Source organism: Danio aesculapii, chromosome 15 (assembly GCF_903798145.1).
Source record: "Danio aesculapii chromosome 15, fDanAes4.1, whole genome shotgun sequence".
NCBI lineage: Eukaryota > Metazoa > Chordata > Actinopteri > Cypriniformes > Danionidae > Danio > Danio aesculapii.
This window is the reverse complement of record NC_079449.1, coordinates 39,027,028-39,099,116: the sequence shown is the minus strand read 5'-3', so window position 1 is coordinate 39,099,116 and position 72,089 is coordinate 39,027,028. Positions and strand designations below refer to the sequence as shown.

At 35.4% G+C, this 72,089-nt stretch overlaps 2 protein-coding genes across 2 annotated transcripts; both read right to left on the bottom strand.

Moving 5' to 3' along the window:
• Positions 1-20,531: 20,531 nt before the first annotated feature.
• rhoub (ras homolog family member Ub) lies at positions 20,532-30,968 on the bottom strand. Its single transcript, XM_056473317.1, has 3 exons — positions 30,579-30,968; positions 27,811-27,869; positions 20,532-24,207 (listed from the first exon to the last, which is right to left on the bottom strand). The coding sequence occupies exons 1-3, from the start codon at positions 30,775-30,777 to the stop codon at positions 23,752-23,754; spliced, it is 714 nt and encodes a 237-aa protein (XP_056329292.1). The 5' UTR covers positions 30,778-30,968; the 3' UTR covers positions 20,532-23,751.
• Positions 30,969-33,970: 3,002 nt separating this feature from the next.
• rtn2a (reticulon 2a) lies at positions 33,971-70,438 on the bottom strand. The gene is given in 10 exon segments (XM_056473456.1): positions 33,971-39,124; positions 39,348-39,406; positions 39,863-39,909; positions 43,492-43,561; positions 48,627-48,765; positions 51,961-52,168; positions 62,965-63,141; positions 67,232-67,714; positions 67,818-67,871; positions 70,381-70,438. Coding segments are annotated over 10 exon segments (1,431 nt in total). The 3' UTR covers positions 33,971-38,988.
• Positions 70,439-72,089: the final 1,651 nt, after the last annotated feature.

The following is a 72,089-nucleotide window of genomic DNA, read 5'->3' as shown; positions in this document are numbered from 1 at the left end:
GCTCAAAGAATTAAGTGCAGAGTTAAAAGGTTTTTTTTGTCAAACCCACTTATCTGTGTGAGGCACACTTCATATATGCACAACGTTTTTGTTTGTTTTTTGATATGGCGTGATTGTAAGAATGTGTCTGATGCAAATATTCAAAACCAATGCAAGTGTCGGTGTCAGAAAGATGAGAAGGTGTATTTTCCACAGGTGGTTTGTCAGGCCTACTAACCTGTGTGAGGAAAACTCAGAATTGATAATGTTTTGGATTGTTGAGTAATGAGGTGGGGGAGAGGCTTCACTTCAATTCTTTTGTCAAATCCATCTGTTAGCTTTACTCCTTTATCAGTTATTTTTAAAACTAATTAAAATGACTTATTTGAGTCTGTCCAACTTGATTTAGTGGCTAATTTGAATTTGAACTTTTTTTAGACTGGTCTGACTCCCTACACTTTCGAAATACTTTATTAATACCGCATAGCTGCAGCATTAGTTCTGCAAGTATTTTTTAAAATACATTTTGTCCATAGAGATCATGTTATAAGCTATGAAACCTTATGTTTATATTGTATTTAAGTATTTTGAGAGTGTAAGACAACTTGATACTGTCATTTGCGGTGCATAGTTATCTATAAAGCTCTTTTTTGGGAAATGCTCTCTGATTAATGGAATTTTTGGTAAAGTATAATGGCTAATGTAGGTTTACACCACTAACATGTTTATTATAAATTTTATTAAAATTAATATTTTGAAGGTTTGTAAGTTGGCATTAAAATCTATATTTCCCCATTATGAAAATGAAAGGTGTTTCTGGAAATTTAGATACCTTTAAGAACTAATTGCCAGTGCAGATTTAACTGTTATGGTTACGCCAGTTTGTTTGTTCTTTATTTATTTTTCCTGCAATTAACAACTGTCATCATTTGCCCAATTAAACCTGGGAAATCCCTGATGATTCACTGAAACCACAAGATCCTAGGTAAGACTTTACTCATTTTATCATGGCCGATATCTTTTGTGAATGAAACAGCACGTGACAGCATACTTCGGGTGAAAGGGCCATGATAAGAAATGGACTTGCAGCAGGTCAATGTTTAGCTTGCGTATTTCAGAATACACAAACACATGACCAGTGGTTTGGTTTGTGCAACAAAGGCAGTCCTGTTGCTTGCATATCTCGTTCACTAGCAGAGGAGAAATGTCTCGAGGGCATCGGCTGAGGTGCTATCAGTCATCATGTAGGAGATCAAAGAGCAGCAGCAAACAATGGAGGAGGAAAACTAACAAAAGTCATTGAGGGAGGAACAGAGAGAGAGAGAGAGAAAAGAGAGAGAGAGATCAGAAAGAGTTGAAGAAGTAAGATCAGTAGACAAGTGAATATGGACTTAAGAATTTTTTAAACATACAGTTGAAGTCAGAATTATTAGCCCCCCTGAATTATTAGCCCCCCTGTTTATCCCCCCCCCCCAATTTCTGTTTAATGGTGAGATTTTTTCAACACATTTTTAAACATAATAGTTTTAATAACTCATTTCTAATAACTGATTTATTTTATCTTTGCCATGATGACTAAATAATATTTGACTAGATATTTTTCAAGACACTTCCCTACAGCTTAAAGTGACATTTAAAGTCTTAACTAGGTTAATCAGGTTAACTAGGCAGGTTAGAGTAATTATGCAAGTCATTTTAATATGATGGTTTGTTATGAAGACAATCTAAAAAAATATAGCTTTTGACCTTAAAATGGTGTTTAAAAAATTAAAAACTGCTTTTATTCTAGCCCAAATAAAACAAATAAGACTTTCTCCAGAAGACAAAAACATTATCAGACATACTGTGAAAATTTCCTTGCTCTGTTAAACATCATTTGGGAAATATTTAACAAAGAAAAGAAAAAATCAAAGGAGGGCTAATAATTCTGACTTCAACTGTAAGTATTTGCCTCTGCTGATTTCTTATTTTTTTGCATATTTGTCACACTTTATTGTTTTAGAACATCAAACAAATTTAAATATTAGTCGAAGATAACACAAGTAAACACATCATGCAGCTTTAAAATGTTTTTTTATTATTAAGGGAAACAAAATACAAAACTACATAACCCTGTGTGAAAAAGTGTTTGCCCTCTAAAACACCCTGGGCCACACTTGACAGCATCAACTGCAATCACGCATTTTTGATAACTTACAATGAGTCTGTTACAGAGCTGTGGAGGATTTTTGAACCACTCATCTTTGCAGAATTGTTGTAATTCAGCCACGTTAGAGGGTTTTCGAGCATGAACCACATTTTTAAGGCCTTGCCACTGCATCTCAATTGGATTCAGGTCAGGACATTGACTAGGTCACTCATGGTTTAATTTACCACAGCACGTTCCGAATCATTTACCACAAGTTCTGAAACAGCAAAACAGTCCCAGACCATTACATTGCCATCACATTTTGCTGTTGGTATGGTGTTCTTGTTGTGAAATGTGGTGTTACTTTTATACCACACATAATGGCACACACATTACAAAAAATTATATATCAGTCCACAGAGTATTTTACTAAAAGTCTTGGAGGTACTATACTATTTACATTGTAAAAGCGATATAGAAAAAAGATGAATTGAATTGTTCTTTTTGCTCAGCAGTTCAAGCAAAATAATAAATCAAAATAACAGTTAGTATAACATTTTATTTTAAGGTTGAATTCTTATGACTTTTGCTTTAGTAAATGACTCATTAACTGCTTATTTATAGTTAGTAAAATACTTGATAAATGTAGTTATTGAGTAGGATTAGGAATGCAGTAAATGTACTTTTTAAGTACTAATAAACAATCAATACGTTAATAGGAGACATGCTTACATGCAACTTAATAGTGAGAATTGTTCCCTATACTAAAGTATGACAATATTTACAAAACTGTTAATATTTTGTCGGCCACCCATAGCCTCAATATCAGCCTGTAGTCTCTGCTTTCGATCAGATTTATCAACCCTCATCAACCTCATTAACATGAGGTTATAATTATATATGTATTGTACAAAGGATTTTTGGGAATAATATGTATATAATTGTAATATGTCCTGCACCAACTAGCAATAATGTCAACAATTATATCAGGTGTCTGAATAGTTTTTGGTTTTACTGTGGCATATTTCCATAAACGTCCTGTAATCTTTAAGAATTAGGTCAGTAGGCGTACAGTAGGTGATCTTTTGTGGCTGTTTGAATGCATTTAGTCACATGAGCATTTAAAGCGATCTGATCAAATGGGGTTTTAAGTGCCCCTGGAAAAGTGGTCAAAATTCATTTTCTTTTTGGCATAGTCCCTTTATTAATCTGGGGTTGCCACAGTGGAATGAACAGCCAACTTATGAAGCACATGTTTTACCCAGCAGATGCCCTTCCAGCCGCAACCAATGACTGGGAACCACCCATACACACTCATACACTGCGGACAATTTAGCCTTCCTAATTCACCTATACCACATGTCTTTGGACTTGTGGGGGAAACTAGAGCACCCAGAGGAAACCCACGCGAACATGGGGAGAACATGCAAACTCCACACAGAAATTCCAACTGACCCAGCCGAGGCTCGAGCCAGCAACCTTTTTGCTGTGAGGTGAACGCGCTACCCACTGCCCCACCTTTGGTCAAAAGTTAACAAACTAAATAGTGTTAGGTTCTATTTATGCCATTTAGTGTCGTCCACTTTTGATTGGATCATAACATGCCTTAATATTAGGATCTAAAGCATTTCAAATGAAGAAGTCATATCGTCACTTTAGAATTATGAGGTTCTGACATTTTGTCAAAATTTAGTTATTCACATATTCTTATTAAATGACAACTTATTTAAATTATGTGATGTTTTTTTTGTGTGAGTTGTTTACATTTTAAGACTTTTTATTCATAAAAACAAAAAAGCTTTGATCTACAAAGTCGAACTCTAGCTTGGCTCTATAAGGTTCTTTCTGTGAGCCAATCAGCATTTAGAATGCACACAGGAGGACCAATCAGAATCAGCATTCTTTGTCATTCCGCTGGACTGTTCCATTGACAGCAGGAAAGACCAGAATGAAACACAAAAATGTTTATTCTCAAAATTGAGAAAAAAACTGAAACTGAAAAGATGTGTGGAAATGTGATGATTTAGAAGCATTTTTTGACATTGAGAAATAAAGTTACATTTTACATTGTTGAAAAGGAAACAGTTATTAAAAACAAATATTTTTGTTTGTGGATAGATAGTCATTGAAACATTTTCAGTGTTTATTAAACTTTGTTAAACAATTCATGTGCTCACAGTTTTTTTTTAAGGTCTTTAAATTTAATATTAAGCCTGGAAGGGCAAAAACAATTTAATTCATGGGGCACATAATTCAATAAATATAATTCAATAAATCACATACAGTAAAGCATACAATTCAATAAATATTACCATATTATTACATAAAATTAACATCTGCACTGGACAAAATATTTAGCACAGTCTTGCACGCTTACTTTGAACAAGAAAAAATATTCATCTTAAAAGATTGAATAAATGTTATAGAAAGCAAAAAAAAAAAACTTTCTTAAACATAAACATATTGTTACAAGACCTTTTTTATTTATTAAATTAATGCTTCAATGAATGATCTGTCTGATAGAGCATTATAATTCCAAATGGAAAATGATTTTCAGAATTAGAAGGTTCTATCTGCATTTGCCCTGTTTTTTTTACCCCAATTTGCAAATTTAAGAGAACTTTGATCATTTATATTTAGAGAACATTTAGGGTCTCTGTCATGTTAGTGTATGAATGATCAGAATATGCTCAAAATCCCTCAAAACACTGAAAACTTAATAACAAGTCTGATTAACAAATTAGATTAAATTGAATTAAATATATAAATTTGGCTCAATGAAGCATATTGCACAAACTAACATTACCCAAAATTTTGAGCCCCCTGAACATCAATGTATAATTCATTCATTCATTCATTTTCTTGTCGGCCTAGTCCCTTTGTTAATCTGGGGTCACCACTGCAAAATGAACCGCCAATTTATCCAGCATATGTTTCACGCAGCGGATGCCCTTCCAGCTGCAATCCATCACTGGGAAAATGTATGATTCACACCCTGGTTATAGCTGTTACGTATTGGGTGTGCATTGTTGTCTAATAATTCAATATACTGAAGTCAGTTATTCTGTTTTTATCTAAATACAGTCTTCAGATATTGTATTTTGAAGACATTTGTCTGTCAGGTTTTTAATCTTAGGTCAATCGCATACAAAACCTTCTGTTTTGTGTTAATTTTGGCATTTGTAGCTTGGGAAATTTTAAAATATTATATTATATTATATTATATTATATTATATTATATTATATTATATTATATTATATTATATTACAGTATAGTAACACTTTAGTTTAAGTAGCGATTCACAAAATTAATTACTGACTTATTACCTTATTACTAAGATATTGGCTGTTTATTGATCTTATTCTAATCTTACACATTACCTAACCCAATTACTATCTTACTAACTATTAATAAGCAGAAAAATAATAGTTTATTAGGTTATTAGTTAATGGTTTGTTGCTATCAAAATGTTACCTATATTATATTATATTATATTATATTATATTATATTATATTATTGTGGCAATGATTTTTTTGTACTGGAAAATAGTCAAATATAAACAAATGGAACTATTGGGAGCCAAATGTAGCGTCACTGAGGTTTTCTTGCCAGTGTAAGCTCTGCGTTGACCATTTGACTATATGCAAGTATAATGTGTCACTCCCTCTGGCTGTGTTTACAGAAGACAAGGAACACTAGCCTGAAGTGAGACAACCACACTGTTCCTGTGTGTGTGAGTCTGAGTAAAAAAACACTGATGGATTTTATGGCATCTTGTATATGGCAGGAAGTCAAAAGCTCCTGCCAATGAAACTATGGAGCAATTTATCAGGGGTTATCAAATAATCATAACAGCATTAAGTCACTACACAAACACTCAAGTCTGGATCAGTGTCAAAAAGCTCAGAATAGATGACAGATTTGAATCATTAATAGGTTTTAAACATCCTCAAGAGTAGATTAAATAAAATTAAAAAATCAATAGAAAATTAAGTGAAGTTTCACAAACTAATTTCGAGAGGAGCATGTGATATGATTGATTGTGGCTGGTCTCTCATCTGTAATCATTAGTAAGCCAATCGGATCATTTCAAACTCACTATTAATAGCCTGACTAGCATTACACCCTCATCTTTGTTTTTTGAAGAATCCCCCATCCACTCCATCTCTTCCTTTCCTCCCTTACCAGGGAGAGCTCTCAAGAACTACCTGATCTCGTACCCCCTTACAGCTTACCAAACCTGCTATTATTATCAAGTAATATTTAAGCAATATAATTTAAGCAATATAATTTTCAAAGTTGGCTGATTGTTGTTGCTTTCACACACCATGAGGTTTATGTGGTTTATACATTACAAACCACAATTAAGAAAGCGTCTGAATGAAGTGATGTGAATATTTACATCTGCTCTTTCATTTACATTATGCAATCGTCAGACTAATATTCGAGGTAATTACAAGGAATTATGTAATCAGATTACTTTTCAAGTAACTAACAAGACTGTCACACACAAGAATTAGCATTAGTTTGTTTCAATTCAGCCATGTTAGTGGGTTTCCGAGCATGAACTGCCTTTTAAAGGCGAATCTCAATTGAATTCAGCTCAGGACTTTGACTAGGCCACTCCAAAGTTCATTTTGTTTTTCTTTAGCCTTTCAGGAATGGACTTGCTGGTGCGCTTTGGATCATTGTGATGCTGTAGAACCCAAGTTTGATTCAGTTTGAGGTCAATAACAGATGGCTAAACATATTATGGTACACAGCAGAATTCATGTTTTTATTTATTACAGCAGGTCTAGCAAGACTGTGTCTTCATCCCTCGAAAACTAGAATTAGTTTGTCTAAATTCAGCCACATTAGTGGGTAACAGATGGCTAAACATATTTTGGTACACAGCAGAACTCATGTTTCATAGCAGGTCTAAAAAGATTGTCTCTTGATCACACAAGAATTAGCATTTGTTTGTTTCAAATTTCAGGCTTTTGTTTGCAAAAACTGTCAAACAATGCATTTCAAATGGGATATATCTCTTCAGAGTGAAAACAACCATGGCCGCCATATTGAAGTGTCATTCTATTAAAAGTAGAAAGAGTACCACCAATGATTCCCTTTGGAAGTTGATTGGTGTTAAATGCTGCGTTCCATTTGGAAGGGCTCATCCCTATGCCCTAATACCTTCGAAGCTGTCACTTCGATGGGTAAACCCTTTGAAGTGATTAGGGAATAGGGATGAGCCCTTTCGAATGGAATGTAGTGATTCAGTGAATTTCATGCCTAAAATTACCAAACGTGTTAGAGGTCATTTGTTCACAAAGCATGTGTTTTCATTCCACTTTGTAGATTTGCCATATAGTCTTTCTATCAGCTATCTAAAAGATTTAACCATTATGATGTTTTCATCACTTTGCAGCACTTCTATAAGCATGGTGCACAAGTTAAAAGTAATTTTCAATTTATATAATAATCAGTACTTTTAAATTCCACTTATGAACAGGTTTGGAATGACATGAGAGCGAATAATGCCTTTCTGGTGAGACTTTAATACGAACCCCTAAATCTAAATGTGAGTGATTCTAATAAAGACGCTTGCCTTTGCAAACACCACTAATTGTGGCAGGAAATGATTTGGCCTTCAGACACCAATGTTGTGGTCTTTAGAAACCATCACTATGTGTGTAATGAGATTTAATTCATCTTGAGCAATGTGCCCTCAAGCCTCCAGACGTGCATTAAAAGCAGATTTGTGTCAGTAACAGTTCTCCAAATGAGACCACACTGCCATTTGTTTTAATCCTATCAAGCTAAAGGGGCCCTGATATGTGGCGTCATACACGGATTACAAGGGACTTGAGGCTGTACAAAGTTCCACACATCTTCCAGAAAAAAAAATCCCATCGACAGGCAGAAAGGACTAATAATGGGCTGTTAAAGAGTCACGAAACACCAAAACACATTTTCTGAGATTTTGACAGTCATTTATATGCCCCACGTTGCTAAAAACACTATTAGGACACATATATTTCACAAAACAAGTGAAAATTTGTTGTTTTTGTGTTATTTCGAGCAAATTCGTTCTTCCGGTTTGAAAAGCAAATTTGAACCCACGTCACAGCGATAAGATCATTGTGTAAATTCCAGTGTGGAGACGGGATGTCTGTACCGGCTGGTACAACGTGACGTCTTTGAGTTTTCAGCATTCATTCATGGGAAAGACTTGGTTTGAACCAATCAGTGTGCTCTATTATGTATGAGGGGCAACTTCATTAATTTGCATGATAGCTTCGAAGACTCTTTTTATCTGTTACAGTGTTCAGACAGCAGAGAGACGCCACGTTATGTTGGCAACCATAATTAAAACAAGTAAAAGAAGAAAAATTGTTAGGAGACATGGGTCGTCAGTATTGCGTTTATAAATGTGCTGCAACGAAGTTCATTCATTCATTCATTTTCTTTTCGGCTTAGTCCCTTCCAGCTCATCCAGCACATGTTTTACGCCGCAGATGCCCTTTCAGCCGCAACCTATCACTGGGAAATGCAACGAAGGTTTTGTTTCCAATTTGTTTTCCATGAGAACGCAGCTGGACTCACATGCGAATTACAGTGGTCTGCTTACACACAACAAAAATATGTTTGTAAGGAACATTTTTTATCCCGAGAGCTTTTTGCATCTCGAAATGGTGAAATCCGGAATTGCCACTCGTCTTCTTTTAAAAAAGGAGTTGGTGTTGGTGTTGATTGTCCTTTCTCTACAGCAGGGGTCACCAAACTTGTTCCTGGAGGGCCGGTGTCCTGCAGATTTTAGCTCCAACTCTAATCAAACACACCTGAACAAACTAATCAAGGTCTTGCTAGGTATACTTGAAACACCCAGGCAGGTGTTTTGAGGCAAGTTGGAGCTAAACCCTGGAGGGACACCGGCCCTCCAGGACCGAGATTGGTGACCCCTGCTCTACAGATTTGGTAAGTGTGTGATCAGTGTTCTTTGTTTATATTAATTCAGATGGCAAAGCTAGTGAGTATAGTCAGCAGTAGTCTTTCAGTTTTTAAACACATACCTTGGTCAAAATTATTTAGTTACTAAGTTTACAGTACGTTAATATCAATACAATATTATGGGCTGAAAGATCTGCAGTAAATGCTGCTCTCCGAATGTAAACATGTAAACACCTTAATCAAACTATTACCGTCATTTAGGATTTTCCCCGCATTTTGTGACAGGATAGTCTATACACACACGGCTTTTTGATGCTATTTTCTGCACCTACTGAGTGCATCTAAGTTACCGAGAAATGCTGAGGTTTTCTTTTCCTCCCATACGGCGTGTGGTATCCAACATTTCCATTAAAACTACACTCTTCCAGCAGTTCCTCGCATCCAATATCTTGTTTGTCAGGGTAGGCATGCATGAAAAGTTTCTGAATAAAAGTGAAAGTGGCAAACTGCAGTTGAAGTCAACAAATTAAGAATTTGGCAAATAATTTGATTACCGATGTCCATGTAAACGTTGTCATTGTCTTTCTCCCCTGCGTCTGTGTTTGTTTTGCCTCTGTGAAAATCAGTGTGTGCTCATAATGAAACTCCCTTTTCATGCAAACCCTTCCACCTTTTGCCACTCGACACTCCCACCTAAACAAAGCTGGACTTACTCACTTTCCTGACTTTTTTCAAACTAGAGGTGTGAAAACACCCTGCTGAGAGAGGTGGGGTTTCATGGCCCTTTAACTCTAGAACTACCGTGGCAGTCATTCTGACCATTTTTTTTTTTTTTTACAGTTTTGCAATTTAATAACTTTGTTAAAGAGCACCTTAATATACATGACATAGGGTCATATTTTGATTGTAAGAGTCTCCAACAACAGTCTAATATGCATGCAAGGTCAAAAAACACTTTCATGCTCTTATAATCTGCATTTATTTTTACCTAATTATCCCAGCAACTCCCATATGAATCGTTCAGCGATTCATTTGTTCCCAAACCCCTCTTCAGCGCGAAGATAATCTGCGCTGATTGGACCGATGACAGCCTGTTGCGATTGGTCGAAACTGACAGCCTTCAGTGCGAGACAGAGTGAAATGTCCAGCAGCTAATCAACAATATAAAAGTAGTCACAGTGCACACACGCTTCATAGTGGATTTTGGCTGCCAGTGGGTGAATGTCAATACAGACGATGGACTTGAAAATACAGACGACTAACTATTTTACTGAGCAAAAACTCCAAGAACTGGCGAGGAGATCTCCTAGCCCGTCACAGTCTACCTGCTCTTTTCACACAGACACCTAGGGCGACAGCTCCCTCACCACCCGCGTCCTCAGTTATATCCACGACACTGGTTTCGTTTTCGTTTTTAATTTTCACTTTCGGGTTGAGGGCGGCATGATCGTCCTTTGCCTAGAGCGGCAGTTCCGCTTGCTCCGGCCCTGCACAACACACACACATTACCCTCACCGTTCACCTAGAGCGCCAGTTCAACTTGCTGGGTGCAATCTAGTCACCTCACCTCGAACTTGAGGTGAAATATTTTGAAACTTGACCGTTGCATGTGTGTAGGAACAGCTGACGATCCGTAAACAAAGCGGCACGCGTCGCGTTTTCAACATGGCTTTACACGCGATACAAGAATATAAAGAGTTAACCTGATACAGTACACGCAGTTACAAGTAACAAAACACAACTAAATACATAATTTGCAAGCTAGAGTAAACGAGGCAACAATTTTAATCGCACGTACTTACACTTGTGAAATGTGGGAAGAAACTGATCCATGATCCACTGATCCATGTTCTGACAGTCTTTTCTGATCCTTCCTTTAACAAACAGCCCATGAAGTCTTCTTTGTAAGCATGTAGTTTCCAGAAGCACTCGAACTGCTCAAGGCTGGGCTATATTGCTGAGGTTTCATCTTTGGGTGGACTGTCAATAATATCCATCTGTACAGCGTGACTTCATTCGACCGGTGTCTGTGTGTGGGTGTGGCTTTTTTTCTGTGTTAGTGGCCGGGGCCACAGGTTTCAAATGTCCAGGGTTTGCGTGTGCAACTACTTGTGTTTTGTAGTCGCGTCATCACGAAACACCTAATGACTCGTTATCAAGACAATTCGTTTGAAGCACTGAGTCGACTCTTTTATAGATAAATCAATAGTTTTAAACACTGTACACTTACAGATTTAAGCCTTAGCTGGATATTTCACTTCACTTAGAGCTGTGTTACACACTACATGGAAGGGCATTTTCAAAAACCCGTAATATGGGCTCTTTAAAATAAAACCCATATAACTATAGTGTGCCATAACTTTTCCAAAATGTGTGTGTATTTCATTCTAACACTGTTATTATGTAAATATATAAAATAAAAATAAAAAACACAAAAGAGTTCTCTGTATTTCAGCCTTGAATTGCCTTAACTGTCAAATTATCCACATAAACTTCAGCATCCACAACTTTTCCTGTGCATTTGAATATGCATGTTTCTGTTGCTTAGCAACTTTCTGGTAAAAAAAAAAACTTTACTTCAGATGTGTCTTTCAAACTTTTCAAAACAACATTTTCACTGTTGTGAAAAAGCTTTGACAAAGTAAGGTACACACCTTAGTGGTGGTCCAGCCTGATCTCACGAGAAAACGTAAGTATTTTACGTTTTGTCAGTTTAGAGCCTAATTTATATGAATTCGTACGATTTATACAAGTTCAGTGGTACGAAAATGTATGATTTTAAATTAGGAGGTGTGGCACCCAACCCCACCCCTAAACCCAACCGCCATTGGGGGATGAGCAAATCGTACTATATTGTACGAATTAGATTGTACGAACTGATATGAATTAGCCACTAAATCAAAAAGTTATGAATTGCCGTGAGATTGTGTTGGGTGGTCTAGTAACTCGTAGACAATTATAGGCAATATATTTATATATATATATATATATATATATATATATATATATATATATATATATATATTTTTTTTTTTTTTTTTTTTAAATCATATCTGAGATCTGATCATCATCTTTTATGTGCAGAGCTTGTTTTTTTTAATGATTTACACACTAACCAGCTCAGAAACTGCTGCACAGCCTTTGTGTCATTTTTCATTTGTATAGATGTTTGTTTGAATATGTATTACACTGATAATGGTGGGCTGCAATGTCAAGCAATGATAAATTATGTGCAATGATTATACACCTGAGTGAAGGCCCAGTGTGATCTCACATTTATCACCATAATGTGAAAACAGCTTCAAATACTTCATGCCAGTCAAACAGACAAAAGTAAGCAGAAGCTCAAGGTTTGGTTGAGTGCTGTGTGAGTTCTGCACAGGTCTATCTCCTTAAGAATTGATTAGTAGATTAAAACACTTCTGTAGTCTCAAAGAGGGGAGGGGTGAATGCTCATTAGCATTTAAAGAGACATGAAGCGAAATGGCTTGCTGTGACGTGTCAAATGGGCATCCGATATCACCCGCCATCTCGGGGATCATTTTGTTGTATTGTGACCAGAGAGATAGAACCCAACTGCAATATCAGTCATCAAAAGTTTATAGTTTACATTTTAATTTATCCAAGATGCACTTCAAATCACCAGAAAACCAACAATATGTAGCAGTGACAAGTCTCGGTTAGATTAGCATGGTGCATTTTTTTAAACAAACAAGCAGAACAGATGAAGAACAAACTGAAAGATGAAACTTTAATAGGGAGTGCTATTGTTGTTCAGGTTTTCAGTTACATCAGTTCCCAGAAATTGCATAAGAAGACCCCAATGGGTTCATGGTGACCTTGGTGTGACTGCAACTGGTCACACCGGGGTCACATCATGTGTGTTCAGGTCTGCTATTGTTACTTGCAAAAGTTAAAATCTCTCTGTTTTGATGATTTCAACCACAGTGTAACTTTTTTGCTATTTGACGATTATGAAACCTGTTTTACATTTCTGACCACATTTAATGTGTACTGGTTTGAGAGTCCTTAAAGGAATATTCATTCAGAAATGAGAATTTACACATCATTTACTCATCCTCAAGTGGATCCAAACCTTTAAAGGGCACCTTCGGTGAAAAATCTATGTGTAGATTATAGTGTAGGTATAGTGTATAGACCGTCATATTGGGGTAATAAAAAACACACCCAGTCCTCTTTTTTTCAGTTTAACAACATAAAAACGGTGGACCAATTGGAGCAGTTTTGAGATCGACTGCAACTTGACGTAAGAGTGCGGTCCCCCTGCCCACTAATATTGATAGACAGGCGCGCATTACCATATCCTCAGTTTGTTGTTTCACGTCTGCCATTTTCAGCGTGTAAGTCAAAGCGATGTCACCAAAGAAACACCCTTGCTCTGTTTTTAGATGTAAGGCTCATTGGGCTCAACACAAGATTAACATTTACCACATGAATGCTCTCATTGGTGCCATTGTTTGTAACTTTAGGTGGGTTTGCAAACGTGTACTTTTCTTAAACTTCCTTAAACTTCAGCCGTTTGCATTTCCCGCGGTCACAGAAGCTCCCTATCATCTTAACTAGGTGCAGCTGGAAAGTGCGAGCGTGTTGCCTCATGTGCACGTCCCTCCATTGGAAATAACAAACTTGGCTTAAGCAGGTCGCACACCAGAAGCGTCGCTCGGCGATGTGCAGTGCCAAGCATTTTAGAATTTAAAACATAGGTTTCTATCAGGGTGCACACACCGGCACCGCAAGTCGGCGGCTGCCACGACTCAGGACACAGTTCATATTTCTGCCGCGCCACAGAGCGGTGTCTGAATAGTTTCATTTTAAATAACATGCAAATGTGCGTGTCTGTTGTGCCTTGTCGCAGCTCTGAGCGGCGCATCCGGTGTGTGACACCCTTTAGTTGTAGCCTCAGACAAAGTTAATTCAGTGTGTGTGGTTATTAGTCTCAGTGAACAAGCTCGGAACTTTAAACTAGCACACAGTTGGCTGTAAAACTATTCAAAGACACAAATGATTTTGTAGTCTCTAATTGGTCTGTGTCTAGGTCGTACATGTATGGCTGAATGCTGGTCCTCTCACTCATGTTGCTTATCTCTTTCTGCCTATCTGTTGCCATACACAAAGCAGGGGAGTTCTTGGCTCCACTCCGTGTTAGGTTGGGCGGAAAGTCGAAAATAATTTTCATGTGAAGCAAAACACCCCTAAAACACTGACCTGTGTACACGTCCCCAAAATGACACTTTTTAACACATTATGATAAATCTGAATTGTGTTTTGAACTGAACCTAAACTGGCACATTCAGAAGAACCATAATGTTAATGTTAAATCTTAAAAATGGGGTAAACTAGGTGCTCTTTAAGGCTTACTTTTTTGTGTTTAACCCAAACTAAGATATTTTGAAGAAGCCATTAATTTCCATAGTATAAATAAACAATAGAATTTAATGGCTACTGGTTTCTAACAATCTTAAAAACATCTGTTCAAGAGGCACTGCTCATCACCTGTCCAATACAGTCCCAACAGTGAAGCATGGTGATATCCTGAACAAAAATTACTTCTCCAGGACCTCAGACTGTGATGAAAGTTCACCCTCCAACAAGACAATGACCCTAAGCACACAGCTAAAATAAGGAAGCAGTGGCTTCACAACAACTCTGTGACTGTTCTTGAATGGACCAGCCAGAACCCTGACTTAAAAATTATTGAGCATATCTGGAGAGAACTAAAAATCCAACCTGACATAACTGGAGAGGATCAGCAAGGAGGAATGGTAGAGGATCCTCCAAATCCAGGTCTGAAAATCTTGTTGCATCTTTCCCAAAGGCTGTATTAGATCAAGGGTGCTTCTATTAAATACTGAGCAAAGGGTCTGAATACTTAGGACCATGTGTTATTTCAGTTTTTCATTCATTCATTGATTTTCCTTCAACTTAGTCCCTTTATTTAGGGGTCAACACAGCGGAATAAACCGCCAACTTATCCAGCATATGTTATACACAGTGGATGCCCTTCTAGCTGCAACTCAGTACTGGAAAAATAAAAAGTTTTTCTTTTTTTTAATAATAAAACTGCAAAAATGTCTAAAATTTTGTGTTTTTCTGCCAATATGGGGTGATGTGTGTACATTAATAAGGAAAAAAATGTATATATTGACAATTTTAGCGTGTATGAAAGTGTGCTAACTGTGATCTTCCTTCAACCACAAGGCTGTCTGAGTGTGATTATAGCATATTGTATTGTAAAACTGCACATTATGGTTTAAGAGTAACTGTTGTTTATTGCTCAGTGAAATGCTACGCATGCTAAGCTAGGCACAGACTATTCTTTGAACAGACTCTGAACTCTGTCTGCACAGTTGGCTTTTTCTTTGAGACAAAACAAATCCTCTTAATAACGGGTTACTGTGAGACTGATGCAGACATAATTATAATCAGAATTCTGTGTGCAAGTTTCCTTTTAGCATCCAATTTTCCTGTGGCCCAGTGCCCTGCGCTAGTTAAGCTGTAAAGCCTGCATATTCAGGGCAAATAGGTCTAGTATAGACACATTTTACATCAAAGCAACATCAAAATAACTAGTGAAATTAGGGAAATGGTTAAATAATCAACAATATTTTAAATAAAATAAAATAAACTTTTAATGGTAAATGATAAAGTGATATTCATTCATTTATTCATTCATTTTCTTTTCCGCTTAGTCCCTTTATTAATCTGGAGTCATCACAGCGGAATGAACCGCCAACTTATCCAGCATATGTTTTACGCAGCGGATGCCCTTCCAGCTGCAACCCATCACTGGGAAACATCCCTACACACTCAATCACACACATACACATACACTACGGCCAGTTAGCTTACTCAATTCACCTGTACTGCATGTCTTTGGACTTGTGGGGGAAACCGGAGCACCTGGAGGAAACCCACGCGAACACGAGGAAAACATGCAAACTCCACACAGAAATGCCAACTGATCCAGCTGGGGCTCGAACCAGTGACCTTCTTGCTGTGAGGTGATTGTGCTACTCACTGCGCCACCGTGCTGCCCGATAGAGTAATAATAAAGATAAAAATTATTTTAAACTGTATTTTAAACTTCAGTTCAAGAGTTCACACTTAGCTGATGATTGATTATAAAGCTTGTTTGGCATGCTGTCCTGAGAGAGAGCCCTGCTCCCTCCCATATAAGGCGAGAGGGGAGTTTGAGCTCAGGTAGATCTCAAGAACTCCCCTGCTGTATTAGCTAATGCAGAGTTTCCTAACCCTGTTCCTGAAGGCACGCCAACAGTACACATTTTCATTCTCTCTTTAATCAAACAAACCTGAAATAACTCATCAGAACATTAGAAGAGATTCCAAAACCTGAAGTTAATGGGTCAGATGAGGGAGACATCCAAAACATGAACTGTTGGTGTGCCTCAAGGAACAGGGTTGGGAAACACTGAGCTAATGAACAGATAGTGATTGCTCTTAAGAGATAACTACTTATTAGGAGCATGTCTATGGTGCCAATATGGATTAGTCAATTAACTTAAGTTGCATGCTTTTGGATGGTGGGAGGAAACCGAGGAACCCGGGGGAAACCCACGTGAGCACCGGGAGAACGTAAACTCCCTACAGAAACGTCAGCTGGCTTGGTAAGGACAGTGACGTTCTTGCTGTGAGACAACAGTGCTAATTACTAGGCCACCCATCTAGGAAAGGAGTAGGGGTGGAAGGGGGGATTGTTCAACATGAAGATGGCTGTTAAATGGAACTTAGGGTATTTATAGTGGCTTAGGAGTCGTCTAATTGGTGAATCATAAATTGAATAATGCAGGACCGTCTGCAAGCAATCATAAGCATGTAATCCTCTCGAAATTAGTTTCTAAATAAACTTCACATAGTTTAAAGATTGTGAATGAAAACTATTACATGTTTTCCAACTTTGAGATTTTGATGGCATGGACTGAAATAATGAAATTTTAACAATCCAACTATTTTTATTTTTGACTGAACAGCGGAAGTTAATCAAATAGTGTAACATCAAATATCTTTGTAAGAATTCTTTCCTACCATATGCAGTTTGAAACCTCAATTCTTGGTAAAATAATAGAATTCTTTAGTTCTCTGGATTTTTGTGTTTGAAATGTTCCCATGTGAAAAAAATACCATAGTATTTTATAGTAATGTTAATCTCACAGCAATTCGTAACTTTTTGATTTAGTGTCTAATTCATATGAATTTGCTCGATCTCATTCGTACATTTTAGTAATATTTGCTCAACCCCAAATCAGGGTTGGGTTTAGGCGTGGGATAGGGTGCCACGACTCCTTTTTAAAATCGTACAATTTCATACAACAAAACGTAAAAAAGTTACATTTCCCTGTAATATACCATTTATATAAACTCATAATCCAATATAGTTTTGTGCAACTATAGGGTAATGTATATAATGTGTGTATTTATATAGCACATTTATCATGTATGGCCATACACCCAAAGTGCTTCACAATCATGATGGGGTCTCTCCACAGCACCACCACTGTGCAGCATCCACTTGGATGATATGACAGCAGCCACAGGACAATTGCGCCAGTCACCAAACACCAGCTATAGGGGCAGTGGGGAGACAGAGTGGTCAGTGATAGAGCCAATTCGTTGGATTGGGAGGCCATGATGGGTAAGGGCTAATGGAGGGAATTTGTCCAGAACACCGGGGCAACACCCCTACTCTTTACGAGAAATGCTATGCGATTTTTAAAGATCACAGAGTCAGGACCTCAGTTTAACATCTCATCCGAAAGATGCCGCTCAATGAGAGCATAGTATCCCCTTCACTTTACTGGGGCATTAGGACTCACACAGACCACAGGTTGAACGCCCCTGCTGGCCTCACTAACACCATTTCCAACAGCAACCTAGCTTTCCCATCTGGTCTCCCATCCAGGTACTGACCAGGCTTAGCCCTGCTTAGCTTCAGTGAGTAACCGGTCTTGAGCTGCAGGGTGATAAGGATGTGGCGATATTACAATATATTACAATAAACCACCATTGACTGTAGTAAAAACTAAAGTATACTACAGCATACTATATATACTATATATACTACAGTAAAGTATACTATACTTTATTGTGGTTTATCAGTTCAATATGGTTAGTCTGCTGCAGCATTCATTAACAAATAGTCAGAAATTATGTAATATATACAGTATAAAACACTATTAAAATATGGTTCTATAAAAGGCACTATAATGTTTACTATACATTACTATAGTATTCTTTATGTGGGGTAAAATGTGTTGTATAAAGATCTGATAACATTTAATCCAAACTTCAAATAAAAATATTTTAAATTAGAGCCTTTCAAGCAGAAAATGACAGAAATTTTTGGTTTGTTTTGATTGAAATTTAGGATAATTCCTTCAAGTTTTTTTAATTCCACAAAATTTATTTCCTAAGAAATCATTTCCTGCCACAATTTGTGGTGTTTCCAAAGTCTTCACTGTCTTCACAAGTCTTCACTGTTGAACTCCATGTCGGATCTCTGACAGAATGACCAGATTGGGGCTCACGCAATATTTAAAGATATTTTGTTGTCCAAAAATTTAGATGTGAAAACATGGCACTTAGACAACATGCTGGCTCAATGGTTAGCAGTGTCGTTGCACAGTAACGGGAAGCCAATACGGAAGTAACTGAAACTGCAATTCATCGAAATTCTGCTAGTCCCGGCTCCATATGGAGCAAATTCAGTTGAGCTCACTGTTAGAATGGCCAACTTTACAGCAGAAAAAGGGTGTTTACAGCCTGGTACAAAGAACGATTTTGGGTCATATAGCTGATATTACCCTTCATGACAACTGTGAGGAGGGTGAATATTTTTATAACTCATCCGTTTCATTTATATTAGGTTATATTAAGTCTGCATAAGGGCGTGGCCACTTGAGTGACAGCTAGGTCTCGCTGGTCGCCGTCACTTCACCTCAGCAGACTCCGGCAGATTAGCTGCTGAACTCGGCATATACATTGTATTTTTGTGTTGTTTTATGTGGCTTTACACAGTCAGCTGCCTTTTGGAATTATTTCTTACAATTATCAGATGATATGGCATGCTGTGTGCACTTAATTGTGCTCACAAACCATTCATGTGGCCTCCACTTCCCATGTGAGTAAAGTTATATACCATCTTTATAAATGCATTTGTTTTATTTAAGAACATTTATCATTTATAATGTGCTTTAGAGCTGTAAAGCACTCCAGATTCTGACAGATTGATTAGCTGTAGGCTCTAGAACAGTCATCTGAAGCATTGTCAGTGTTTGGAAGTAATTTGCGTTTTCCTCCTGTAGAAAAACATCATAAGAACAATGCTTAGTGGCTTAGTGTTTTACAACTGTGTTTTTAAAAGTCTAAACACTTTATTGATGTTGTGTACAACCAAGCACAAGTGGTCAGAACACAAACGAGTCACAGGTAATTAAGTATTAAGGGTTCTCCCAAAGTAAAGTCTGTCTAAGCCTGGTCTAAGCAAAATGCCAGCAGGTGTCTGTAGCTCCGCTCACTCCCCGCATCTTTGCTCTTGTTTGGTATCCCGCTGTGGGTGCGATGACGCGCGAACAAAATGGCGACGGTTGGCCGCGCCTACTTGTTGCTTCTTTTGCAGTGTTCAGAAACCTATGGGTGACATCACGGATACTACGTCCATATATTTTACAGTTTATGGTCCTGAGTCATGGCTGGGCACTGCGGACAGCAGCCGATTGCAGTGCCAGTGTGTGTACCCTGATAGAAAGCTATGTTTAGAATTCAGAAATGCATGGCGCTGTGCGCATCTGATGTGCGACCCCCTTATGAGCCTAAAATGTCTCAGATCAAAAGTGTCCATTGGCAACCCTGATTGTATAAAAGTTAAATTTTGCAAGGACATGCTTTTGGTGGTTTCCCTTTATTTGCTAATTTCCCAATGTCATGCCGATGTCAACATCTAACGTCGGCCAGATGTTGCATTTTGGTCAGACAGCTTGACGTTGTGTGAACGTTACCACTATAATGTCTATCAGACATTGGATTTTGGTTGTCATACCTGACGAATAAATGTCAGTACTTGACATCAATATGACGTTGGTTTAGATGTTGATGCTCGATGTTTGATTTTGGTCACTTTCCGACGCAACCTAAAAACAACCATATATCAACATCATTTCACGTCGTCATTGGATGTCAAAATAACATTGTTCTTAGATGCTGGTGACCTAAATATAATCTAATATTACACTAACGTATTTCCTGTTTAACTTTTTAAAATTTCCATAACTTCCGAGAATCCAAAATAGTCAACATATTAATAAATAATGCTATGATAGCTGTTTTAATGTTAAGTTATAAATCAATTGCCTCTTGTTTACAGTTATGATATTGTTTGACAACAAGCAGAAAATGTTTATGGGCCAATGCCATGTCCACATTGAAATGGTCTATAGAAGAAACAGACATTCTGGTTTCAGTTAATGTCACATTTATTTTCCATGAAAATCATGGATAGCAGTCAGACACTCACACACACGCGGTACCATATCAGGAGTGTTTATAGAGTAAGAGAAATTTAAATGCAATCATAAAATGTACAAATCTAAAAGTAGATTACCCTGATAAAGTTATTGCGCTGACAATTAAACATAAAGATCAGAGGCTATTTCCTGATGATGTGCAGCTGTAAAGAGCGCAACAGTGAACGACCTCTCGGTTTTTGGCCTTGGATCTGGAAGCATCTTCCTCATTTAATTTTCTGTTTTGCAGATTGATCCTGAAAATAAACGCATTGAAATGCTGTTGCCAATATGCAATTGATTAGATTAGTGTTTTAAATCAGAAAACACAAAACGGTCACGTCACTGTTGCACTCTGTCCAATGCGACAAAATGATTCTGATTGGGCTTCTGAATAATGAGAAGCAAATTCAACAGCTCATTGGCTGGTCCTCCCCATCACTGCTGGTTAACCAGGAGGACACATAACCAAAAAACTTTGTCCTAGACTTTTTACAACATGGCACATCAGTATTGATCAAGTCAAGTGCATTGCAGCATATAAAGCGAATCATTCTGTAGCTCTACTGTTCACCAAACATACTTTTCACATTGAAAAACTGCGTTAACCAAGATACAAGGGTAATTACACCCTTTATGTACAATCAAATTGATCAAATGATTGCTGAGTGACCATTTAAACATTATGACATATATGCTCCACTTGGAGTGGCCATGTGACTTATAAAACTGCAGAAATGGAGGTTAAACAAACAAAAACAATAGCGCTTAAATCACCAGTATTAGCATGCTAGCATCATTAACGTGGTCACATAACATTTGCACATGCATTTATCAGGTAGAAGACATAAATTAAAAAGTGTGGCACTGTATTTGGTTATTAAACGAAAGCAGATGGTTTTTAAACCATAATCATATGGTGTTGATTGCGGAGGAGGTCAGCAGTGTTCCAGTTCAGCCATTTTGAGTGTTCAGAGTCAGCAGATATATGAACATTATGCAAGCACTTAATAGATGTTTCCATTTAAAAACTGGAGTCTTGCATAAAACATTTGTGAATAAAAAAACGGTTTCCATTCCATCTGTTCAATGTGTCTTTCTGGGAAACTGATGCAAACCATTACATTTTACTGCAACCAGGGAAACCGCTGTAGCTCTATTTTGCCTCAGAGCACAGACAAAACACAACTGGCGAGTTATTTGAAGCAAAATTAAGTAAAATTTGGAGATTTAGGAAGTTATTTTACCAAAATCATTTTAAAGACAAAAGAAAATCTGGCTCAGACATTTCAAAATAGCTTAAGCCTTTGAGATGATGTGCATTGAAGTCCAGTCTTCCAAATTACACTGCTTTACATTTGTTATTTCCCATTCAGAAATGTAGTCAATATACATCAATTTCAAAATTCGACTTTAATGCCAGGTTCAGACTACATAATTTGTAAAGATTATATGATTTACAATTTTTTTGTAGCATGTTACAAATCATACACTGTATTTTGTGCGTGTATATTCTTTCGGTCTCTCTCTCTCTCTCTCTCTCTTTCTCTGACTTGTCACTTTCACTTTTAGATACCACCTACATTTGGAGCACTATTGGCTGCTGATTGACAGGACTACCAATCATAATTACCTTGTGACGAGTATTCTCTCTGCCAATCACAATCAATGCCGTGTTGTTTGACATTTGGTGTATTGTCTGTTTTGTGGTATGTTTTTAGCTTGATACGAATGCTGACTTTGAGATCTGTTTGATCTGTGGTTAACGGTCTGTCAATTGACAGTCAAACCAATAATCACTTGCTGCCTTTAATGACATGTATGATGTCATCAAGAGGGTGGAACCAGTGACCGATTTCCAGAAACAGTAGCATAAACAATAGCATAAACAAAGGGGCTACAAAGTTCCAGAAAGTTTCCATGGGAACATCATCTGCAACATTTTTGGAAACTTACCAATTTGGAAACTTACTGGGAATTTACAGGAATTCAAAATGTGGGGAATGTAAACTATCACATACAAAGGTAAACTGATCAAATAAATTCAGGCTTGATGATTATAAACATTAAAAACAGTAATGTATACTGTACAGACGCATGAAAACTTTCTAGAGGAAGACAGAAGCACAACATAGCGTAAGTTAATATGAACTAAATGTGCTTTTTTACAATTAGCACTACTTTCCCAGCAGGCACACAACATCCTAAGATGTTAATATTAGGTTAGATTTAGGACATGACGTTAGGAGACCAAAATTCAATGTCAAATTAACGTCTAAGGACAACGTTATTTTGACGTCCAATAACGACGTCAAATTACGTTGATATTCGGTTGATTTCAGGTTGTGTTGGAAAGTGACCAAAATCCAACGTCTGATATTCAATTCAATTCACCTTTATTTGTATAGCGCTTTTACAATGTAGATTGTGTCAAAGCAGCTTCACATAAAAGGTCATAGTAAATTGGAACAGTGTAGTTCAGTTTTTTTTTTGTTTTTTTTTTGATGGAGGTCATTGTGGTAACGTCCACACAACGTCAGGCTGCAACACAAGTAGATGTTGATATTTAGTTAATTTTAGGTTGGACATTAGATACTGACTTTGGCCTGACGTCAACCTGATTTTCATTTCCAATCAAAATCCAACATCCCTACGACGTTGGGGTATGTTGGGGTACAACGTCAATCTGACGTTATGTTACCGTCCTGTGCCTGCAGAGTTGTAGCATTAGTTGTAATATCAAAACCTACTTGAATGCATGTAATGTTTACAGTCAAATGCAGAAATTTGTCTTCATTTTAAAGTGGATTTGGGAATCCCCCTCTCCCCTGAGAGCATATGATTGGTGAATATTTCAAATATAAAAAATTACATATTGTAAGCTAGTCTGGATTTTTGTAAATTCCTGTTCATTCCCTTTAATTCCCATATATTTCCATTAGTTCCCATGGTAAGTTTCCAGATTTGACCCTAATCCCAACATCGGAAACACAGGCAATAAAGTAATCTTCGCCTACTCCGTGGCTCTGGGCAGAAAATCTTTATCCCATGCAAGGTAATTTACCAGCACACTGTCCATTGCCAACTCACGATCAACTGAGCATCATCCACTTGAGGAGCGTGATGCTGAGCAAGAGTCCATCACATTGTTCATCACCTCAGAAGACCTCGGCTACTGTATGCAGATATACTTCTTCCACCATGACTTTGAGAGCATTTTCATTTTATCAGCAGTACTGTGGACCTTGCGCTCCCGTCTTGCTCTTCTGTCTGAGTGTCGGAGCCCTACAGAGATGGCGGCGTCGAACACCTCCTTAAGGTTTTTCTGTGTGAGGGAAGAGCACTCAATGTAGGACACTGCTCCTATTTTGTCGGCCAAGGCTCGGGCGTCCTCCTCCAGGACAGGTCTTTCTCTGCGCCTTGCAAGGTCAATAAGGACCTTGACGTCCTGGCGAAGGTCACACTGGGTGCCCACTAGTATCACAGGGGTGAGCGGGCAACGCCGTCGTATCTCAGGAACCCACTTTTCACCAATGTTCTGGAAGGAAGCGGGGCTCACCACGCTGAAGCACAGCAGGAGAACGTCGGTCCGCGTGTAGCAGAAGTGACGCAACTTATCGAACTCATCCTGAGGGTAAGAAACCACAAGACACAATAAATGCATTGCACACACATGAAGATTATCATTGACTTTCATTAGGGATGTTTCGTAATGCAGAGCCTCATGCAGCACCTCAAAAATCATTTGCGGGATTCCAAATTGTTATTTCAAATAATAAAATCCTTTTAACTGGCTCTTGGGCTGCTTTATAATTCCCTGAAGCAATTAAGTGAAATTATAGGTTGGCGCTTACAAAGAACATTGCATGTGGAACACGCAGTGCACGCTTTCATCTTTTAAACTCGGCCAACATTTTCAACTCTGGCACACCCTGTGCTGTTTATGCCGAACAAACAAACTGAAAGTATAAATCTCTAATGTTTTTTTGGAGAGCATGGCCTCATGAATCGTAGAAAATACCAATTAAGTTTAAGAGAAGACATTTTTGGTTATTTTTTGTAGTACTGTACATGCAAATATAAAAAATAGGCAATATTAATAGTCCTTTTGTGAATTTTATTTTCTTTCTAAAATATATCCCAATTAATATTTACAAAGCAAGATCATTTTCACAGTATTTGCTATTAAATTTATTCTTCTCCCAACAAAAGTAGTGTCATTTCTTTTAATTTGGCTTGAATAAAACAATTTTTGCTTTTTTAATTTTTTATAATATTTGCCTAGTTAACCTAACTAAACTTGTTAAGCCTTTACATTGAATTTTAAGAGGAATAAAAGAATCTTGCGAAATAACTAAAATAAAATATGCACTGTCATGATGGCAAAAGAGACTAGAAATTTGTCAAACACTTTAGTTCATTTCACAATTCATGCTACAAACTACTGGCTTATTACTAGGACCAGACAGAATCTGTGGACATTTTTTGCCATTTCTGCTGAGTATTCTGCGAATTTATGTGGAATGATTTTAGGAGTATCATAACTTAAAACTTAATACATTAAATAAAGTTTAAACATGTATTATTTTGTATTTAATGTTTACAAGGCAAATACAATTAGATCCACTTATTTGGTAAACAAAGCAAGTCTCTCATACAATAGGTCTACTGAAAGACAGAAAATATTACTTTACAAACAATATTGTACATAAATCATATGAACACAATGAAATTATTCTAAATAAATATAAAAACTAAATAAATATAAAATGTACACATATTTACACAAGTAAATACATAGACTCAATGATGAGCTAACAACCTGGGGATTTTTGCGCACGCATTTTTCCATCTAAAATTAGCATTTTTCTCAGACTGTTGTGCGTAGTTTCTGTAATTGTACCCTTAGTGCAAAGAATAGGTTATTTGCATTGCCTTTAAAGTGAAATCATTGAAATTATAGATGGCACATTTTTGCATCTGAACTCTTCATTTATACCAGGGGTGTCCAAACTCTGTCCTGGAGGGCCGGTGTCCTACTGAGTTTAGCTCCAACTTGCTTTAACACACCTGGATGTTTCTAATATATCTACTAAGAGTTGGATTAGCTGGTTTAGGTGTGTTAAATTAGGGTTGGAGCTAAACTCTCCACGACACAGGTCCTCCAGGACAGAGTTTGGACATCCCTGATTTATACTTATAAACCCAACTTCTACCTTATTGACTATTAAAAAACATAGTAGTTTATTAAGCTAGTAGTGTTAGTGGTTTTGTTAATATTGTGAATTGTGATAGACTAAAATATTAGAATTTGCTAAAACTGATTTCTTCTGTCCATTTAACAGTACTTGTGAATTTTTAATTCTTCTTCAAATATTTCCCAGAAGGGCTTATCATTTGAAATTAATAAAAAAAAAGTGCATATATGAAATGCAATTTCATGTTTGTTAAAAAGCAACCCGATTACCTTAGACAGTGTAATAATTGCATAATTTCAGCTCGATTATGCACAAGATCTTATTTTTCCCAGTCAATACAGCAGCTTACTGTAAACAGCAACTAGCTGGCAACAAAATATTTTTATTACTATAACTACTGTCCCCTCACAGCAAGAAGGTCGCTGGTTCGAGCCTCGGCTGGGTCAGTTAGCGTTTTTGTGTGGAGTTTGCATGTTCTCCCGGAGTTCGCATGGGTTCCTCTGGGTGCTCCAGGTTTCCCCACATTCCAAAGACATGCGCTATAGGTGAATTCATTCATTCATTCATTTTCTTTTCACCTTAGTCCCTTCGTCAGTCTATCTGGTATTAAGTGCCATTTAATGACTGGAGTTATTGTGAATGTAGGGCTGGATAACATGACTACAGGGTCATTTTCACTAATTCATTCATTTTCCTTCGGCTTAGTCCCTTTATTCATCAGGGTTAGCCACAGCGGGATGAACTGGCAACTTATCTAGCATATGTTTTACAATGCTACCCAGTACTTTAAAACATCCCCCAACACACACAGTCATACGCTACAGCCAATTTAGCCTACCCAATTCACCTGTACTGCATGTCTTTGGACTGTGGGGGAAACCAGAGCACCCAGAGGAACCCACGCGAACTCAGGGAAAACATGCAAACACCACACAGAAACGCTAACTGACCCAGCCGAGGCTTGACCCAGCTGAGGCTCGAACCAGCGACCTTCTTGCTGTGAAGCAACAGCACTACCTACTGCACCACTGCGTCGCAGTAATAGGTAAATTGAATAAACTAAATTGGCTGTAGCGTATGACTGTGTGTGTTGGGGGATGTTTTAAAGTACTGGGTAGCATTGTAAAACATATGCTAGATAAGTTGCCAATTCATCCCGCTGTGGCGAACCCTGATGAATAAAGGGACTAAGCCGAAGGAAAATTAATGAATTAATGAAAATGACCCTGTAGTCATGTTATCCAGCCCTACAGTCACAATAACTCCAGTCATTAAATGGCACTTAATACCAGATAGACTGACGCACAGTCATTATCTTAATCAAATGACAGCCATTTCCCCTTGTTGACATGGACACCTGCACAACACAACTGAAGTACATCCAAACAAACCGAACTCGCAATCTTTTGTGATACCAGCCTTTGTTTGTGCAAAGTGCATTTGTCGGTTCCCCACAAAAAAGCCAGCTGAACTCTTATCTTTTTGCCTGAGCTTGTCTCTGAAAGGGATTTATAGGTTATGTACTAAGAGGGCAGAGTCGTGTATTTGTTAACTCATGACAAAGGAGTGTCCGTTTCTAAGCTTCAAAATTCTTCAACCATATCATACGGAAAATCTGAATCAATGCCAAGCCTTTTCGAGCTGTTTGTCAGTGATACGAGAAGCCGGTTTCGAAAGCAGGAGTTTGAAAACAATCAGTAAAAACGCTTGGCATCAAAAACATCACTTGGAGGCAAAAGCGCTGCTTGTACTGTGCCCTGTTCAAGCCTGCATGGCTCTGAAAACACAAGGGAGATCCAGTACCTGCGTGCCAATAGCTGGAGGATTGTTCTTTTTCACTCGCTTTATGATTTCCTCACAGTACGCCATCCCTCTAATTGCTATGTTTTTGGTTGCACAATCTCAAATGTTGGTTTCAGAGTGACCCAAATGCCTTCATCAAATATCAGGTTTCTTTATTGGATTGGATCGAAATGAACGTGATATTATGATATATAGCGATGGTTGTGTTAAGGGGTGAGGGGGGGTCTCACCTGTCCTGCGGTGTCACAGAGCTGCAGCCTCACTGGCTGTCCATCCACCTGTACGACCGCTGGAGGAAAAAGAAGAGGGAAACAATGAGTCATTTTACTGCCAACACACACACACTGGTTTCCATTTAGTCAGCTGACACTGTAAACAAACACACAGCCACAAGACTTTAGCTTTAATTAAGCATAATTGTAAAGGTTTTACGCTTAAAACATGATTTGAATGATTTACACTTTCTTCTATATAATAATGTGAGTAATAAACTTTATACAGAGACATGACATAGAAAAATATCTTGTAGAACTCATTATTTAGTGCTTTAACTACATGAATAATAATAAATTAACAAAATGTAAATAATACTTACTTTCAAATAATGAACTAACAGATTTTATTAATATTAAGTTTATAATAATAGCAACATCAAAAACAGTATTTTCTTCTAATGTTTTGTAATATAGTAATACCACAGGTAATATAATAATAATAAATATTATTATTAATAACAATGGTAATAATAATATTAATAATAATAATAATCATCATCATCATCATCATCCTAATACTGGTAATAATAATAATAATAATAATAATAATAATAATAATAATAATAATAATAATAGCATAAAAATAATGATTATTATTGTTTTTATTAATTAATTCATTCATTTTCTTTTCGGCTTAGTCCCTTTATTAATCTGGGGTCGCCACCGCAGAAGGAACTGCCAACACATCCAGCATATGTTCTACGCAGCGGATGCCCTTCCAGCTGCAACCAATCACTGGGAAACATCCATAGAAACTCATATACTACGGACAATTTAGCTTACCCAATTTTTTTAATTATTATTATTATTATTATTATTATTATTATTGCTATTACTGTTATTATTAACAACAACAACAACATAATGATAATAATAATAATAATAATAAATAAATAAATAAATAAATAAAGGATTGTAAATAATAATAGCATTAATGATAATAATAATAATAATAATAATAATAATAATAATAAATGAAGGATTATAAATAATAATAAATAAAGGATTATAAATAACATTAACAATAATTAAAGGATTGTAAATAATAATAATAATAATAATAATAATAATAATTTTTAACAATGTTTTGAAATAAAAGAATCATAAATGGCATAAGTTACTACTACTAATACAAATAATAATAATAATAATACCCATAAAGTAATAATAATAATAATAATAATAATAACAACAACAACAACAACAACAACAACAACAACAACAACAACAACAACAATTAAAAACTATACACCCTCACAAACAAGATACAGATCAGCATTTTAGATATAATGCATGTTCTGCATCTCATTGTTCATGCATTGCTTATATCTGTAGGTCTGTGTGTGCAGTTAAATCCTGACTGCTCATTCCAGCAGGTCTCAGTAAAGTGATCTGCTGATGTTCCGTCACTTCAAAGTGTTCAGAGCCCATTGTATAATAGTCTCCAAATCCCTGTCATAAGATCGGCCTTTAATTCGGCACCTTCGCCCCCAGTGCGGCACCTGTTGAATTGCGTAACTGCTGTGAAACCAGTGAGGGTGACGTCGCCACTGGCTCCAGCAGACCCAATTGATTTTAGGGCTCAGATTTTCAGGTCAGGCGTTATTGAGCAACAGCTTTAGAACTACAAAGACAGGCTTGTGGGAATTTAATGGGGATTTGACCCTGACTGGCTCTTGTTTGACATCCATTCACAATTTATGCAGGGTGGGGTGATGTTTATTAACAGTTTTTCAACTAAAAGCTGCAAGCTTTTCAGGTGTTTTGGCCATTAGCTTACCTGTCAACAGTGTTTGAATGGCAATATTTTCATTTCTGGTGAACTATCCCTTTTAGAACTGTATGTGCTCAGTGCATGAATGTTTCTTTGCAAAGGAACTTTGCCAACTACTTGATTGGCAGGCAAAATTACTAAATTTGTTGATAACATGGTTGTCTGTATGCAAAACCTTTCAAAATTAAAACATAAAACTTGTAAATTGTTGTCTTGTAAACACACCCTCAAATGTAACGGGCTCTTTGATTAAAATGATATATTTTACCACATGATTTTAAGAACTTTTATTAAGTTCTAAGATTTAAGTCTGCATTAAGTTCTTATGTTTTTTTATAAATATGTTTATTTATAAATGTCTATATAGCTCATATTTATGTTTGTTTATTTTAGTTATAGCCAATTTATTAACTAAAGATAAGAAATACTTTAACTGACAAATATTTTAATAATGCTAATGTATATTTTTATTCATTTTTTAGAGTGCTAGTAACTTTGACTTTTAGTCCATTTCTCTTTGTTGCAGTTATTGACTCTGAAGTGTCTACATAGTTTTTTATCTTCTATTGTTTTGATTATTAGATCTTTTTATTTTGGCTAATATTTAAAGTAACAATAAACGTTTTAGTTTTAAAACACAAAAATCTTATTTATTCGATTTATGAAATACTTGAAATTATTTTAAATGACACTTTTCCAAGTCAAACAAATAAACCAAAACATTTACGAAAAATTAGCTGAAAGTGTACAAATCGTGTCCTAAATGAGGTCAAAACGTTCTTGTGATGAAATGCATTGCTCGGCTAAAACACCTGTGAAGAAATGGCTTCAAGTACGGAAAACACCAAAACGGTTTTAACCTACAAAAACAACTAGAAGATATTCACAAATTTAAGATTGTGTTTGTTGTTTGCAGCTGATGCGCTGCAGTACACCAACACACACTCACCCGAGAAGTCGTCAAACGCTGTCGGGACGTATTTTGTTGGATATCCATTGGTTGTGTAGCTCACAATCAGGCTGGTTTTTCCCACAGCCCCGTCCCCGAGAAACACGCACTTGAGCAGGCGGCCCTGGCAGTGCGCGGCCGATGGAGACTGGGGCTTGTGTGGGGGAACCGGAGGCGCCATCAGGTTACTGTAGTCCATGACCGAACCGCAGGTGGATCGCGCACTCCTAATGGAGTGACCCGAGGAAAACACATTAAAAACAGCACTTTATAGTAGACTAGCCCCTACGAATGCTGCGTGAATATGCTTGATTGGCTGCAAGGCGTGTAAACAGTCAATAAATCCCAAATACTCAAGAACGTCTCCACGGAAAACTAGAAAGTTCTCTCGCTCTACAACGACTGAACGAAGAGTAAGAGAGGAAGCTTTTATAGTCAGTCTTCATTTGACTAGTTCCTCCCACTTCACATGGCTTATTTAATATTTATGATGTACCATCAGAAACAGTTGCAAGCGCGTTGAAAAGATTTCTACTGTAGTACGCTTGCATTTACATTGGATTATGTAAGTATATTTGTTTTGTTTAGTAGATTATTGCTACCATAAACAAACATAAACATTTAACAAAAAAAAAAAAATTATTTGTTTAATGCATATTTTCTTTTTTATTTTCTTTTGTTTAATGCATATTTTCTTATTAAAGTATTAAACAAAAAATAAAATAAATATATGCATTAAACAAATACATTTTCTTTTATTTATGTTTATGTACACACACACACACACACACACACACACACACACGCACACACACACACACACACACACACACACACACACACATATGAATATTATTTTTCAGTTACTGAATGTCCTATATTTTACTTTATGAATGTTACATGTGGCAAGCAAAATAAACAGCACAACAGAAACAAAACATGTACAGATAACATTTGCATTATGGTGCAACGATAATTTGTTTATGTAATTATATTAAACTACATAAGCAGAACTGAACAAAGTAGGAAAAATATTTCGAATCTCATTGGCATTAAGGCTGATTGCATTAAACATGCATTAATTTGCAACGAGGAATTACTGATCTTGTCTGTCATCTTGTGGTCAGCAATTAAAACATTATTTAGAAAGAGAAGTGCATAAGCAAGATAATATTATTAAACAAAATGACACTTAAAAACTAACAAATATTCAGTAGGCCTATTATATATTTGATTTATTTTATAGAGTTAGAAAGTTATTTATGTCTAGTATGTCTGTCATTTTTAAGCAAAGCTAGTTTGTTTCTGTAAAGCATAATATAATATTAACATGAGTCATCTTTGGGATAAAGTCAGGGAAAAAATGATTATTTGTCCAGCTAAGGCTTTACATCTACTGTATTATTGGCCTCATACTACTTAAAAGCATATTATATGGAGATATGCTGATCTTTATGGTCAGACGAAAGGCAGCGGCCCATGGAAAGTTGCTCTTAAAGACAGCACATAAAGTACGGGTGAAGTACGAAGTGCAGTCAGAGGTGATTATCTCATCTGAACAAACTCCATACGTGACAACGTAAAATGTGTAATTCTTTTATAACTTGTTCAGTTTAAGTTATGAAACGATTATAATATGAATTTGAATTAACCTGACCATTAATTTGTTACATCAGCAACTCGTAGTCTTTTTATGTAAACACATTTTCTGCTTGTATGCAAAGTAATCGTGTCTGAAATTTCTTTTTTTCTTCGTTAAACTCAATTACTGATAATGCACACTCAGAAATAAATTCAAAATTTGTTATTGTGGTGGTACCTTTTTAAAAGGTACACTTTTGTACCATACGGGTGAACATTAGTACCTCTAGGGAACACTTTTGTACCTTTATAGCCTATAAGCCGTTGAGATCGGTAAACATGACATATTGGAGCGAAAAAACGGGCACCTTTATTCCCCATGTGAAGATTTTACATGGATTTATTTTTGCGGGATTGGTTTGCAACATTTGTAGGACTAGATGATTTCAAACACATAACTATGGTTAGTGTAATAAAACCACATCTGTAGTTCCCATTTGATTACAAAAATATATAGGCTACTTTACCATTAGCCTAGTAGTTTATAAACGGATTGTACTTTATAGAAAATAATTCATCTAGAAATGATCAGGTGGATTCTGTTGAAAGCACTGTATTTTTGATAGGAAATGATATTATAAGTCTTAATTTATGACAGCAGTCATTTTCATAAGTCATATGGACCACTTTTATGATACCATTCACTGCAGGGAAAAATAAATGCAACCTGGTTGTTTTAGTCAGGGCCAAAAATTAAATAAAAATAAATCATTATTCTTGGTTCACATTCACACTGTCATTCATATGTTAAAAAGATTTTTTTAAGTGAATACAAAACAGAAATTTGCTTGATCATTCTGTCCTTTTTAGCATCACATGTTATAACATCATGTCTTGTTCCAAGTTAATTTAGATATAGGCTATTTGTTCAGCATTGCATTCATTTTTTAGTTTCAGTTTGATTGAACGTCATCTTTTCAGCAGTTCCAGCCAAGCAAGCAATGTCTGTGTTTAAAAGACATCTAATAGACATCCACACATGTAGGTCTTGGCTCCAATAATGGATCAGTTAGGTCACAGGTGAAGCTCATATGACAAAGCACTTATGTCTTTGCAAAAATATATTATTATTAGAATATATTATTAGAATATTAGAATACTTTTTGACAGTTTCATTTTGCACTAAAACATTATAACAAAAGCTGTTGGGATTAAAATATGTCCTTTCTTGTAAAAAAATTGATTAGAAATATATTTCAGCGGCACTTCTGGTCAATTTGTACACAAGCAACAAGACTTTTGTTAGGGAGTGTATTATTGTAAACTGTTACCTTATAATCTTTTAAATGAACTGTTAAAGAAGTAGAGTCTAGGGAAAGTTCATCCAATAAATAAAAAAAAAATAAATAAATAAAATGTACTTATTAACTCACACTCAAATAGTTCCTAACTTTTATGAATTTCTTCATATTTGGGTAGTGATTTCCAAATGTTCTTTACAATATCTTCATTTGTATTGAACAGAAGAAAGAAACCTAAACAGAAAATAAAGCTAGTCATTAACCCTCACTTTTGAAATCTCATCTTCTATTTTGGGTTGTTATTATTCCGACGACATTTGACTGATGAATTCGTTCTGCCACATAAGGTCAGAAGCTCAGCTGACCTCAATGATACGCCATGTGAATCTTCAGTGCTCAAAGGTCAGCAGTCACACATGTACTGCATCAGTGATGGCTTTGACAAAAACTTTGGGTGATTCACTCTTTTTTTTTTGCTTCAAAATAAAATAACACCAAGGAGACAAATCATTGGAAAAGAAAATAACATTGTGGCTTTAATAGCTCTTAGGTTCATTAACAGGCGTAATCTGTCCACACACACACATACGCGCACAAACACAATGAGATATTCTGAGACTGTCAGTAGTAAAAAAAAACATCCAAAAAACTGGTCCTGCTGGCGAACTACAGTCAATATGGATTCAAAAAAGTTCTGATTCACATTTTCACTGCTGTTACTTCACTGAAGTCATCCATGTTTGTTCAGATAACTCTCAAGGGACTATGGCACGCCATTTTAGCATTTCATCTATAAAACACACTATAGCATCTATGTTCATGCTATTAGTACTAATTATTTAGAAACTGGTATTTTTTTTACATTAATCTCTTCACATTTAAATACTCCCATGAGTGTGCAAGTGCATTTTAATGTGACTGTTATTTAGAACCTGTCAATATATTGTTTTTTTCCTAGTTTTTTCTTTTTTTTCTGCAAATATTGACAAGCATGCTAGCTATATTGTTATATATCTGATATTCAGATTGTCAAATATGTTTAAGAACATGTGTTTTGTGATTTAAAGAGTTTAATAATGATCATATTATTTGATCTGTGATGGGTGTTGTGTTAGTTTGCACTGCAGGGGAGGGATGAAAGCTGCTGGATTTACAACATGTTAATTCATCAACTTCTTCTGAAAAACATGAGGGTAAGTGAGCATTTAACTGCGAGAAGAATGGTGTAAACGTTCTAGTAATATAAACAGTGCATATGTGACATGAATTAAGTAATTTTTAAAAATTGATTATTATTGCCATCTTCATAGACACCTATGTCTATTTTACAAACCATGAATATAATGTTTTGCTAGTACTCATGTGAAATCTAAAATAAGATTTATCTGTTTGAAAACCCAGAAAAATTGTTATTTATGATGATTTTTTTTCTGGCTCTGCATAAAGATACACGGAAAAGCAGATTTAAATTTAGCAGCTGATCATGTAATGCACCGAACACTCTGAACACACCAGTGTGATCATACATGTCAAAGGATTAAGTACTAGTACACTTATTCACTAGCTTCTAATGCTTATTATTTAGATACTAGAACTTATTTATTAGATATTTATTTAATAAATAGATGTATTTATTCATTAGTCATTAGTACACATTAGTGCATACTGTTTTAATTGTTAACACTCTATAATAACTACACACTATAAACCATTTTTTAAGCATAAGCAAGTTAATTCATTGTCTGTTAAGCATTAACTCTACATTTATAAATGCTAGTAAGCAGTTTATAACTGCAGCTACAAATGCTGTATTCTTGACTTACAACCACATTTACAATGTGCTTAATAGCTCTAATTTCATACTTTGTTTATGATTTGTTTTTCATTGCTAAATTAAGTATTGCATTATTTACAAACCAGTTATTTAAGCATTGTTAGTGTTTTTATAAGATCAAATGTTTAATAAACTATTGAAATTAACATTTAAATATCTTAATATTCAGGCATATAGTAATAGTTACTATGTATGTTAATAAATGCTTTATTAACTCAACTTCATCCCGTTTTGTAACCTAATCTAAAGTGAGGACTATTTATGCTTTATAAATTCCTTATAAAATGACAATTAAAGGCTAAGTTAAATTCTAAACAGGAAAAAAGAACATAAACAACATTATTCATTTTTATTCATTTGAAGATACACAAATGAAACTGTATCAAATGAAAAATAAATCTTTGCAACCTGATCTAAAATAAAATTACTGTACAGTTCAAACATTCCATGCTATTATATTGTTAAAGTAACATAATGTTGTTGTTTTATCCAATTGTATGTTATATTTTAGCACTCCTGTTATTCAGCAATGGTTAAACTTTACAGTAATTTTACTTTTTAGATGAGATTGCCAAGATTATTGTTCATTTGATACCAAGCCTTTAATTGTCATTTATAAGGGATTTATAAAGCATAAATAGTCCTCACTTTAGATTAGGTAATTAATGAAAAATAAATTATTAACAAAGTATGAAAGTACAATTATTAAGTATATTATGAATGTGGTTTTAATTCAAGAATACAGCATTTGTATCTGCAGTTATAAACTGCTTAAAAACGTTTATTAATGTAGAGTTAATGCTTAACACACAATGAATTCACTAGATGCTAATGCTTAGTAAATGATTCATAGTATGTAGTTATTATAAAGTGTTACAACTACTATTAGCAAACCTAAAGTTTTGCCATTGACTACTAGGCAAACTCATTAAGATATCAATTATTCAGTCAAGTATGTACTAGTATTTATTATTTACATACTAGTAATTATTTGTAACAAATATGTAATGGATCAATACTAGAATATTTTATAAATGTATGGTGCGGTACACTTTTAAGGCCATTCCCACTGTCAAAAGGTATTAAAAAGTTAACCGTACTTTACCACTTTTTGGGTACATTTTCAAAAGGGAACCTAGCTCAACAAAAAGGTACCAAAAGGCAGAGCTACTGTAGATGTGCAGCTGAATGCTATTGGTTTACAGAGATACGTCACTAGCATGTACACAAGCCATGAGAATGAAAATAAAGGAAGCACCATTTATAAACACACAGCCTTGACATTACACCATGATAATATCTACATATAATAACGAGACATGGTCAACCCGAGCTCAAACAAACATTGTTGTTGTCTTGATGAACAGCCACAAAGCCAAGAAGAAGAACAGAATCTACCCTGTGCCCCGTAGTTGTTGACAAGGCCGTATAAAACGGGAGCAGTTTTGTTTTCTCATGTGAGCTCACCATGCATCAATATTTGAGATAAAAAATTTATTCAGCTGATGATAATAACGTGCACGTGGTTATTAAGTGCGTCTGACATCCGATCCTTTCAGCAATGGACAAACGTGAGAGCGATGCGCAAAAAAACAAAAAAACAAAACAAAGGAGAAGCCAAAAAAACAAAGTAGTTTTTTTCTGTAATTGGTAACATATTGGAGACTATAAGTATCTGTATGTGTTCATACATGTTGCATATTTATTTATTTTAAATAATTTACAGTAGGCTATTTCGCACTGATCATTGATCTGCAGTTATAATTAAATCATGTTCATAGAAAAACAATGAACATTTATACAGAATTATTTATGTGTATAAATCTGTTTTGTGAGAAGTGCTTCTCATATGATATGTGAAAGACCTGTACAGCTTTACTTTGACATTTCCTCGAGCGAGAATGACATCGATTGAAACGTTCTGTTGAACCACATGCCCACCATTGGTACCCTTTTGGCAGTGGAAATGCAAGCCTGATAAAGGTGACTTGTACTCAGTGGGAATGGGCCATAAGTACTAGTATTGAATGATTAAGTACTAGTATCTTTTAAAAATGTATCTAATAAAACAAGCACTTCTGGCTAACAAATAAGTACTATAACAAAAATAGGAGAATAGAACCAATAAGTAAAAGTACATTAAAATAGATACCATTATGTTTTATAGATGAAAAGTTAAAACCGCTTGCCACACAGGAGCCATTTATTCATTAGATAATTTAACACTTTAATTTAAGGTGACGTAGTTACAAATGTTCTATGCACTTACTATAGCAATAACAGTGAATTATGTACAATTATAAGTAATCCCAACATTCTCACCCCAACCATATAGTAACTACATGTAATTAATTAATATTATTCTGCAGTTAAATGGATAATTACACAAACTATGTCACCTTAAATTAAAGTGTAACCTTAAATACTAGACCTTATTAGTGGTTACTAGTACTTATTCATTTGGTTCTCATACTTATTAATTAGAGAGTAGTACTTATATCTATCAAATATATGTGACAAATAATTAGTAGTAACAGTTATAACAATATGGGCTTATTCTGAAAATGTACCCCTATATACATTTCTGGAGATTGCGAATTATGTAGCCAGAGGAACGTATGGCTGCATTTCGTCCTTAAAACAAACGATAAAGGTCAGTATGATGCCGTTCCTTTTCGTGCTTACAAGCTGACGGCTTACCTCCGTATGGACGGCTCCGTATGGACGCTGTTACAAGTTTGTTCAGTGGCTAGCCGCGTACGTCAGAGAATTTGAGATGCAGAACGGAATTGACCATGACGATGATGTTCGAGTCAGGCGAAGAACGGTTCCAGAAAGCAGTTAGAACATAATAAAACAACAAGGAATTACCAGTGTGAGAATGTGGTAAAATCTGTAAAAGTGGCAAAAATCAGGTTGCCGCAAGGTCTTTTCTTTATCCGAATTGCTTTTGAAAACACTGTCGGTTGGGTTTAGGGAAGTGGGTGGGCACTGGTCAATCGGTGCTTGTGAAAACACTATTGGTTGGGTTTAGGGAAGGAGGAGGTGGTCAGTCGATTAGTCAGTCAGTCAGTCAGAAAACAGCGGCCTCTGGTGAATTTACACGAGAACAGCAGGTGCAAATGGCACTCGCGAGAGAATTTAGAGGTCTGAAAAAGTGTACACAGCGGCCTCTGGTGGATTCGTGAAAACATAAACTTCAAAAAAGGTAGCTCCTGGGACATAATTGGTGCTCCAGAAATGCACATAGCAGTATGTAATTGATTTATGAGTTATTGTTATTAATTGAGGTTGAGTTATGAAGATACTAGTATCAAAAGGCACTAATACCTAAAGAAAAAGTACTATTTTCTAATGAATAAATACTAGTATCTTTTAATAAAAACACTAATATGTCTTATATGAGTATAAAGTGAAGTAACATGAAAAAAGATGCTATTAGTTTTTTTTTACAGATGAAATGTTAATACAGCTTGCAATATAGGGACCATTATTGAGTATCTTGGTCTGTGTTTCTTTCATAAACTCATACTGACACTGAAGTGTGTAAAGAGAAAACTTGTCTTTCGCTTATTCAAATACCAATGTCATTTAAGAAGATTGTCCTCCATTAAATTTATATTTCCTCCCATATAAGGCCGTGGTGTCATAAACCCCTCCCTCACTGCTGCAGGGGTGGGACTCTGAGCACAGACTACTGATTAAGACATTTTTGAGTGACAGCACATGGCTCCTCCTCTTCTGTGTTGTTTGTCTCAATGGGTTTGGGTTTAGCTCCACCAGGGGTGGGATCTGGAGGTGGTCCGCCACCCTGGGTCAGGCGATAAAAGCTGTTTGACAAAAACATAATATTAATTTAAAAAAATAATAATTATAAAATAACAATAATAAATAATAAAATAAATAATACTAATAAAACTTGTGCTGTTTATTGGTTTAGGGATCAGAACTGGTTGATAAACTATATGATCAGAAATATCACAAGTCCTACTGGAGCATTGATATGTAAAAAAGAGATGTAGCAGTGCTAGCACTAGATGGCGCTGTACTCACAAGTCCTTTATGTTGTCAATTTTAGCTTGAACTGCTACGATGCAGCTGTCCACTTTATCCTGTTAAATGAAGAGAGTGACATTAGATACAATACATTTTATCACTAACAACAATATGCATCCTGTATCTGCATATAAATAGTGATTCAATTTACAAAAATATAGACATTGTTGATAGATATGAAGATATTGTAATACATGCATATACATTATAAGCTCAAAATAAATCCAAAGGACTTATTTTGTATGGCAAGCTGTTTTAACATTGTCTATAAAATGTGTATTTTTCCGTTAGTACTATTACTTATTTATTAGATACTACTTATTATCCCTAATGAGTAGACACAAGTACTTATTCAATACATATTAGTTCATACTGGTTACTAGTTTTCTCAGGAAACAAAAGTAAATTGTCATTTTGATTTTGACATTGTAGCATCAACTATTCAGTTTTAACTAATGAATTCCAAAATGTGATGTATATTTTATATACAATATAATATACTGATATATTACCTGGTGACGTGTGTAAAACAAAGGGACAGAGAAGATGGCAATCACACCTGAAAAATCACGCAAAAAAGAAATCTAAGCGTCAATAAATAAATAAATAAATAGATAAATAAATAATGTTATGTTTATGAAGGCCAAAAAAAAAAAAAAAACTATTAGATGACTTTTTGGTGATTAAACATTAGGGGAATATTCATAGCTAGCAAGATGCACAAGTGTTCATGTGTTTTTGGACAAATAAATTTGGACTTGCAAATAAGGATATGTTTACACAGCAACATTTCTTAGTGAAACTTTGCATATGACAATGTTGTCAAACTGAACTTGTTCAGACTAAAAAGACTGCATTCGGCATGCCAGGCCAGTAGGTGGCAATATTACTTCATAAAGAAAATCACACTGCACACATAGGGCCCTATCATACACCATGCGCAATAAGGCGCAAGACGTGCATGGCACGATTTGTTGCTATTTTCAGACCAGCGCAACCCTAATTTTCACATTTTGCGGCTCATTGTTTAAAAAGCAGAATGGGGCATAAGAATAGGACTTAAGAATTTAAAAATAGTTTTGAAAAAATGCCTAGATCCTTAAAATAGAGCACTAAAATACAGTCCTGCAGTCCTGCTTTTTTGGTTGTCAAGTCAGTCACTCATGCATATAAATTGATCATGTAATACTCCACCATTTTCACAAAATCAAATTTTTGTAGTTTACATATGAATAGATGAAAAACCGTAAAGTGCCATTAACATTTTCGTTTTTTGCATCTGAACTCTTCATATACACAATAATGCTGATTTGGCCTACAAACAGCAAAACTAAAGTGGCAGAGAGAGCTCAAATGCACTGCAAACTAAAAGAACACATGCATATTGTATAGAAAAGCAGAAAAACAAATTTAGAAAACATCTCTATTAGTCTGACCACACATGTGCATACAAATTCTCACAATACATGCATTGAAAATAGCACAGACCACAATGGAAATGTGTCTGGGGAACCCGAAAAAGTGACGAAACCGGCTTCTTCCTGTTTAGAGTCAGCAGTGTTGTTTGAGATCTGAGAGTTTTTTGTTGATTTGAACGTCCTGATCTAATCAGGAAGCAGCCAGGTTTGTCACTTTTCCCAGTGTCTGTGTATGTTTGCACTTTGTGAACAGCGATGAAGAATGGTAAATCGATGACCTTCACAGCCAATCACAGTCATTTTTACAATTTCAGTACTGATTGCTACCGAACTTAATACTTTTGACAATGATATTCTGCACTATTTGCAGTGTGTTTCCATATTTACATGTATTGTGAAAATTTTACGTGTACATGTGTAGTCATATTGATAAAGATGTCTTCTCAGTTTTTTTTTTTAGTTTTTCTATTTGCATGTGTTCTCTTAAAGTCCTTGTGAAATCAAAATTTGCAATGTTTATTTTGCCAGTGCACATTGTTATTCTTTAGGTGAACAATTAATCCTGCAAGGTAGTTCACTGAATTTTGTTTAAAGAGGTGGTCTTTCTCTGTTGACGTCAGTTTGACAGCTTCAAACACAATTTTCTTAACCACACCCCTCTTACCATTAGTTTGAGGGATGCTATTAGGGAATGATGCTTAAAAATACCCCTACTCTTCAAAGAACTATTACTGCTGCTAAAACTACCTGCCTAAAATGAGCTGAAACAACATAATTGCTGTATTTCTTTGGCCTGTTTATTTATGTTCAGTCAACTTAAATTTGTGAACCATTAAGTTAACTTAAGCGTTTTGTGTTGGGGCAATATGAAGGAATTGTGTTAGTCCAACTATCTGGTTAGAGGATTTGTAGTTCCCATTATGCCTTGTGTGATATTGAATTAAGAGAGGGAAATGTTGACAAAAAGTAATCTTAAGTGTTAAAAGTTAATAGAAAGACTTGTTACAGTTTAATCTTCACTTTAGTTTGAATATTTAGAAGAGTTTCATGCCATGCTTTGAGTTTTGCGGTTACCACCTTGCAGAAGCAGCCAGGCTTTGGGTGTTGGCAGCTTCATTAGCAAAAATGCAGTTTGTTGCTTTGGTCAGTGAGCAACTGTCCTAAAATTAATTCTGATATCAGTCCCAATCAACTGTATATGTAATACGTATCTCATGAAATATGTTTAAAATGGCTCTTTTAGTTAATTTAGGATAACTTCAAATAAAACGAAGAGACTTCGAAATGTATGACACATAATAGACATACATAATATCAGACCTTTGAGTTTAAGTTAAATAAAAATACAAATATATTTAAACTTTTATTAATACTTTTGGTCCAACATGATAAAATCATATTGGACCAACTCAATTGCATTTAATTGTGTTCATATTTTTTTTTAAGTTGGTGATAAACAAATTTATTGAAAGGAAATCCTGCCCTCAATTAAACTGAGTTCATCCAGTTATTTTTTTGAGTGTACTTAATATTCAGTTTGAAATTCATCAACATATATATGTTATACGTATACACTGTAAAAAAAGCAGGGTTCCTCACAATTCATTCATTCATGTTGTCCCAACACAAATCCATTAAGTTAACACAACTAATTTAAGTATATTGAACAAGCAACAAAAAATGTCTTACAAGCATACTCAAATAAATTGTCAGCAACTACCAGTTCTCTTTAATTTGCATGTTTGAGCTTTCTTGGCCACACACTGCAAACCCAGCTGTTGTCATTACTAAAGATATTAAGTTAATATAACTTGACATTACTTAAAATACAAAGTTTTTCCATCAAAACTTAAACAGGTGTGTTTAACTTGCTCTTTAGGCAGCAAAAAATAAATTAAATTAAATTAATATTTTAAGTTCTCTGAACTTAACATTGAATTTTTTTTATACGATTCACTATGTCTCTGTTTAAAATGATTGGTTGCGCTTAAAATTCTGCCTTGACAACCACGCTGATTGGTCGATATATGTTATATGACACAAGGTGGTCATTTTGCTTGTGATGCTGAATTTTGCTGATGCACAGCAGGACAGAGGCACTACCTGAACCCATCTGACTAAATAGAGAAGGTAACTTAATAAGTAGATAATTAAATGCTTATAGAAATTTTTCTTAAGTGATATACATGCAGGGGTGACACGGTGGTGCAGTAGGTAGCGATGGTGCCTCACAGCAAGTAGGTTGCTGGTTCAAGTCCCGGCCGGGTCAGTTGGCATTTCTGTGTGTAGTTTGCATGTTCTCCCCGTGTTGGCGTGGGTTTCCTCTTGGTGTTCCGGTCCCTCCCAAGTCCAAAGACATGCAGTATAGGTGAATTGGTTTGGATAAATTTTCCATAGTGTATTTGTGTAAGTCCTGGTCCTTCAGGTTGGGGGTTGAGCATTGGGCTAATGTCTATTTGCCAATTTAAGTTATCTGTACTTAAACATTTAAGTTATCTGTAATTAAACTTTTAAGTTAATTCAATGAAGAGACTACATTTGGTCAATTCAATTGTCGATTTCCCATTACTGAAATGAACTGAGGGAATCACTTTCCTCAAATCATTTGAGTAATCTCAACTTATTAGCGTTTACAGTGCAGTGCAAAACACATAAAATATTTACCATCTATAGTTAAAAAGAGTCATGTGAACACCCCCTAAAAGTGAACATGCGCATCCTACCGATGATGATCAAGGTAAGGCCATTGCAGAGGTTCCCCAGGAACGTGACCACATACATCAGCAACCAGAACTGTGGAAAACAACAAACATTTCATTACCCGATTCCTCAGTGTTTGCGTAAACAACAGAGTGAGCAGAAAACACAAATCTGATTCCACGAGCCACTTCAGCATTCTGTCAAAACTCAACATCTACTGCGGGATGTGATGATTAGGAGATTGTTATCTAACACTGCACTTCAGACCCGCAGAGAAAACCTTTCCCGTTATATCTCTCAGTGTGGAGTTTCTAGACTCGCAAGTCTGAAACTGGAAACAGCACTCAGGACAAGACCCTCTTTATCCTCCCGTCTCATGCTACATAAGACCACATGTGTCCCATGTCACATTCCACACAGGTCATAGTGTGACTCTGTGACACCCCGAAACTGGAGGACTGTTCAGAGTTTCAGCAGTGCTGGGCTCAATTTTTCAGTCAGAAAGACGTTTCAGAGGTCAACTTTAAATGTCTGGTAATCCTGTATTTACTAAATCATCATGCAGAAGATCGGAAACATTGCAAAATCTTTTCTGCATCAATAAAAAAAGGTCATCAGTCCATCGAGGTAAAAAATGTCTGTGTCAAACAGCCTTCATAAAAGTATAATGCTTAACTTACACTTACAGAAGACCAATTGGAATCCACATGGACCCAAGATTCTTACTGAAATCAGTCAAGTTTGAAGGAAAAATAATGGTTTGGGTTTACATTCAGTATGGGGGCATGTGAGAGATCTGCAGAGTGGATGGCAACATCAACAGCCTGAGGTATCAAGGCATTTGAGCTGCCCATTACATTACAAACCACAGGAGAGGGCAAATTCTTCAGCAGATATAGTGCTCCTTCTCATACTTTAGCTTTCACATCAAAGTTCCTGAAAGCAGGTCAAGGTGCTCCAGGATTGGCCAGCCCAGTCAGCAGATATGAACATTATTGAGCATGTTTGGGGTAAGATGAAGAAGGAGGCATTGAAGATGAATCCAAAGAATCTCTATGAACTCTGGGAGTCCTGCAAGAACACTTTCTTTGCTATTCCAGATGACTTTATTAATAAGTTATTTGCAGATATGTATGGATGCAGTCCTCCAAGCTCATGGGAGTCATACACAATATTAATTATTTTTCCACTGCACCATGACTTTATATTCTATGCTGTACATTATTTCTGTTAGGTGAAAAGATTTTTGTCTAAGCAAAGTCAGACCTTACTGTCCTAATTAAGTAATTAAAAATTAAGGCATGATCATATTTTATCTTGGTAAAATAAGCATAATCTAGAGGCCTTTGCCTTTCATATAAGCCACTTCTGATACCAAATGATCAACTAGAAGTCAAGTTATTATTTGTTGTTCCTAAAGCTTGGATAGGCGACAAGAACATATCACATCCTGGTGATACCATAATCATTATTATTTAACTTTTTTACCAGCTAAATTAGTTTGTTTACATAATGCACATATATCTAAAGTGCAATACAGTATATTGCACTTTTAGCTGAATAGAATATTAGTATCTTGCTAAATAGTAAATATTATGCAAATTTATCATAGCAAAGTAATTAGTTATTAAAACGATTATGCTTTCAAATGTTTTCTGTCCGTTAAACAGCACTTGGAAATATTTGACAAATCATTTAAATTTCACAGGAGGGCTAATCATTTTGCCTTTAACAGTATATAAACTCACATATTTCTTCGTATATACATACAAAACAACCTCTGATATCTATTCCAAAACACACATAATTTGAACAAATTTGGCCTGAAGTGCCAAAAAAAAAAGGGAAAAGGAACATTTTCTCTACATTTTCAAGCTTTTGAAAGCCTTGCTTAATTGGTACTTAGATGAATGGATTTAAAATGTTTGGCCTAAAGGTCCTGATGGGACCATTTTTACCATCTAAAATGTAAAATGTATAATTATTAAAATAATACAAATTATTATTATTTTTGCTGTTTGCATTGTTTGCAATAGTGCAGTCAAACTTATCATAAAAACATAATAAAAATGATAAAAATGTCTAAAAGGAAGAGCAATAAATAATTAATAACACAGTTATTTTTTCTAAGACATACTTTCAGTTTGAACTCTTGAATAATTCATCATTAATTTATTTTCCTACAGCTTAGTCCCTTATCTATAAGGGGTTGCCACAGCCGAATGAACCGCCAACTATTCTGGCATAAGTTTTACACAGCAGATGCCCTTCCAGCTGCAACCCAGTACTGGGAAACATCAATACACTCTCACATTCACACACACACACGCACTCATACACTTCGGCCAATTTAGTTCATCCAATTCAGCTATACCGCACGTCTTTGGACTGTGGAGGAAACCAGAGCACCAGGAGGAAACCCACACAAACATGGGGAGAACATGCCAACTCCAACTGGCCCAGCTGGAACTCGAACCAGTGACCTTCTTGCTGTGAGGTGACAGTGCTAACCACGGAGCTACCGTTCCACCCTTCTTGAATAATGTATTTTTATTATTATTATTATTATTATTATTTTAAAAACTGTATTTTGAGTAATTTACAGTATCTCTTTAATTTGATGGTCTTCTTTTTTTCTCCCTGATTCTTGTTTTTTTCTGCCTGAGCAAAAGAACGTAGTATTATAATATACAGTTAGTCCCTGCTAGAATAATAAAAAACACCAACGTCTGCAAAAAAACAAACAAACAAAAACAAAACTCTTCAAATCATTCTATATACAGTACTATAGATTAATATTATGAAATTGTTATCATACACTGTAAAAAAAATCTGGGTTCCACACAATTGATTTGTGTTGGGACAACATAAAGGAATTAAGTTAACTTATTTATTTTTACAAATTTGGATTGAACATAAAACAATTAAGTTGTCCCCCCACCCCTAAAAATAAATCAAGAATTATGTTGTTTCAGCTCATTTTGAATAAGTAGCTTGAACAAGCAACAAACCTTTTTGAGTGTACAGTCAACTACTGTAACAGTTATATGTATAATGCAGATTGATGGATTATGTAATTCTGTGCTATAATGTCTGGAAGATATGTCATTTCAAGTCTCAAACAGACCACACAAGCCTCAAAATACAGCCTAGAACAACTGTCAGAAGTATTTCATGTGCTAACTTTTAAGCGTAATTACAGTGACAGCTGTGAGTGGCGTAATTAAAATGCACAGCTGAGAGATCGGAAATAATGACAAACCATTTCTGTCCTGTCCTCTAGAGAAGCTTTTGTGTTTGTAGAGGGGTTTTCTTTTACTCAGTTGCAATGAACACATCCTCGGATTTAAGAGAATCGCATCAGAAGTATTTGTCTTATTTTGCATGGGTATGTTTTTGGCAATATTGTATGAGTAAAAATGATATATTTTGTGTGTCAAAAATCATCAGAATATTGACAATCTATGAAGATATTTTGTAAATTGTCTACTGTACATACAGTTGAAGTCAGAATTATTAGCCCCCCTGAATTATTAGCCCCCCTGTTTATTTTTTTCCCAATTTCTCTTTAACAGAGACTCTTTAACACATTTCTAAACATAATAGTTTTAATAACTCACTTCTAATAACTGATTTATTTTATCTTTGCCATGATGACAGTAAATAATATTTGACTAGATATTTTTCAAGACACTTCTATACAGCTTAAAGTGACATTTAAAGGCTTAACTAGGTTAATTCGGTTAACTAGGCAGGTTAGGATAATTAGGCAAGTTATTGTATTACGATGGTTTGCTCTGCAGACAGAAGGGGCTAATAATTTTGACCTTAAATGTTCATAAAAAAATTGAAAACTGCTTTTATTCTAGTCGAAATAAAACAATTAAGACTTTCTCCAGAAGAAAAAAACATTATCAGACATACTGTGAAAATTTCCTTGCTCTGTTAAACATCATTTGGGAAATATATAAAAAAAAAATCAAAGGGGCTAATAATTCTAACTTCAACTGTACATCAAAAACTCTTATCACAATTTTTTATTTGTGATTAGTATTGGTTTACACATGGTTTCCCTGTCAGTGAGACTCTACAGGTCAATAAAATTCCTTTAAAACAGATGATCTTACTACAAAACTCATGCAAAGGGTTTTTGGATGGTCTCAGGAGGATGAAGAATGAAAATTAAAACAACAATCATGTGCTGAACATGAGAGGACACAAAAAACTAAGAGGAAAATTAAGCAAACAGAAGTGGACAAGATAATAAAAAAGAAAACTGTTTATGACAGGCACTGCAAAGAATAAAACTGGTTGTGTGTTAGATGTGATGCGCTCTGACAGAGAGATGTTCAAAGAATTCTACTGCTAAGAAAGTGATGACTTTTTCATTAAAGGGATAGTTCACCCATACCCATTATCACCTGTCATTATTTACTCACCCTTGACTTGATCAAAGCTAGTTTAAGTTTATTTTTTCGTATTTGTTGTGAAAAAAGAAGATGATTGTTGAAAACCTGTAACTATTGACATTTCACTATTGATGTCATCGGTTACAGCTTTCCCATAGTCTTCACATTGTCTTATGTTCTGTTTAACGTAAAAGAAAGTTAAACTAGTTTGGAAGAAATGAAGGGTGAGTAAACGATGACAGAATTTTCAGTTTTGGGTGAACTAACCCTTTAAAGGGGATCTATTATGCCAGTTCATATATATTTCAGGTTAAAATTCCCAACAAATAATGTTTTACAACTCTTTGAAACTGCCCCTTTTTAGCTTTGATCCTTATTGTGCCGTTTTGGTGAATGTCGCTTTAAATTCAAATGAGAGGAGGAGCTACAAATGCCTGTGTGTCAACATATTGGCAGATTCAAAAAGAAGACTAATGTCCTATGCTAATGAGGGAGAGATTGTCACTAATGGGTGGGGCTTTCGCACTCTGATGACATGTACAAAGAGAATGCTAATCAAAGTGTTTCTTCAGACTGTTGTTATGAAGTGTGATTATAAAAACTAAAATTAATACATTTTTACTATAAGAAGCAAATTATATTCACAGACTATTGCCACACAACTGTGTTTAAACCCCTTATGAAAAATGTTTTTTGCATAACAGGTACCATTAAAGTGTAGCACATAGATTCAAAATTGGAGGCCTCACCTTGAGTGAGCTGAACAGGTTTCCTACAAAGATGAGGTTTCTCAGGGTTTCCAGAGCGGAGCAGGACAACACAATGGCCCTCTGTAGACAGTGCTGGGCCTCTTCACCACTTAAACTGATGTCCAGGTCTAGATATGACCTGCAGCACACCACAGACAGAGATATACACACATAAACAAAATAAACACAAAATACAAAGAAAATATTTAATGACAGCAAATGTTTCACAATCCCAAATCAGAAAAAGTTGAGACAGTGTGGAAAACACAAATAAAAAAGAAAGTAGGGATTTCTAAATTGGCTTTGACTTGTATTTCATTACAGGAAATACAGCAAACATTATTTTAAATGTTCCTCGTGATTTTATTTATTATTTTTTTTTTTTCAAAATAAACACATATTTTGGTTCTTGCAACACATTTCAAAAAAGTTGGAACAGTAAAGCTCTTACCACTTTGTAATGTTGCCATTGCTTTTCACAATACAAAGACGTTTAGGGATGTTTTAGGTGTAATTTTGTCCCATTCTCCCTGCAAACAAGTCTTAAGGTGGGCAACAGTATGGGGTCTTTGTTGTTGCATTTTGTGCTTCAAAATGTGCCAAACATTTTCTATTGGAAACAGATCGGGACTGCAGGCAGGCCAGTCAAGTACCTGTATCCTCTTCCTCTGCAGTTAGGACTTTATAATGTGTGGAGAATGTGGTTTTGCACTGTCTTGTTGAAATATGCATGGTTGTCCCTGGAAAAGAAAGCAGCATATTGTGCTCCAAAATCTCTGTGTGCTTTTCAGCATTAATGGTGCCATCCCAGAAGTGCAAGTTACCTTTGTCAAGGGCACTGGCACAACCCCATTCCATGACAGACCCTGGATTTTGAACTTGTTACATGCTGGTAACAGTCTGGATTATCCTTTTCTTCTTTGGGTCGGAGCACACAGCGTCCATTTCTCTCCAAAAATACCTCAAACACTGATTCATCTGATCACAGTACACGTTTCCACTGTTTGATGGTCCATCCCAGATGCCTTCGAGCCCAGAAAAGATAGCGGCGACTCTGGACACTGTTAACATAGGGCTTTGTTTTGGCACAGGACAGTTTTAACTGGCAATTGTGGATGTAACTACGTATTGTGGTACTTGACAAAAGTTTGCCAAAGTAGTCTCGAGCCCATGTGGTGATATCTCTTATAGATTAATGATGACTGGAGATTGAAGGGATTGGAGATCAGAATCAGTTTTCAGCTTAGCCTTGCATCCTTGTCCTTTACACATTGAAATTCCTCCAGATTCCTTGATTTTTTTAATGATGTTATGCACTGTTGAAGGTGAAATATCCGAATATCTTCCTATCTTTCGTTGTGGAACATTGTTTTTAAACTTTTAAAAAATTTTCTGACATGTTTGTTGGCAAACTGGCGATCCATGACCCATCTTTGCTCCTAAAGGACTAGACCTATCTTGGATGCTTTTTTTGTACCAAATCATAATTACAATCACCTGATGACATCACCTGTTTGAAATCACATCATTATTTATCTAATTTACCTGATTACTAGCTCTAAATTGCTCATTTCCCAACTTTTTTTGGAATGTGTTACAGGAATGTATGATATGAAATGATGTATATTTACAAATGAAATGAAGTTACACTTAATGAACATGAACTATTTTGTATTCAAATGGTCTGCAATGAAATACAACTCAAAGTAAATTTGAAGAGTTCAGATGCAAAACCCTCTAAATCCATCAGACCTCTTTTCTTGTAAATGAGCAGTTTCATTTTATATGTAATGATAAGGTTATTAGCTTGTAAATAAAACACCTTTTTTCATAAATGTCACTTTAGACATTTCTCTGTTTTTTAACAAGGTAAATTTTCTTTTGATTTAAAACCAGCTAAATCCACATATGTTTTTCATGCAAAACCCTCTAAATTCACCTTTTGAGACAAGACAGTGTAATTAGTTGAAAAACCACTAAAGATGCAATTAGAAATGATTTTACCAAACATAAAACACACACAAACCACTTGAAATTAAAAAATACATCTGTCAAGTAAGTGGCGGTTCATTCCACTGTGGTAACCCCTGATAAACCAGGGACTAAGCAGAAGGAAAATGAATGAATGAAATCTGTCAAGTGCATTAATCAATAACATTAAAATTGACATTAATTAAATCTTAACAATCTGTTGTCACTTCTGATATTTGGGATTTGGATTTAATGTAAGTAGAGCAATGTAAACATGCTTGTTAGATTCAAATAATGTACTGTAAAAACATTGTAAAACATCAATATCTGTGCATTGTCCATTAATAAAAAAAATGTATAATTTACTGAAGTAATATAAATAATTTATAGTTTTATACATTATATTTCTCTATTAAAACATAGCTTTATATTATATTATAGCTTTATATTAAACAGCAACTCCATTTCACGAAAGACGAAGTTAAGATGCCGTTCTTTTATCCCACATGGATGCTATGAGGATAAACAAGACAAAAAAGAGACTCAAGATCTTGGTCTCTTTTTTGTCTTGTTTATCCTCATAGCATCCATGCGGGATAAAAGGACGGCATCTTAACTACGGAATAAAACAGTCTCCTCATAAAAGCCGGCGTATCATCGCGCTTCTACATTGAAAACATATGATTCGATCCGTGCCTTCTTATTGGTTCTTGGGATGTAGCAGCATTTGCTGTCAAAGGCAAGTGGTGTTTAGCGGCTTCTGAATGCGCTGACGCTGGGATTTAGATGATTTCAAACATAACTATTTGTTGAACATTTACTACGTGCCTAAAGCATTCACTCAATGCCATTATCTCATTTTTGGTGGAAATGGCGTTTAGTGGATTCTGCATCTGAACTCTTCATTTGGAAATCACTACTTTCTTTTTTCTTTGCATTTTCCATACTGTCCCAACTTTTTTTTTGTACAATGTAAAAAGTGTTGGGTTCCACACAATTGACTTGTGTCAGGACACAATGAATGAATGAAGCTAGCTTGTTAGTTTTTACAAATTTAAGTTGTCCAAAATAAGTTGTCAAAAATGAGTAGTTTGAACAAACAGAAAACATAATTTTTGGAGAGTATGTTACTTTAACTTATTTAAGTTTAGATATAATAACTAATTTAAAAATCCAAAACCATAGTGACCTTGGTATCAGTTTAAAAAAACTTTTACCTTAAGACCACCAAAATGCCACTATTGTGTAAATGAATGTCGAAAATTGATTAGAAAAAAAAAAGGTTTTCCAGCATTTTTGATGAAATGTGTAGAATCTGCAAGTTAAAACCTTAAGGAGACTGAAGCAGAGATTCGAGACTCACTGGAAGGGATGAACTCCATCTCCCAGCTGGAGCACGTGCAGCAGTTTATAGTAGATTCTGACTGAAATGGTGAAGCACAGGATGGCCAGCGAGAGAGTGGACACCACAGTGATGATGCTCAGCTGAAACAGAGACAACAGCGCCACCACCAAGCCTGTCAACACCATCCCCGTCCGCTCCATGTCCTTCCAGTAGACCAGGTCCATTACTGCATTGGGGAACACAAAGAATATGACTTTAGATTTGAAAAAATACAGATGGTTTCCAAGGTCTTGTTTACATCTGAACTGTAAAAAAATATCTAGCAGTTTTCAGTATTTTGTGATTTATGCTGTTTATGCTTTTAAATTGCGTTATGGGGCCTTGATCTGTCTTCCAACAACTTTTTACCTTGAAATGTCTGAAAAAGTGATTTATGAACATCTTTTAGAGTTTTAAGTAATATATTGTCTGGGTTGGTGTTGTATATTAGGTTACAAAAACTGCTAGTACATTTTTCTGTTATTTTACAGACTTATTTGTCTCAAAATTATTTCTTATACATTATATTATTTCAAACTATGAACTATGATCATACTAAAATATCAATAAAAGTCACTTTACTAAACTGAGTTGAATTTTCAACATCAAAAGTCGATAGAGATCAAGCTCCCTTAATGCAATTCACAACCGTAAATAAACGGAAAACAGTTTTATGATACAGAAACTGTTCGTTAACAGATATTTAAAATAAACACGGTTTATTTTAGTTACCTAGAGCGAAACTGTTGAGTTTTACTATTTTCGAATCTGATCTATTTTAAGCTAAGCTAAGATGAGCATTTTTAACTTAGCTCAGCTTAGCATAAATCATTGAACTTGAATAAACCATTGGCATCTTTCTCAAAATAAGAGTTTTGATAATTATCCTCTGTAGTTACATCATGTACTTTTCATTTTCTTTAGGTCTTGATGTACAGTTGAAGTCGAAATGATTAGCCCTCCTGTAAAATTTTAATTCTTTAGTAAGAAGTAAGTTCTGTTTAACGAAGAGAAATTTTCTTCACCATTTATTTAGACATAATAATTTTAATATTTAATTTTTCTACTAAATATCCAAAACATATACAATACATATTTTATTTTTCTTTAAAAAAAATTGCTTATTTTGCAAGACACTAATATTAAGCTTAAAGTGCCATTTGATGACTTAACTAGATTATTATGTTGATTGGGTAGATTAAGATAATTAGGAAAATTATTGAACAACCCTTTATTCTTAAAGGGTTAATGATATTGACCTTAAAATTGTTTATAAAATATTTAATAGCTGCTTCCAATCCAGTCAAATCAAATGGAATAAAATGTTCCCCAGAAGAAAATAAATATTATAGGAAATATTGTGAAAAAAATTATTGCTCTGCAAAATAATATCATTTGAAAAATATTTTTAAAAGAATACAAATTCCACAGATGGGGTAATAATTTTGATGTCAACTGTATGATGCAACTACAGAACAGTCAACCTTTAAAAAGGAAAATTATCTAACATTTTGTTATGTTTATGACACCAAATACAGGTGTTTATTTGCTCTAAAACGTTTTGAACTTGTCCACTTGTGACTCCATCCTGACATCATTAAAAACACGTTAATACCTGGTGGAAACAGAAGCCTGAGTGCTGTGGTGGAGAAACAATTGAATTAGACTGAAATGGTGTTTCAGTGCTTTAGTGTTATGGTTGGTTACAGTGTGCTTGCTTTTAAAAATCTAAAGTCTGTGACATTTTACTCCTCCAGTGTTCCCAAAATACTCCAATGAACTCCTACAGCATCACTAAAGACACAGCGGCACGGTTATCCTCAACAAGCCACAAAATACACATAAAGCTGCATATGGCATCTATTAAATATACTGTTTGATAAAAGATATATAACTGATTAAAAATATTTTATTAAATAACTGATTTCTTTTATCTTTGCCATGATGACAGTAAATAATATTTTTCTTGATATTTTTGAGACACTTCTATTCAGCTTAAAGTGACATTTAAAGGGTTAACTAAGCAGGTTAGGGTAATTAGGCAAGTTATTGTATAACAATGGTTTGTTCTGTAGACTATCGAAAAAATATATAGCTTAAAGGAGCTAATAATTTTGACCTTAAACTAGTTTTTAAAAATTAAAAACTGATTTTATTCTAGCCGAAATAAAACAAATAACACTTTCTCCAGATGAAAAAATATTATTAGACATACTGTGAAAATTTCCTTGCCCTGTTAAACATAATTTGAGAAATATTTAAAAAAGAAAATTAAATTCAACGGTGGGCTAATAATTCTGACTTCAACTGTATGTATATATACATATATATGCATATATACACAACTGTGTATATAATTGAAAAAATTTAAAATGTTAGTAGTATTCCGATAAGTATGAACAAATATGTACAATACATGTTTCTAAATAATTCAAGTCATTGCAACTTATCTAAATACTAGTGTAATTAGTGTAATAAATAAAACCTGGTAGGAATTATCAGAACAATTAATCAGTATTTAAAAAATTAGAACTATTATTTAATGAATAAGACTAGTACCTAATAAATGAAAACTAATCTAATCAACAGGTTCTGAATGTATTAAATATATATAAAACTAGTATATAATAAGTATGTCACGTAAGGGTCTGGGACAACAGAGGTGAGGATCCACATGTGGTTTATTAAGAACAGTAGTCAGACAGGCAACGGTCAAACAGGTAGCATAAAGCTCATCCACGATAACAGTCAAAACAGGCAAAAGGTCAGCGCAAATGGCAAAGAATCAAAACAAACCGTAAAACAAAGCAAGGTTCAAAACACGGCTAGACATAGGCAAAGAAAATGCTTACGTGATGTTTTAAAACAGAAATAAGACTCAGCAATGATGTGTGTGTGTGCTGTGTTTATAGTCCAACTGATTAGTCTTGAACTGCTTCAGATGTGTGTTTGCAAACATGGGTAATCTGGACAAGGTGTGTGAGTGAAGTGCATGATGGCATTTGTAGTTCATTAATTAGTTCAGATATGTAGTTCTTTAGCAATCTGCACAGACTGGATCGCTGGTAACCACGACAAAGTATGTGTGAGTGCTAGTATGTTATATAGAATAAATAGATAATACATTTTACTATACTATACTATACTATACAATACTTTACTATCACTAATGGTGTGGGATATGTCAATAGCCAGGTTTCTATCTTAACGTGAATCTTTTCAAAGTTCGCAAAAAATAAAAAATAAAAAGCCTAAATGTGATTCAAGTTTTTAGAGTGGCTGACTATAGTATTGGTAACCTAGTAATCAACAATAAACAAGGAAATCATAATGAATTCACATGAGTGTAATTTTTGCTACATCAGAGTATATTCAGAAAATGTGTTTCCATCTCCCCTTATTTGCATAAATCTTTTTTGCACAAGTCCAAAACGACCTCAAGAATGCTTAAAAAAACTTTTTTTTGGTAAATTAAGAGATTATTTGTTATTCCTATTACTCATTTCTCATTTGATACTTCAAAATGTGCAGTAACAAAGGTTGATGGGATCTAATACTCCTCTAATTTAATGTGTGAGAAGCTTAGTAAGATACCAAAGCAGGTTGTATATTGCGTTACCAAAAAAGGAATTAGATCAATGTTCTTAGATCAACATCCTCCTTTGCCCTGGAGCAACAATATTCAGATCAACCAATCAGATCTTAAGGTAAGGTTTAATGCTTAAAATCCTTAACAACCTATCATTTCGGGCAGGGTTAAGAATAGCACCGGTACACAAAAACCAATGGATGTTATTTCTAAAACAGTCCTAGTTTCTCATTTTTTGTTTTCCATAGAGATATTAGAAACATGAATATTAAAATACAAACATTTATTTGGAGCAAATAGTATAAGGAAATTATTTATAAAGACACTGTGTCAAACAATTATGGATAAATATAATGTATGGACTTAGAAATGTTAATTATGTTCAGTATATAGACAAAATATATTCTCTTTTTTTCTTAAGACATCTAGATATAGAGGCCAAAGACAAAAAGGTGTTTTAAACATCAAACAGTAATTCAATAGTGATAAATATTCATGTACCATAGAAGCAGCTTTATTTTTATTCCTTAAACATTATCATACTATAATCATACTGTACAGACTATCAAATATGATAATAACAATGATAATAATAATAATAATAATAATAATAATAATAATAATAATAATAATAATAATAATAATAATAATAACACATTTTATTTATAGTGCGCTTTTCTCAGACCCAAAGCCATAACAGGCATACAAGGCAAACAAAGCAGAACAATAAAAACAGTAAAAGAAAAGACTACAATAAAATATGAACAATTAAATTCAATTGGATGACAATATTAACACAAATAATCAAAGTTAAAAGCAACTGTAAAAAGGTAAGTCTTGAGAAGTTTCTTAAAACATTTCAGAGAAACAGAATGAGATATACTTAAAAGGACAGTTCATCCACAAACTATGGTTCCAAAAAGTGGTTCCAAACCGTTTCCTTATTCTGTCAAACACAAATGACTATATTTTGAAGAATGTTAGAAACTGACAACCATTGAGATCAATAGGACAAACAAATAGTATGGAAGTCAATGTTTAAGGAAGAAATAAACAGGTTTGTGTGAAAAGGTAAGAGTAAATGATGGCAGGATTTTCAGTTTTTCATGTCAAATGTTGTACAATAGTCTACAATTTCTATCATTTAAAGCATTTGATGACATAAGAAGACTGTAATCAAGGACCAAAGTGCAAATTTTTAATTCAATGTAATATATTTAAGCTTTGCTACTCTCCTTCAGATTTCTAAGGTTTTACTAATTTGTGAGCAAGTATATGACCCATAAATTACTATATTTATATAGTTTGAGACAGTTATATATCATCCAATGTGCTAAAGTTGTATTTTAGTATGATTAGCTTCTAGAATTATGGATAATGCTGATTTTTTAGCTACTGAATAATGCATTGAAAATGCATTGAAATAAAGTAGACTAATGGCCTCAACAAATTAATTAACAACCGCATAGCTCAAAATAGGTTTATTCAAAATTAATTACCTTATGGAGGATATGAATGTGTTTTTTACGTCCTGAACCAAACATTTGCATTTAATAGAAGCCTTTGTGGGACATATTATTCTATTGTAAATGTATAAAGCAGAAACATAGATATGGTTCTACTGTGCCTTAGATGGAGTTAGTATAAAACGGGAGATGAGGTGACACAGTAGTAAGGTAAGCTGCTGTTTATAGGCTATATTCCTGCACAAGGATTGTCACGATTAACTAGCTCCTCCCAAACCTTTGTTTAGAGCTCTATGTTATATTAAACACTTAAGCATTATGTTACAAGGAAGAATATCAATAGTGTAAATAATTGAACGGTCAAGATTGTAATGGATTAAAAAAATACTAGTAACAATTTAAAATAATGGTCTATTAGTTAATGTTAGAGTTAATGTTTTGTACATACTAACATGAACAAACAATTAGTAATACATTTATTATGGTATTCATGGTATTTGTTAATGTTGTTTAGGTTAACTAACGTTAGTTCGTGTTAACTCACTGTGCATTAAATAATATTAACAAGCTCAATTTTGGATTTTAATAATGCATTAGTAAATGTTGAACTATGATTAATTCATGCTTTACAAGATTATTCATTATTGTTAGTAAATGCATTAACAATAACTAGTGGACCATCACTCTACCTAAATACCTTTAAAACATTGCACACATATCATTTTAACCATTACAACTTGCCTGTGACATTTTTGTGACATGTTCTAGTAGTATTTATTGGTTTTAAAATGCCACCATAAAAGGCAACTAATTACCAGTAAACCTACAGGACAAGTACAGTCTCCATTAAAACCAATATAATTTTCATTATAACCATAAAAACATTACAAACAAACACTGAAGCAGAATGTTACAGTGAAAAATATCAATATAGTAATGTAAAAACAATAGAACTAGAAGATTGTGTAACATAAGGAAGCTGACAATGGAGGTGTGGATCCACGTGCAGTTCTTTAATAATAAGAGTAGTCAGCGAGGCAATGGTCACAAACAGGAGCACGTGATAAGAGTACTGGCAAAAGGTCAGGTTAGGCGGCAAAGAATCAAAATGGTTAAACAAAGCAAGGATTGATAAACAAGGAAGAACGCTTTGTAATGTTACATGGGGTAAAACAAGACTCAGCAATGCGTGTTGTAAAGAGAAGTGTCTTTGTAGTCAAGTTAATGATTCACTGAAGAGCTTCAGCTGTTTGTCTGTGTGTGTCATCATCAGTTATCCGGAACAGGTGTGTACTATGAACATGTGGGATTTGTAGTTGTTTTGGTGGCAGATTTGTAGTTCTCCAGCAGTTTGTATGGACTACTGTGCTCAGCATATGTAAGTACACCCCTCACAAATCTTAAAAAGCTTATCTAACAAAATAACTTACGATAAATGGTCCAAAAACTTGTACACCTAAATTTATATGTTATAGAAAAATATTAAATACAAATTTTAAAAATCAAGAGCAAAATTTAGTTGAAATTTCATTCATTCATTTTCTTTTTGGCTTAGTCCCTTTATTAATTCGTGGTCGCCACAACGGAATGAACCGCCAACTTATCCAGCATCTGTTTTATGCAGCGGATGCCCTTCCAGCTGCAACCTATCTCTGGGAAACATCCATACACACTCATTCACACTCATACACTATGGACAATTTAGCTTACCCAATTCACCTGTACCACATGTCTTTGGACTGTAGGGGAAAGCGGAGTACATGGAGGAAACCCATGCGAACGCAGAAAGAAAATGCAATCTCCACACAGAAACGCCAACTGGCCTGGCCGAGGCTCGAACCAGTGACCTTCTTGCTGTGAGACGACAGCACTACCTACTGCACCACTGCGTCGCCTAGTTAAAATTTTGTAGGTTGTATTTTAAATTTTTTTTTGCAATATTTTGCTTGAATTTATTTGTATTATCTTTCAATTTCTAAATATGTTTGGGGACTAAAATATTATTTTAATAAATATATTTGTTTAATAAATCTGTTTTGTTTAAATGCACCAAAATACATAGCCTACTGTATATTCACTGAGAAATTAATAAAAATATTCATTTTCAAAAAGGGGTGTACTCAATTATGCTGAGCACTGTAGATTGCTGGTAATTGTGACAGATTGTAACGGATTACACTTCAAATACCTTTAAAAAACATTGCACACCATCGCATATTATCCATTAAGTCCTGTACATTTTTATGATTTGAAGTGTGTTTTGGGACATATTAAATTAAGATTTGTTTGGTTTTAACATGACACCAATAGAAGACAAAAAAATATCAGACCTACAGACCTAAAGGACCAATACAGTTTCCATTAAAACCAATATAATTTCCATTACAACCATAAATTCTGTAATGTTTTAACTGTTTTTATATAAGCAGGGCATGCAGCATCTGAATCAAAACTTTTATCGAAATCTGAATCATCCAAGACATAACCGAGCCATTGAGGCTAAATGAGTGGGTGGATGGGTGGGTTTAAGTTATTGTTGACAGGGAGACAAACTGCAAGGCGTCTTTTGGGCTGACCTTGGCTATTTTTAGTCAGTGTAGGAAGGAGGAGAAACTAAGAATTTAAAGTGGTCTCTAAAAGCACCTGCTGACAGCACTCAACCTGCATCAATCATTTCTTGGCTTCAAGAACTGTACATAACGTTACTCCCAGTAAAGACTTCTCAATCAGAAGACTTCTTAGTGTTCTTAAAGGGTTTCATTCACAGAAAAAAACTCTCTATCTTGTCTAAACGTGCTAGTATAAGCAGGGCGATAGCTCAAAGGCTAATACCGTGGCTAATCCATTCAGAATTACCTCAGCGCTAATGCCATTCATGTTGACGCTGAATGGTGGACCTAGCAGCAGGTGGATGGACTATTTATAACCTGAACGTAATGTGTAAGAGCCCTCTAGCTTCATACACAACTGTCTATTGTCATGGCAGGTGGCCTGACTGACTTATTTGACGTAGGTAGCTTTAGCAAACTTGCTCAGCTTTAGCAATAGTGCTATCTGTATGTAAACAAACGCAAAGCTAATGATATTACAAAACTAGTTAACCAAAGAAGTTCTGTACTTTCAGATTTAATGAAAATGATTAACAGATTTATGTTCCGTGTTCACTTTTGATCAGTAAAGTTAGCAATAAAAGCATTTTGTTTTATTTAATAACAGCCGAATCACAACCCAGAGAAAGTGTTCAGTATCCTCCTGCAGGGTTTTGTCTTGAGATAATGACAGTCTGACTACATTATCTCAGTTATTACAAAGCTACTTGCTAACTTAATAAATAAATGGTTATGAAATATAAATTTTAGTTGAAGAGAGATGCCACAGAGGTAAACAAGAGAAATGTGAAAGAAGCACTGCTATGTGGGTCTTCAGTTGATTTGGTTTTAGTTCAGCAGGCATATACATATTCTATTTCAATATGTTGTTAATTTAGATATATCTTACCCTCATATCATAGATAATTTACCACCATTATGCCTACCAAGTACATATTGTACATGCATAAACACCTACTATATAGGTGTACTACAGTATAATGTCATACATTTGAATAGATACTAAACTACTACATTTTCATTCATTCATTCACAGTGCTTGGTCTCAAGCAATATCACACATTTATCTTAGTCGCATAACCAAAACAAACATGCTTGACTGTAATGACAACATAGGATTCGACTCAACAATCATATTGTAAAAGGCCCAGTATCTTAGGCTTACCCTCACCTTTACAGCTCATTTTAGAGTTTTCATGGGCCGATTCTTCTCTCGCCTGTGTCTATGTGTCCCTGATCTTGTGTGAAACCCCTCAAGCTGTTTTTGGCTGAGTCTGCTCTGTCAGCAGCCCCCCTGGCCCAACAACCCAAAAATAAAACTGCACAATTGTACCCGCCCTATTAAAGAAGACAGAGGCACTTAGGCTGAGGATACAAATACACTCACTCACAAACATCTACATACTGTACATCTGCCCGGTGTAAGTTCAGTCAAGTTAATACCATGTTATACAGTAATACCATTGTAAATTGATAACATACACTACTAAAATCAAAGGGCCTAACACAGACTTTTCACAGAGATGTTATTTTGGTTCTCTAATTCAGAAGTTAAAATAATAATAAAATTTTTTAATAATCTAAAGTATGCTTTTCAGACTAGGTGCCCTAAGTGACTTTTTTGAACACAGTGTCCCACAGTGCACTTGCAGCCAATAAGAAGTAATGGGCGTGTCTAGAAGAGGTATAAAAAGTTCTGATTGGGTCATGGGTATTTTTATTTTGGTGTCCTAAAATATCAGCATCCTTTATAAATCACTAAAAGAGTGCTTTAAGAAAAGTGTCCATGAACCATTTTGAAATTGATTTGAATTTATTTCAAAGTTGAACAAATAAGCTTTCCATTGATACACAGTTGGTTAGCATTCAACAAAATTTGGACGAAAGACCATTTTGAATATGCTGAATCTGTGGGTTCCGAAAACTCTAAATATCATTGAGAAAATCGACTTTAATGTTGTCCAAGTTCTTAACAATGCATATTAATAATGAGTAAAAGATTTTTGGAATAAAATAAAACAACATGTGTAATTTTGACTGTGTAACAATGCATTGTTGGCTATCTTGACAAATATACCCATGGTTTTGTGGTCCAGGCTCACAAATTGATTTAATTTGTATTTTTTTAAAAATAGCGAAAATACCCCGTAAAAAAATCCTTTAACAATTGTTTTCACAAATTATTTTGCATTAAAGTCATCTGGAATGGCAAAGAAAGCATTCTTGCAGGACTCCCAGAGTTCATCAAGATTCTTTGAATTCATCTTCAATGCCTCCTTCATCTTACCCCAGACATGCTCAATAATGTTCATTTCTGGTGACTGGGCTGACCATCCTGGAGCACCTCGATCTTCTTTCAGGAACTTTGATGTGGAGGCTGAAGTATGAGAAGGAGCGCCCTCTCCTGTGGTGTGTAATGTAATGGGCAGCACAAGTGTCTTAATACCTCAGACTGTTGATGTTGCCATCCACTCTGCAGATATCTTGCACACCCTATAATAAATGTAACCCCAAACCATGATTTTTCCTTCACGAAACTTGACTGATTTCTATGAGAATCTTGGGTCCATGTGGGTTCCAATAGGTCTTCTGCAGTATTGATGCAGTGATGATTGGGATGCAGTCCAACAGATGATTCATTGGAAAAATCTACCGTCTGTAGACATGATCAACTACAAGTCAAGTTATTATTTGTTGCTGGGATACGACAAGACTGGGATATGACAAGACATCAGGTAGTATACAGTACAGTTTATCACGTTTTCAGTCATTGTTACCATTGCCCGGGTTTACTTGTGTTTGTTGCTTGACCAGTGGTCATAATAGGCCCTGCTGTAGGAGCACTGGCTAAATGAATAATGTCTATAATGTAAGTTTTGGAGGCTCTTCATAATTAATATTCAACAGTGCAATATAGCACCATTTTGCCAGCACCCTTCTAACCTCCATGATGGAAACGCATGCCATCCGTAATGGATGTGGGGTGTACAGCACATGCAGACAGCATGACTCTGCTTTCACTGCTCTGTGAGGAATAATGAAGACGCACTGGCCAGAAATCCACTCAGCCCATTGTAGAAACAGCCCCTGGAGTGCATTACCATGGCGATGGAAACTGTACTCTCCAATAAAATGCGAGCATTTGTGTGCATGTGGGAAGCCTATGCTGCCCGTGAACAACAGAAACCATATCCCCAGGATCTGCTTTACATATTGACATATTGAGTAATGAAGTGCTGTCAGAAACTAGAAAAATATGTCACTCAAGCAGTCGTGGAGAATCAGATTATTGCTCTTAAGATGAGAAGTGCAGTCTAACCTGCTATCTGGATGTGAATAGTTGGTCCCTCTGATAGGCTGAGAGTCGAGAACCACTGCTTGCAGGTCTGCTCTTCCTGAGTGTTTGGACCAATGGACGGAGGCATTGTATGTGATGCGTCCGCCGTCTGCAGAGTGGCTGTGGCAACAGCAGGGTCTGATGCAGGAAGCTGCGGTACTGTCAAGATAATCCACAATTATTCATCAAATATTATTTGAATGATTTATTTAAAAGAATAAATAAAATAATCAAGGCTTTTTAAAACAAGTATGTGTATATACATAACAAAAAAATATTAGATTAAATAAATTACACCTTTTAAGCATATTTTAGCTGTTACAAATACAGTGCTCAGCATAAATGAGTGCACCCTAAAGAGTTTCTATAGGATGCTTTACAATAATATATTTGTGTATAGTAGTCAACGTAGTCATGTCATCGGGCCATGAACATTTGCTGTGTGCTATCAAACTATTTCATAACTGTAACAAGAGGCAATTCAATCATAACGTAATGTTAAAACAGATATCATAGCATTATTTATCAACATGTGGCTATTTTTGTATTCTCGGAAGCTATGGAAATAAAAAATGTAAAACAGGAAATACGTTGAGACCATTGTATTTGTTTACATCCCTCAAAATGGTCTATACAGATACACATTAAATTAGTCAGTACCTAAGCCCAAACTTGAACAAATAAGGATAACATTCCAAAAAATTACTAAACCCAAATTAATATGTTGGTAGAAAATCTTAAATAAAACTTTTAATAAACAGGTAAAATCAAGGAAACATAAAAAATAGAAATATAGCTAAAAATCTGTAGTTTTTGTTTTATTTATTTATTTATTTATTTTTTGTTGTTTTTGCAGTCTCTCATTTATATTTAATTGTGTTATTTTTCTATTCCTAAAGATGTTAGGTGACCAAACTCTTATTTTATCGGGCATAACTGTTTAATAAAAATAAAAAATATGTCTAAATGCATCATAATATATTGGCTCTATTAACTGAGAAACTGATAAAACTATTCATTTGTGGTGCACTCATTTATACTGAGCACTGTATACATATAAGCCTAAAAAACTTTAATGACATACAGTATTTAGAAAAGAGCACTGATCAAAATTAGATGCAATGGTTTGGTGGTGTTTTCTGCAGCAAGAGTTTGGCCTCTTATGAAACTTCATGCCAGATTGAATGCAAACGATTATCAGAAGCTCCTATAGGAACATGTGGTTCCAAGACTGTATTTGAATGGTTCTGAGGTTGGGGTTAGGGATTAGGTAAGTTAGAGCGATATTACAGCTTCATATCAAACTACTCCACATTACAATTTACACTAGTAGCAAAATCTGATAGGTAGCATATTGCATCATCAAAATTTGCTACCTACTTTAGGTAGAACAATCTGTCAAGGTAGGACAAATCGACAGAACACCAGCATTCTTCACTCAGACTACTTTTACACACAATGTGGTCAAAACATTTTTCCCTTGCTTTTTAAAAAATTATAGTTTTCAAATCGTTCCAAGTGTAAACATGTGCAAAAATGGCTAAAAACCCTTTTCACTTGTGTATTAAAACCAGAGGACAATTTAACAAATATTCCTGCTGTTGGACAACATCATGTACTTTTGAGGCTTTTTTAAGCAAGAATGTAGTTGTTTAGATTGCAACTATGCAGTTTATTTATAAGGATAATGCCTATTTTTAAATATTTATAATTTCTGAGAGACAGCGTGTCGGCAGCCATTAGCCTGCCACACTGAGCTAACCTAAGATGCTTGACATTGCCTATCCACTTGATGGCGCAGGACCGCATATTAAGCCCTTAGAAGTTTAAAACAGCTTTCTAACTACAGCTGAACAAGTCATTATTATACTTTTTTCCAGGAGTCTCCCCTATTTCAGACCAATCTCCCGCAAGCCTCCCGTTTTGTTATTTCTCCTGGAAAACTCCCGTAATTTCACCCAACACCCCCCGTTTTTTTTTTTTTTTTTTGGTACAGTCTGTAGCACCCCTGTAGCACCCATAATACAGTTACTAACACCACAGTATAGTTACTTTTCTATCAGATTTTCTGAGACAAATGTTGGCAGGTATGCTGGTAAGATGATTTGGAAGTATTTATACCATATAACTGCAGTGTATTGACTGCGAAATGGGACTCAGGAATATATCAGGAATGTGTGTTGTGTTGGCAGAAAGAAGGAAGAAATGCCCACTGTGTTTAGCAGTTTTCCTTATCGCAAACACAACAGCAGCATTTTATGTCAAGTTCAGCCTTATAATCTTAAAATGTGAGCAAAATCACCTGTTTTTTCATCATTTTAGACAATACGCTTGAGAATCATTAAAATGCTAGCTCTAAAGTGACGGTGAATTAGTAACGGCTTCTGCTGATTTGACATCAGCTGCAGATGTGACTGAATGGCGGAAGAAAATAGTTCCTAATACAAAAGGGTTTTTAGACTCTCCGTGATTGATTTTCTTTTTATATACACGATTATATATATATATATACATATATATACAACAGTTCTGTCTGGTTCTTGAATCTGATTGGCTAATAGATGTGCGATATTCTACAAATAACAGCTCTTGTCCAGCCTCTTCACCTGTCAGCTTTGTGTATTACTCCACCTACATACAGCAACAAGCAGAGGACACTCTACAGTTCGACAAATATTGCTGCCGTTGGACAACATAAATGTACTTTTGAGGCTTTTTTTTAGGAATGTAGTTGTATAGATTGCAACTATACAGTTTATTTATAAGGATAGTGCCTCTTTTAAATATTTATAATTTAGAATTTTTCGAATTCGAATTTAATTACTGTGATATCTTGATTGCAACAGAAAAATACTAGGAAATGTCTCTAGACTGTTGGCATTTTAGGTCGTTCAGTCTTATAATCTTAAAATGTGAACAAAATCACCTGTTTTATCATCACTTTAGACATTACGCTAGAGAATCATTCAAATACTAGCTCTAAAGTGACGTTGGTGAATTAGTAAGTTTCTGCTGCTCTGAAGTCAGCTGCAGATGTGAATGAATGACTGAAGAAAGTAGTTCCTCATACAAAAGGATTTTTAAACTTGATTAAAAAGGATTTTCTGTTTTATATACACAACTATGCCATTGAACTGTTGTATGAATGCAATATCACACTTGTAGCAGTGGGATATGGTTGTATATCATCATTGGTGGGACACTAAGGCCCAATCCCAATTCTACCCCATAGCCCTTCCCCTTACCCCTCGTTTTGCACGTTCACGTCAAGGGGTAGGGGTGTCCCAATTCTCTTTAGCTTAAAGGTGTAGGGCTAAGGGGAAGGGGTGAATAGCGCTTCAAACGAAGAATTTTCGGGACCACACTCGAAACCAAGAGGTAAGAAAATTTCCCAGAATACACCAGCCACAACGGCAGTATTGCTGAACCCGAAAGTAAGGAGATTATTATTCATTATTATTCATCCTTATTATGAATTTTTACAACAAACTTATGTTTTAATATATTCCTAACCGCGTTCATGTTTTACCGTCATGCTTAAAAAAAACGCTAAAATAATAGTTCCACAACATTCTCTCACTCGATGACACTCGAATACCCTGTCAGAAAAGTCTAGTGGCTGGGAATGAGCTTTTTACAGTGTCTGCTATAATGTTATTGTTGTATTCGTGTGTTTACATAGGTGAATATGGCCACGGTGTAAATGCACAGTATAGTGACGATCTTATTGTCACATTAGATCATTATGATAAATTAATATATGCCTTCAGTGATTTCCTGAAGATAAATACTAAAAATTTAAGCAACTGGAATAACTACAGCAGTCACGATCGTCTGATCTCATATGAAGCAAGAGATCGTGATGACATCTGATGACGTGTGCAGGTGCTGTAGCAGTGTCCCAATTCTTTAGGGTAAATTTTAAAGCCCTTCCCCTTCACACTTGGTTTTAAGGGCCAAGGGGAAGGGGAAGGGGTAGGGGTACAAAAATAGAATTGGGATTGGGCCTAAGGCATGCCACCCTCCGATGCCAGTATACAGCCATATCGCGCTGCTGCTTTTGGGATATTGCTCATATAGATAAATAGTTTATCTGTTAATAATTATCTCATTGCTAATGTTTTGAATTAACTTCCATGTCTCAATCAAACTCTTCCCATCAGAAATTTATGCTTGAATGCAAGTCATTGTCTATTTTGAACATCATATCCTGCACACATGCAAATATGGCTGTAATTTTAAAGAGCACCTGTTATTTGCTCTTCTTGTTGAATGCACATTAAGTTGTAACTCTGGATGCCTGAGATCTTCTCCGCTGTGTCCCAACTCCCTGTTTCTTTATCCTGAAGCGTCTCCAGACTCTGTGTCTCTACAGTCCATGTCTGGCTCTCCTCCACGTCTCCCTCCCCGTCCAGAGTCAGGAAGGCATGAGGGTCCCACTCGACAGCAGGCGAGTCTGGAGGTGCCTGTGTCTCCAGAGTATCCGTGCGGTGCAGTGACCCGCGGCCGCTCCTCGGCCCAGTCCTGCGGCGCCCTGAGTCTCTCCGTGATGAGCCATCGCTCTCCGAGAAGGCAATGTAGGAGAAGGTGAGCTCAAATGAGTTCTGACGCGGCGTCCCCCATACGGATGAGCTGCTGAGACATGCATCGTCATCCTCCAGGCCTTCGTCATCCTCATCTGACCATTCTCGGGCCGTCTGCAGCTCGGGAAAGTCGGACTCCTCATTTCCACCTGAGTGAACATGGTGTGTGTTTATGACTGGGCTATAATAAATGTGGATATCATGGCCTGTATATTTGAATTACATTAAATATCTTGTATTTGAAAATGTTACCATCTGAGCAGGGAGGAGTAGAGTCAGGTGTTGAGTTCACTGTACCGAATTCCTCTGAAAGCAAAAACCTATCATGAGGCTTAATATAAAGGAATCACTTTTCATCTATATGAGAAAAATGTTTAAGTCAATGTTCTAAGATATGTGACCTTGGACCACCAAACCAGTAATAAGTGTCAATTTATGGAAAGTGAGGAGTATACATCATCAGTTGACTAAATATTATTTCCATTGTTGTTTGGTTTGTTAGGACTGGACACTATTTGGCTATTTGAGATATAACTATTTGAAAATAATAAGAAAAAAAATTATATTGCGCAAAATCTCATTTAATATTGTCAAAACAAAGCTCAAATTGATGCATATTACTAATCAAGAATTAGATTTTGATATATTTTACTTTAACTTAGTTTTTATTGATACATATTAGACAGAGAGCCACAGCCCCAGATACAAAGAATAAGAAAACATCAACTGTTCCAATCTAGCAGCAGAACACAATTAGCTCATGTATATATATAAAACACAGACCCTGGTGCTTATGAAAATCTTCACCCTGACAAGAGTTTTCAAAAATGTGGGTTTCAGTGACCTGATACTTTGTGTGTGGACGAACAGCTAAACCATGTTGAAAAAGCAGCAATTTAGACAATACCCATGTCTGTGTGGAGAGCAGGGCTTAAGGTTGTGACTGAATTTGGTTATAGTTTTGTGTTTTTCTTCAGTGATTATGCTTCTTTTTTTAACAGTAGGAGTTCATTATCTCTGTGTTATTTTAAATCTTTGCAGGAGAAGTTTATTTTACTCTGATGTTTTGCTGTGTATCAAATTGTGTTTACTTTGAAGTAAAGATATCAGTTAAAGGGTCATTTTTAAATGGAGTATCATGAAAGCAAAAAAAAAAAAAAAAAAAAAAACATTAAACAAGGCCAATAACCTTAACTTATTAACTTATTAACATACTATTTCGTAATTTGCCATTATTTTTGTACTAACAAGGTATTTGCCTACCACGCTTATTTATCTCTTCAAAGATATGTTTTGTTTGGTTGAATCTAGAGGCCTTCATGATTATGTTGATATATATTTGTAAAAAAAAAAGTTTTTTATTACAAGAAAATTGCCTTTATTTGGGAGGCTTTGCCTCCATTTTGCGTCCTGGAATTAGGAAGTTGAAAACCTCATGTCACAGGAAGTAAATCCATTCTTTTTTTTTTTTTTCTGAAATCTATTATTTGGTTGTTTGCTTGCATGTCATTGAGAAATTAAACATGGATTACATGTAAAAAAAATTACTTATAAAAGGAAAATGGCAACTATGAACATCGACAGCTATAGTTGCCGGTGGGATTAAATGGGTTAAAACAGGACTTTAGAATCTCATTATAAATCCATACTTTGAAACACATCTGCTATACTATTTAAAAAAAAAATAATTGTTTCATGTCGGTCAAACAGTTCCTGCTAAGAATAAACTGTACAGTGGCTCAGCCAGCTCATGTCTATTTGAATATTATGGAGGTCCATAAAAGAGATCTGAGATAATAAAACTCTGAGCCTCCATTTTACATAGGAATGACTGATACAAACCAAAAGACATACCTTTGTTTAGATCTTTAATTGAGAAACGTCCTTGCTTTGCTAACATATGAATATAAGATTTTAATTTTAGTTGTAGGTTATAGAAAATGCATGGTTGACAAAGTAGTGGTTGGCATGGTAGTGCTGGTTTAATATATTTGCATTCATTGCTATGTTGCATATATCCTTTGTTAAAAAATATTAAGCATGCCAAGATATCAATTTCTTCTAGAGATTTTTTCAAAAACAATTTCTAGAGATCTCATAGAAGAATCATTGTTGGTTCCCCAATTAACAAGTGAACATCTTTATGTGTATAAAATGTTCCATGGGTGTTAATGTTTCTTTTATGAAACCAGTAATGCTGATAAAGAACATTTTGTGAGAGAGAATATAGGCAAAACAATTCAAATAAACAATATTGAGCCATGTAGTACATGTTAATTACTTTAATTCATTTGTATTTTGTGATTTGTCAACCCTTTTATCTTTTTTAATTGAAATGAATCATAATATTATGTATTTGTTTCACTAAAATTACACCCAATTTAAATGGTTAAGTACGCAGAATAAATTCAAGAACATCCTTAAGACATTCCCATGGAAAGCAATAGATCTTACAATCTATTAAGACGCACAGTATTACATTTGTTGTAACCTTGATCAAATCTGCTGTAATCAGCAGTATTCAATGTTTACATTCACACACTATAGCGCAAATTAGACAACTGTTACACCAAACCACACCAAATGATTGCTAACAGCAACAATATATCATAGAAAATGCATTAGTACACAGAACAAGTGTCATGCAGATGCAGCATACATGAGCTCAGAGCGAGTACACACTGCAACATCAGCAAAACAGACAAGTGAATGAATGAGAGATGGAGCAACACACAACCCAGATCAAGCATCAGACACAAAGCATCAACACAACAGCCACATACAGAGAGGCGTGAAGAATAAAGGCAGGACTCACTGCAGTGGGAGAACCCTAAAACCTGACCCATGCTCCATCAAGGCACCGCTGGGCCCATCCAGTCTGGAGTCCCCCTCTCCCTGTATTTAATCTGCCTCTCGCTGTGTGCTCTTCATGCACCCCTCCCTCATTTAATGCACTGCTGCTGGTCTCTCTCTCAGCCTCCCTCCCTCTCCCTCTCTCTCTTTTTTCATCGCACGGCCCCTCCCAGATTCACTCGCTCGCTCTTTCTCTGCTGCAGCCAATAGATGCTGGATGGAGAGCCCTGACTGTATGTGTGTGCGTGCGTGTGTACGCGTATGTGGTTTACAAGAAAAAATGTGTTTAAATGATATACACAAATGTACAATGACATTAGTTTGGCCTAGTTGTACTCTATTCAGCTGGTTTATAAGGACAATCCCTGTCTTTGTAATTCAAAACATTTAAAAATCACATTTGATGGGATCTATTGATACTCAATATTTGCCACAGGTTTCCTGTGAGGCTTTGGTTTAGATGTAGGAGTAGGGTAAGGCGATATAAGTGGTTTTGCAGTATAAAATACATTACACCCATGGAGAGTCCTCATAAGTCATATATACAAGTAGGTATGTGTGTGAGTGATGTCAGTATGAGTGCATCCATGTGTATGCTGCTCATCTCTGCCTGCACTCTGCCAACTCAGATCAGCATCTTCTTTAGGTCTGCCCACTTGCTTTAACTAGGATAAATATGACGTGACCTTAAAATGACATGTTTTTATTGATATATTATTATTATTAATATGTTAAATATGTAAAGTTCAAGTGCTCTTATCATTTTATATTTGACTATTTATAAAAAAAATTCAAGTTTCTCAAAATCTCCTAAGGAGCATCTCTTTTTTTCCACAGTGTCTGAAATGGTTGGTTCAAGAATCCTCAATCTCTAAATCTCTACTCTCTTTGGGGCCGATCACACCGAACGCGCTTTTACGTTCCAAAAGCGTGAGGCACACCTCACTGCCTTTTTTGTTGACAAGAAAAAAGAAGCGTGATGCGATTTTTATGTCGCTAGGCAATGACTGAATCAGCTGCGTGTTGTGTGAGAGTGTTGCTGTTAATATTAATATAATTTAACAATTAAATAATATTTGTGATATTCAAGATTTGTGATTCATAAAGCACCGAATAACACAAAACAGCAACCACAAGTCTCTATTCCGTCTTCAAAAGTCTCTGAAGTTTTCTTGAAAACACAAACACTGCAGGCACCTCAACGGAAACCTCGCCTCTGCTTTCATTTGATTGGAGAATGAAAAAGACACGACTCTCGACGACAAAAACATGAGGCGCAGAAGATGGTTAAAACATGAGGCGCGCATGGCACAGCACTGGTCAATGGGTGCTTTTGAAAACACTATTGGTTGGGTTTATGGAAGAAGAAGTGTGGGTCAGTCGATCGGTTAGTCAGTCATCGGCCTCTGGTAGATTTACGTGAGAAGAACAGGAGCAAATTGCACTCGCGAGGGAAATTTGAGATCTCAAAAAGCGTACAGCGCCCTCTGGTGGATTCGCGAAAACAAAAACTGCAAAAAAAAAAAGTAACGGTAACACTTTATAATAACTACACACTATAAATCATTTATTAAGCATTAGCAAATAGTTAATTCATTATCTGTTAAGCATTAACTCTACATTAATAAACATTAGTAAGCAGTTTATAACTGCAGCTACAAATGCTCTATT

Excerpts from the sequence above, each read along its gene's own strand:
- rhoub (XM_056473317.1), bottom strand. The coding sequence starts at position 30,777 with ATGGACTACAGTAACCTGATGGCGCCTCCGGTTCCCCCACACAAGCCC. Across the intron at positions 27,870-30,578 it reads AGCGTTTGACGACTTCTCGG|CGGTCGTACAGGTGGATGGA; the intron begins GTGAGTGTGTGT and ends TTTTTCCTCCAG. Across the intron at positions 24,208-27,810 it reads TCTGTGACACCGCAGGACAG|GATGAGTTCGATAAGTTGCG; the intron begins GTGAGACCCCCC and ends TCTTACCCTCAG.